General features: G+C 35.0%; 6 protein-coding genes across 8 annotated transcripts; 4 read left to right on the top strand and 2 right to left on the bottom strand.

Annotated features, from left to right (window-relative positions):
- Positions 1–1,179: 1,179 nt before the first annotated feature.
- Positions 1,180–12,030, top strand: LOC145642074 (serine/threonine protein phosphatase 2A 55 kDa regulatory subunit B beta isoform-like). 2 transcript variants are annotated; one of them, XM_081693158.1, is made up of 14 exons: positions 1,180–1,801; positions 4,629–4,732; positions 4,841–4,939; positions 5,043–5,162; positions 5,935–6,123; positions 6,335–6,426; positions 6,750–6,868; positions 7,686–7,809; positions 7,929–8,052; positions 9,667–9,735; positions 9,854–9,945; positions 10,039–10,116; positions 10,266–10,336; positions 11,339–12,030. In XM_081693158.1, exons 1-14 carry the CDS (start codon positions 1,675–1,677, stop codon positions 11,473–11,475), a joined length of 1,545 nt encoding a protein of 514 aa, XP_081549284.1. In that variant the 5' UTR covers positions 1,180–1,674; the 3' UTR covers positions 11,476–12,030. The 2 variants fall into 2 exon arrangements, with proteins under 2 accessions (XP_081549284.1, XP_081549285.1); XM_081693159.1 differs by having other exon boundaries at positions 1,183–1,801; positions 5,935–6,120.
- Positions 12,031–12,909: 879 nt separating this feature from the next.
- On the top strand, positions 12,910–17,344 carry LOC145642075 (uncharacterized). The gene is made up of 2 exons (XM_081693160.1): positions 12,910–13,397; positions 16,753–17,344. The coding sequence occupies exons 1-2, from the start codon at positions 12,997–12,999 to the stop codon at positions 16,985–16,987; spliced, it is 636 nt and encodes a 211-aa protein (XP_081549286.1). The 5' UTR covers positions 12,910–12,996; the 3' UTR covers positions 16,988–17,344.
- Positions 17,345–18,332: 988 nt separating this feature from the next.
- On the top strand, positions 18,333–24,950 carry LOC145642076 (uncharacterized). Its single transcript, XM_081693162.1, has 6 exons — positions 18,333–18,735; positions 19,703–19,986; positions 20,187–20,276; positions 20,353–20,424; positions 20,526–20,639; positions 23,703–24,950. Exons 1-6 carry the CDS (start codon positions 18,474–18,476, stop codon positions 24,792–24,794), a joined length of 1,914 nt encoding a protein of 637 aa, XP_081549288.1. The 5' UTR covers positions 18,333–18,473; the 3' UTR covers positions 24,795–24,950.
- A 404-nt stretch (positions 24,951–25,354) lies between these two features.
- On the top strand, positions 25,355–28,248 carry LOC145556359 (protein FAR-RED ELONGATED HYPOCOTYL 3-like). Of its 2 annotated transcripts, none has more exons than XM_081618009.1 (2): positions 25,355–26,738; positions 27,158–28,248. In XM_081618009.1, exon 2 carries the CDS (start codon positions 27,167–27,169, stop codon positions 28,124–28,126), a length of 960 nt encoding a protein of 319 aa, XP_081474135.1. In that variant the 5' UTR covers positions 25,355–26,738; positions 27,158–27,166; the 3' UTR covers positions 28,127–28,248. The 2 variants fall into 2 exon arrangements, with proteins under 2 accessions (XP_081474135.1, XP_081474136.1); XM_081618010.1 differs by having other exon boundaries at positions 27,273–28,248.
- Positions 28,249–28,443: 195 nt separating this feature from the next.
- Positions 28,444–36,880, bottom strand: LOC145556360 (uncharacterized). Its single transcript, XM_081618011.1, has 7 exons — positions 36,546–36,880; positions 36,238–36,292; positions 35,970–36,041; positions 35,819–35,896; positions 35,049–35,726; positions 34,824–34,963; positions 28,444–28,533 (listed from the first exon to the last, which is right to left on the bottom strand). The coding sequence occupies exons 3-7, from the start codon at positions 36,006–36,008 to the stop codon at positions 28,527–28,529; spliced, it is 942 nt and encodes a 313-aa protein (XP_081474137.1). The 5' UTR covers positions 36,009–36,041; positions 36,238–36,292; positions 36,546–36,880; the 3' UTR covers positions 28,444–28,526.
- A 4,496-nt stretch (positions 36,881–41,376) lies between these two features.
- LOC145556361 (ferrochelatase-2, chloroplastic-like) lies at positions 41,377–46,098 on the bottom strand. Its single transcript, XM_081618012.1, has 9 exons — positions 45,754–46,098; positions 44,335–44,668; positions 44,092–44,235; positions 43,861–43,962; positions 43,188–43,291; positions 42,975–43,101; positions 42,698–42,850; positions 42,349–42,449; positions 41,377–41,943 (listed from the first exon to the last, which is right to left on the bottom strand). The coding sequence occupies exons 1-9, from the start codon at positions 45,837–45,839 to the stop codon at positions 41,634–41,636; spliced, it is 1,461 nt and encodes a 486-aa protein (XP_081474138.1). The 5' UTR covers positions 45,840–46,098; the 3' UTR covers positions 41,377–41,633.
- Between the last annotated feature and the right edge of the window lie 10,938 nt (positions 46,099–57,036).

The following is a 57,036-nucleotide window of genomic DNA, read 5'->3' on the forward strand; positions in this document are numbered from 1 at the left end:
CTTTGTAGTCGTGAGGATGTTTTCCTTCTGATTCATCTGTTCGTATTCGAAAACTTGATAAATTTTTCACCAACGAAATAATTTCACGACAATCCATTAGATCTGTTACCATGGATTCAAAACTAAGAAATTTCTCCCTTGAAAAGAGGAGATAAATCTTGTATTTCGAATGAGGTCGAAAAACCCTTGTCTTTCAAAGGAGATCAAAAACCCTTTTTTTTCGAGGGAGAAAAGTTCCTACCAAAAGGAGGAAACATTATTATAAACCTACAAAAAACAATAAAGAAACAAGGATCAGGGCTTTTCAACGATTAAAATCGATGGAAGCCCCTTCAAAATTCAACAATGGAGGCTAGGGTTATGGAGAGAGAAAGGAGGGAGTACTATATAATATGAAGAACATGTTTGATTATTTCAAAATATTTTTATAAGGCAAAAGTTAACGAATGTCTTAGAGGCGTTGGATAACATAAATACTCCCTCCGTTTTTTAATACTTGCTCCATTTCTATTTTTTACACTATTCATTTATCTTACTTTAACTAATGTTTGTGATTTATACATAAGAAAAAATATAGTATTGTGAGTACTTGTTGGAATCATCTCAATGAATAGATTATTAAATTTCAATTGTTAGAATTTATACTTGCTGATAATTAAGATATCATTGATCAAAGATTAACATCGACATTCGTGCCCAAGAGAAATGGAGCAAATATTTAAAAACGGAGGGAGTACATAACTAAATTTAAAAATATAAATTAAAATAATTACTTTACTAAAGTATTTTAAATTCTTATTTAACTCCCTTTCTTTTTTAAGTACCCTATTAGCATTTTTACACTATTCACTTGACTCCCATTGTGATTTATAGTTAAGAATAAAAATACTACCTCCGTTACAGGTTATGTGCAACGATTAGACATTTTCTTTCTCCGCTTTATGTCAAATCGTTGCACATAATCTGTAACGGAGGTAATATGATCTTATATACACTTATTGAAATCGTTTCAATGAATAGATTATTTAGTTAACTGACACATACACTTTCATTACTACTAACAAGTTTAATTTAAGAAAACAAACACCAAACAAGTGATTGCTAAATAAGATCGAAACAACAAGAAGATGTAACATCAAATCATAAAGGAACATATTACTTTATCTCCGAACTATTTTAATTTTTTTTGGTTCGTTCACTCCCTTACTTTTTGTCAAAACCAGGTTACACTACTCTCTCACACTAAGAAAGACCCCGCAACATACCTATATATTTAGAGAGAGAAACACAAAGAGAGAGATAGTGTGTGTGTCTATCTGTGTCTGTAGCTTTTGGGAATCTTTCAATCCTTTGAGATCGTTCATCATTGAGATTGTGAAAAACCCAGAAAAAAAAAAAAGGAAAAAAAGAAGAAAAAAAAAAAAAGAGATAACCCCATTAAACTCTATTCTCTGTTTTTGTGCAAAAATCAAGAATCTGATTTATCTCTCTCTTTAGGCTATTGGGTATTTTAGTTTGAACCCATTTGAGCAGAGATTAAAGAAAAAGATTGGAACTTGAATGGAAGTTTCTAATTTATCATGAATCAAGGGATTTGATCAGCTTATTCATGCAATACCCTTTATTTAATTGGTTGATTTTGATCGTGAATCTGATCAGAAAATTTATCTAAGAATGAAGGGTGGCGGTGGTGGTGGCAGTGGCGGCGGCGATATAGGAATGGGGTTGCCGCAGCCGCCGTTGGATTGGAAGTTCTCTCAAGTATTTGGGGAGAGAACTGCTGGTGAAGAGATTCAAGAAGGTATATTAGATCTTTAATCTTATTTTAATCATTTAATGGTAAAACTCATAATTGGGTGTTTGTCATTTTTGTGATTTTGTAACTTTTATTTCATGTTTTATGTGATTTTAGCATTTTCACTGTGTTTGTAGTTGAATGTAGACTGTAAAGCTGTCTAGAAACATAAATGTTTGATGTTTGACATTGGATTAGTATTTTTTTTGTTATGTGTATCTTGGTCGCAAAGGGAATGGAATGATGTAGATGAGATTCGATTCCAGGTCTTCCGTATTATACCAACTAAGCTAGTTGTAATCCACTAGATTTAATTAGTGTATGTGAATCATTATTCTTTTAAAAGGGCCGTGATATGGATTTGGTGACAATTATGGTGCATTTGTTGTTTATGGATTTGGACTTTGGAGGTAAAATTTGTTACAAGTAGAGTTTTTAATTTTGGAAATTGATTGATTATGGCGGAGGATGCATACCGAGTTACTACTAACAATAATTTCCTCTATCTAGGCTTTGTGTAACGATGACTGCTTTTGCTGTACTGTGTACAGAATTGCTAATTCTGCATAAAATGTGAGGATCTAATGTCTCCCATGGGGCAAGAGTCTCGGTTCACAATTTCCCCTAAACTGCACTTATCTGCCTTTATCTGGGGCAAGATTTTAGCTTGGGTAACACTGGAAGATATGGAAAATGCTGATTTGAGGAGACTGATTTTTTTCTTCATTGGACCTTCACACATCATTGATCAACCCTGGTTGTTGTTTTGCCTATGAATTAAACATCAATTTTCTTGTGGATTAGTCGAAATACTTATTAGGAAAATGAATCATGGTGTGGACTGTGGAGGACTAGAGGTCGGCCAAAACTTTCTTTAAGCATAGATTTATGTATGATCAGCCCCCAAAGATGTCTAGTTATGCCATTGTTCTGCAGCCTGCTATTGCAGTAAGAAGGCTGTTTAGGTTTTTGTGCATTCAACTTGAAATATGTGTCTAATTTCCTAACTGACCTTGATTATCCAGGTGCTTATAGTTGCTAAGATGCTGTGACTAGTGTTAAGAATTAATGAGCATTTCAGTGCTTTTGGCCATTTGTTATGGAGTATACAGATAGAGTGAACCCTGAGATCCTGTTATCTCCAAATCAAGAAATGATTCATAAATGAAATGTTTATTTTTATAGAAGTATGAGTTATGTTCATTCTGACACTGAGTTCACTTCCTAAAATCAATCCATGATAAAAATTTATGTGGGAATATCAAACGCACATAGTCTGTCTTCTGGTATAACTGTAATAAGTCAAATACTAAAAGCTATTGCTATTCCAATATTTTCATAGGAAGTGGAAAATTCATGAGAATCATGACGTGCATCTATGTAGAAAAGAGTGGAGAGGAGCTCTACAAATTGCTCTGCTTAATGGTATCAACAATATCAGTTAGGGTGGGAGGGGAGTCTATCTGTTTTAAGAATAGGTTGTTGGCTTTGCTATTCAGACATTCAGTGGATGGTTCATTGATTTGTATTGTTCAGAAATTATAGAACTATATATATATTTCTCTCTGCTGCTGCACACCAAGCCATTCAAAAGACTCACTTATCCCATTTGAACAAAGAAGAAACATACAGGGAACTACCAATTTCAACTTTTGGCATTATCATAATTTCCTCGGTTCAAATTCAGAAACATTTCAATTTTTTAGGCATTAAAATCTATCTTCACTGCTGTTATTTTGAAGAGTATGTTGTTGAGGTCCTAGTATTCTTACATAACTAGAAGAATGAACAATGTGCATTGTCTGGTGACAAGTGATGGAAGAACAATTAGGACTCAAACTAAACCAAAAGGAGGGAAAATTAAGAAAGTTTTATTAAGATGTAAGGTCTTAGCATGCGAGGTAGGTTCTCTTTCAATACCTTAATGAAGGAAAAGAGGCCTAATCCTTCTTTTGAGCTATCCTTTAAAGATAAACTTTTTCTTATGTCATTTGACTTCTATTGCCCCCTTCACATAATATATTTCCCTGAAATTGATATATGGTTGCCTATTAGGTGGATAAATATCTCGGGTTTATCTACAAGAAGATCCATGAATCAAGAGATGGACATTTGTAAAGGGAAAAATGGAGTTTAAAATAATCTGGACGGTAATTATGTTTGGAGTCTATAGTTTCTTATGCACTGTTAAGCATTTAGTTATGCAGATTTTGGATGTTCCTTCTGCAGTTCTGCTGTCTATCTTATCCTATGCTTGTTACAATAAAGATATGTAACTTGCTACCTTCAGACTCTATGATGGCAATCATGTAAAATGGACATTACTGTTTACAGAACTGTTCTATCAGCACACTACAGGATTACTGATAGTGTAAAAGCATACATATGAATTGCATACTCAGCTGAGCTGTGAAATTTTCTGATGTATATATGATTGGTTGAGGTTTATAGATTCGACACCATTCACATAGTGTATCTTATGATTTTGTTGCCATAAGGTGACAAAATATGGCATCTAAATGAGAATGTGCTGATCTTGGTGGATGCTCGGTGGCAGCTTCTGAGCTGGTTGTTTTATATTGGTCATTACTCGTATATTTTTGGATAAATTTGCAAGAAATGAGATGCAATTGTGCAAAGCTGTTGTGGTGCAATTCGTGGCATAGGCTGGCTGCATCTCATTTAGATTTAAATTGAAACATAAGAATTGACCATATAGAGGCTTCCCATGCCTGATTGTGGTAGACTCAGGATACATCATCTTAAATTCTTAATGATATTGTGATATTGTCTGCTCAGTGGATCTAATTTACATGTAATTTTCTCCTTGCAGTTGATATTATATCAGCTATTGAATTTGACAAGACTGGGGACCATCTTGCTACTGGAGATCGTGGGGGTCGGGTTGTTTTGTTTGAGAGAACCGACAGAAAGGGTGTAAGTGCAGTCATGCTTGTTTGATTCACAAAGTAACTTTCTTTGTTTCTAGTATAATCACATGTTGAGGCCTATAACCTATATATAATGTGATCATATGATATGTAGCATGGTGGACCTAGAAGAGATCTTGAGAAGATGGAATGTTCACCTAGTAGGCATCCTGAGTTTCGCTATCAGACTGAGTTTCAGAGCCATGAACCAGAGGTATGTATCTTCATTGAATCAGCTGTCATAGTTGATGTTTGTTTCTATTCCTTGTTGTCTTAATTTTGCAGGAAAAGCCCACATATTTACTTTTTGGTTTCAGTTTGACTACCTAAAGAGTTTAGAGATTGAAGAGAAAATTAATAAGATCAGATGGTGTCAGATGGCTAATGGCGCACTATTTCTTCTTTCCACTAATGACAAAACCATCAAATTCTGGAAGGTATGGAAACACTTGCTTGCTAAATCTCTTTGCAGTTTATCATAGGATTTGTCTATTAACAGATTACTATCGAATTCAAAATTAGGCACTTTCTGTGGATGAAGATATTAGCTGTATTATCTTTCTTTTTTTCTTTTTTTTTTTTTTTTTTTTTTTTTTGTGTCTCGTGTCCATGTGAAGTGTACTTGATTTAAGAATCATTATGATGTTAGAATAGAAAAGTGTAGCAATCTGAGATTATTTGTGGTTACTGACTTACTGTGTGGCATGTAAAAATTTCGAGATATCTTCAGGAGAGTTACTATTTGATATAGAATGGGCCTGATCTACCTATTAAGTCAGTCAATACTTTAAAACTAGATTGGATGGTAACAAAGAAGACTAATTGGTTTCCAGTTGCTAATTACTGGTTGTACATGAAAACTGTGGTACTGAGGTGTTCTGACCTGCAATCAACTGTAATTGTTCTTGTAAAGGATGTATATCTCTAATAAAGAGTTATAATTTATGAGCATCTTGTCATCTAAAGTACTAAACTACTAATGCCTACTCATCTTGAACAACTTTGGTGTTGGGATGTAGTTTGATGATTTAATCTTGTGTATGGAATATTTATATGATGTGCATTATTTTTATATTCTTTTGGATACTGATTTTTCTTAGAATTAAAGCTGCATAATGGCACCGTGTGAATGTAACATATTGTCACACCAATCATGCACGTGACCAGAACATTGTATTCCTCTAATCTGTAGTTGTCTCTTTGAGACAGGTCCAAGAGAAGAAAATCAAGAAAGTGTGCAGTGTGAATGTGGATCCATCAAAGATTGAACGAAGTAGCTCTTCGACAGGTTCCAAAGGCATTCCAAATGGAGGATTTAATGTCAAACCAACCAATTGTTTGAGCACTGACTTTTCGTTCCCGTCTGGAGGCGTTGCATCACTACGCTTACCCACGGTAGTTGTATTTTAATGTATTAGGCAGATTTGATTCTTGTTTAAAATAAAGTGGTTGCTAATACAGGATTTGCACTAATCTTTTTGAAAATTAATCTATAATAGACTCTTGTAATATTTATAAGAAAAATGCATTAATTAAGGAGTCACTATGACTATATTAACCTGGCAAGCTATTCTTTATTTGGCTTACCAATTCTCAAGTTCATCTCCAGGTAACTAGTCAAGAAACAAGTCTTACGGCAAGTTGTAGAAGAGTATATGGTCATGCCCACGACTATCACATCAATTCTATTTCAAATAACAGGTTTGTGTTTTTTTTTTTTTTTTTTATTTTTTATTTTTATGAATGCCACTTTGAGGATTACAAGAGATAAATTTTGTTTACATATTCATAGTTATTAATGTTAATGTTCATTAATCATAATCACACCCAAAGGCCTGGACCCCTGTTACACCTCTGTTTGAACTTTGAAGCATTTCATCCTTCTTGATTAGGTTTATTAGGATTTTAAGCATTAAACTCTATTATTCGGTGCCTGTTGCCTCAAGTAATTTGGTTTATAAACTTTATGTTACTTTGTTTACTTCAAATTCAGGAACATCACTTTTTCTTCTTTCTTTTTTTAGTGATGGAGAGACCTTTATTTCGGCTGATGACCTCCGCATAAATCTCTGGAACTTGGAAATTAGCAGTCAAAGTTTCAATATTGTTGATGTTAAGCCTGCAAACATGGAGGATCTAACTGGTAGAAATCTCACCATTCTCAAGCGTTGTTGCATGCCTAATTGCATTTTCTTTCTCTTTTAACCTTCTCTACTTTATAATGAGCTATTCGAAGTTTTTTTTTTTTTTCCCAATGAGCTATTCTTTCTCCACTTTATAATAAAGATTACTTGGGATTGTAAGATGATTAGTGTACATGCTCCTTAATATGTATGAAGTATTTATTTATGAACTGAAGGCAATCAGTTTATGCAGTCTTTAAGTGTTCTCTTTCTATTAGTAAGTTCCCTCTGCTTTGTACAACCAGTTTATATTGGTAAGGGGTTAAGCTGTATTTATATTCTCTTTCCTAGACACTACATATAGTGGGATCCTCCCGGGATTGTTGATTTTGTTTTTGTTGCCTTTTTCCTGCTTTGCATTTACAGAGTACAAGTATATGAATTATTCTTCGTAATTTTATCTACGTTTTCTACAAAAGAACAATTAAGATTCTTGTACTCTAGCTTTTCAAGTCAATCATTTATTTTTTAATTTTTTATTTTTATATTTTTAAAGTAAGAAAAGTGAAATTAATATAGCGAGAGACATTGTGGCAACTAGGAAATCGTTTCCTGCACTTGACTGTGGGAAATATGAAAAAACATTTTATACTTGCTATTTTTTTTTTTTTTTAAATGTCCATCTAGGAACTTGCCTACCTCCACCCGTCCTATAGTTGAAACATTTCTGCAGATGAATAATTCTGATTAATAAAAGAAATGTTTTCTTACTTTGAAGATACGCATGACTTTTAATGCTATATTCTGGAACTGATATGCTTGAGCTTTTTCTTGCAGAGGTGATAACTTCAGCAGAATTTCACCCTACCCACTGCAATACGTTAGCCTATAGTAGCTCAAAGGGTTCTATCCGACTAATTGACCTACGGCAGTCTGCTTTATGCGATAGTCATAGCAAGCTGTGAGAGATATTTCAATTCTTCATAATCGTCACTATATAAATTAGCTGCTCTGAATTATCAAAATATAAAAATATCATCATAATCATCACTATATAAACTTTTTATCCAACACGTACAGGTTTGAGGTGCATGAGACTCCTGGTTCAAGATCCTTTTTCACTGAGATAATTGCCTCAATTTCAGATGTCAAATTTGCAAAAGATGGTAGATACATGCTCAGTCGTGACTATATGTCTCTGAAGGTCCATATTTTTCTACTTCTTCATTCCTTTAGGCTGACTAGTAATTTCCCTTAGCATTGCATGTTTCACAGCATCTTATTTCTTAAGAAAAAAAATTTGCCTGAGTTTTGTGGTTATTTGGGTATGCTCCTATGTTAGGAAAGTTGCGTAGGAGAATAAATTGATTAATTAATATCATACAACTAGAGTACCAACCATGTTATCAGGAAAAATCTGTGTGAATCTGGTGAGAATTTTTGTAAAGTACACAATTTATAAGCCAGTGTATGTGAGACCTATCTCCCAAATTAAACGTTATATGCTACTTTTGTGGAAATTTATAATATGCACAAAAATTAGAATTTTTTGAAGGATTGGTTGCTAACCGAATGAGGTACAAGGATGATAGTCTCTCCCAGTTGCCAGGGCTGGTATAGTGGTATATAAGCTAAATGCTGTATTTTTGAAGGCAAACAATCAGCCTACTTTACAGTGCTAAGTCCTTTGTCTTGATCTGAAAATCCTGACTTTGTCTTGATCTGAGAATCCTGACTTTGTCTATGCGACTCTTATAATATATGAAGTATCTATCATTTTATTTTTTTCATTTGCAGTCTTATATTTAGAGTAATTACTCTCTCCCAGGGTTGGATCCAAATTTTATCTTTGGATCCAAGTGGTAGGGGGTTTAGTAAAACTGGTTTGAAGATCTGAGTTGAATTTGTCTTATTTCCAGCCAACAATAATATAATAAGTCTAATGATATGTGAATTTGAACTATACTGTTAAAAAATAAAAATGTAAAAATGGTTTATCGTCTGAAGTTATCATTGTATGTTGGATCCGAAGATCGTGAAATCGTATTAAGATCCGACCACTACAAGTGTTTACCAATCCTACAAACATGAAGATCCTTCTTAAGATCCGGATCAGTGACTTGATTCTGGATTGTAGAATCATAAGATCTGGACCAGAATCCTAACAACCATGTGTGCATTACTTTTATATGTGATACCTGTTAAATTAGGATATCTTATGAAGCATGAATTAGCTAAAGTAGTATGAACAAGGTAGAATACTATTTTGGTCTCTTCTCAATTGAAGCTAGGATACCAAAAAAATTATAAAGCCATCAAATGCCTTTGAATGTTATTGAAGCTGCTATGAAAGAAGTGGCATTGATGAACTTTTTAGTGTATCTCCTTTGTCTGATTTGTGTTTGGTTTTGAGGGTAAGTAGTATATATTTTTGGTTCATTATGCTTTTTCTTGCTATTTTTTGGTTTTTGTTGACCCAGCCCGATTATGAAACCGCAAATAGGTAGAAATGGCAGAATATGGTGTCGAGTTTCTTTTATTACTTCTGTTTAAACTAAGTAGGGATTTTTCTTGGAATCACTTTGACTGATCTGTTGCACAATTGGTCCACCTTTTTTCCTTTTTTTTGTATTTTTATTATTAATATTATATGTTAGGAAGGATTCCTGTTTCCTGGTCCTCTTTAGAGACATTACTTTGTTTCAAGTATATTGAACTCTGTTTTTCCTAATAATAAAAGTAAAAAGATTAGTTTAATGATCAACCCTGAACAGATTTTATTAGCTTAAGACTTCTTTCATCTATCCTTTTTTTTCAGCTATGGGATATAAATATGGATTCTGGGCCTGTTGCAACTTTCCAGGTTCACGAACATTTGAGACCAAGGGTTAGTTCTTGTATCCGTCTTGTTCAATTTCGTGTTAGTCAAACATCTTAAACTTCCTATTTGTCTGCCTTTAATTAGTTTGCTAATCTTGCTGGGTTCAATTTGTTTTTGTTATCAGCTCTGTGATTTGTATGAAAATGATTCCATTTTTGACAAATTTGAGTGCTGTCTGAGTGGAGATGGATTGCGAGCCGCAACTGGTTCTTACAGGTGATCGATTTCATTGCATGGCGTACTGCCCTTCATTTTAATGCTTTATTGTATTGATGCCATTTTGATGCTAAAAATATTCTCCACTACCAGCAATTTGTTTCGTGTTTTTGGCTGCTCTTCGGGCAGCACAGAAGCCTCAACCTTGGAAGCCAGCAAAAACCCCATGAGGTAAAAGTCTGATTCCTAAAAATATTTTCGCAATGTTCTTTTTAGACACAATGAATAAACTTCTGCAATTTGCTTCAATTGCCAAGTCAATCACTTCTTTTATGTTGCTGTTCGAATTTTCCTCACTGGGTAAATCTTGTTATTTTCAGGAAGCAACTTCCAGCAAGTACAAACCATAGACCCTCAAGAACTGGCACCTTTACACGTGGTGCGAGGCAAGGTATGTATTGACATATATTGTTCCTAGAAACTCTAGATTGGGGATTAAATTTTGCTGAAATAACTTGTGAAAATCTGTTGGTTATATATATTTCCCAGTGGCTTGAAGTCTCATATAGTAGAGGACTAGAGGTGGTTGATACAACAACTTTGTTGGTCTCATTTAGCAGAGATGGTGAATACAACCATTGTCATAGGCAGTTCTGTACATATTTGACACTTTTTTAGTACTGTGTAGTTTAATTGTGTTATCATTAAGACACACACATCGAGAATAATTGTCACATGCTACTATCTAGTTACAGGAGCTATTTATGAAGCTTACTATATGTAGACCTTTATTTAAGCAAATAAGCAGAGTAGCAGACACCATGATCCTGTTAAACAGATTAAAGTTAAGGCTTCTTCATAAGTATCTTATTGTGCCTCTAAGGTGGGGCTGCAATTCTTCACACAACTCCATAGAATTCTGAACTGGGAACTATGTCTATGTGACTATGAAGCTCAAACTTAGCTTATACTCCCTCTACCCTGAGATAATAGTCACATGAACATCCAGTAAAAAAAAAAAAAATTGTATTAGTAATGTTAAAGGTTTAGAAGTTTATATAGCATCATAATCAGTTGAACCTAACGTTAGTGAGATCAAGCTCAGCCCATTCATTATACGAGCTGGATTACCACGCTTGATGCATCTAAGATCATGGTTGCCCCTAAAGAGAACTTTTGATAAGCTCACTTTTTATCAAGGTGATGTAGACAGTATAGACGCTAGATGGGTATGGTCAAAATTCCTTCCCTGGTTTGAATATCATTCATTGTCAGCTGTCAATAGATTGTGCGATGATATACCACGCCTTCTTTTCTTGTTCTTTTTGTAAAAATAAGCTGACAGTTCTGGGCTGCAGAGATTCAAATCAAGCCCTTTCAAATTATAATCGTTTAGCCTGTCCTGTGAAAGTGCTGTTTACTAATAATGTATGCTTTGATTCTCTTTGGTTAGGATCGGAGAGTCCTGGAAGCGATGCAAATGGAAATGCTTTTGATTTCAACATGAAGTTGCTTCATTTAGCGTGGCACCCCACCGAAAACTCAATTGCATGTGCTGCTGCTAACAGCCTGTATATGTATTATGCCTAGAGATATTCTTGGAGCGCAATGTGCTTCTGCAAAATAAAGTTGTTCATCTTGAACTAGAAGATTTTTTTATGGTGATCACGAACAATCCCGGAATGAAGAATTCTATAGATTGCAGTATGTTAGAAGCAGGATTGCCCGAAATGGTTTTCCTCTGCTGTTAGGTCAGATGAAAAAGAAAAAGTTACAAGTTACAAGAAAGTTTTTTTAACAGTAGATACGACAAGAATGTCTCTTTTGGCAGTGATGATGCTTGTGGACATGAGATCGAACTTCAACTGCAGATTTCGCTATTATGGAGCTCTTAAGGTTCATCAATACCATCCGCCCTTTGTATTATTGTTATTATTGAATTATTAGCGCGTTTTAGGATTTCTGCAAAATGTTTTTTTACTGTTATTATAGTCATTTTACCAGCTAACCAATTCTTTTGTTATGCCTTTTGTTCCTAAATTTGCTGTTGTATAATGATATTAAAAGTACTACGAGTAACGTTTTTCTTTTCTAAACTTGTAGAGTTTGTGATAATTATTACTCATATTGTACTTTCTCATTTAATTTCTTCTATACCTCTTTTGTTTTCTTTAGCTTTTTTTGATTTTCTTGTATTCGTATTAAAGTAAGCAAAGATTTTGGGTCAACATCCATGCGTAAGTAGGATGAACAAGAGAGATCCACCGGTTCAAGCATATGTTCTTGATTCTTGTGGCTAATAGAGTTTTACATCGATATATTTTTGTGGCTGTTGGAGCGAGCATTCTTTATGAAGATTAGTATATTCAACTACTTTGATGATGCATATGGTTAGACGTACTGTGTGAACTTTCCATACACTAAAATTTTGCAACGCGTGGGCAGCTTCTGCACAAGACAATCAAGTTCAATTTACAATTACGTTAAAGCGTGAAAATTAGGTGAATAAAACACATCTTTAAGGATGTTATTTTCATTTATAGTGTCACTGCTTGGAATCTATTCGCTTTGAACTGGTAAATCAATAAAAACATCTACTACTACAAATTTATTTAAGAGCATGTGTTTATTACCTGATTTTTCACTTATTTGAAGTCACTCGAACTTGATTAAACTTCCTGGTATTTTGTATGGAGTATTCAAAATTTACAAGGAATATATCCGGTAGGATTTGTCAAAAGTTGACACGATGCTATTTCAATACAAACCCGACCTAAAATAGGCAGGTTTGGGTCAAGAATTCTCGACCCGTTCACATAATTTGGTCGACACAAACCCTACAAGAAATTAACCGGGTTAGATTTGAGTTGAAAATTTCAATGCAAAACGACGAAACCAACACACATAACCCGATGATATAAATGGATTGAACGACGACCCGTCAACTCAAATTTCCAAATTAACCGACCCACATAACCTGATAATCCAAATTTCCCATTCTCCATCGAAAACAAATTAACCGACCCAATTTCCCCATCTCCTAATTTAAACAACTCACTTTCTCTCTCCTCCCCCATTTCTCCCATCTCTCTTTCTCTCTCCTCCTCAACAATGGCGCTCCTAGCTCGAGCCGCTGCAACACGCACAACCACAACCACCCTTAAAGCCCTCCCGCATTTCTCCTCCGCCTTCCACACCACCCACCCTTCTCTCTCCTCCGCCTCATCCACCACTCAACCCACCACCTACGCCAGAGCCCCACCTCCCGCTCTCCCCAAGGCGGCGGAGTATGTGATTTCCAAGGTTGATGACCTCATGAACTGGGCCCGTCGTGGGTCCATTTGGCCCATGACTTTTGGGCTTGCTTGTTGTGCTGTTGAGATGATGCATACTGGTGCTGCTCGTTACGATCTGGATCGCTTTGGGATTATCTTTCGGCCTAGTCCTCGTCAATCTGATTGTATGATTGTTGCTGGTACTCTTACTAATAAGATGGCTCCTGCTCTTCGCAAGTATGTCCCCTTCTTTTTCTTTTGGGTTTGATTTTGATCGTGTTTAGGGTTTTTTTGAATGATATGTTTGATTGTTTTTGGTGGGGTGGTTGGTTTTGTATTGGGATTTTAGGGTCTTAATTTTGTTTGGGGTTTGTGTAATGGGTGATTAGAGAATCTAGAGTCAGCGTTGTTTTTGAGGATATTTTTTCAATTGGGTATTTGGTAGTTTTATTTAATTTTTTGGGGATTATGAGAATTGGAATGAGATCATGACAATTTCTTTGTGCAACCAAGTTTGTTAATTTTGGAGAATTAAGGGAATTGAGGAGGAGAAGGGGGTATTCAATGATCAATTGTTTGATTGGGATGTATTATTGGACGGGTTTTTCATTATGTATGTTGTGAATGATTCTGAAATCGAGACGAGGACCATGTTTTTGGATATGAGCTGATTGTTCATGGAGTCGAGTGAAAAAAATTACCAACATTGTGGTGCTTTGATGAGTTGGGTGATATGATTTTGATGGACTAGTTTGTTTATGAGAAAGTGATTTAGATTTTTAGATTAGTGCATTGCAAGGGAGAATATGTTTATGTTGAAGTATTATAGTTGTTGCTTTATATGGGATTATATTGACATGTTGCCTTCACTGTTACTGTATATTCGAGCAAAAGATATTTTACTTGGATGCTTCCCTTTTATACATACCAATTTCTTTGTTTATTGTGGATTCCTTTGTTGTTTGGACTATGGTGATTGAAATTGCAATCAACATTATTATGGTGATTTAATTGAAGAAGTGAGAATTTTTGCATGGCTGTAAGGCTATAAAGCAGTTCAGAACATGGTTGCAATGATTTGTGGTCCTATGGAGGGAGGATAATTTTATATTGTATATAGCCTGTAGGTAGCGGAACAAGTTATGCTCAACTGAGCTATTTTGACAGATGCTCTGGAACGAACTAGTTGTGTTGCGTGTATGAAAACTTGTTAGGACTTGGGGAGATATTTGGGATAGGTTCCTTGCATGCTGTGTACTTCTTTTAAGCAAGGTTGGTACTTACTTTTTTTATTTTAATCATTTCGTATATCTACTGAATAGTCTTTTGGCAAAATAAGGGATGGAGCTTATGTGATGCGTTGCGTTTCTTTATCTGCCAAACATTTTTGAAAAATCTGTTTGTAGCTTTTAAGATGAGATGGTAGTTTTTCTCGTTGAATAATTAACCAGGCAGACATGATTCAGACCCTTATTTTCTAGTCTGTGATGGGAAGCTTTACATTGAAGAATGTAGCTTTTTCTGTATCTTTCCTTTCTCTTATTGCAATAGGCCTTGTTAGGTCATTCCTCTAGCTGTGTTTTGAAGTTTCTGAACATAGTTTCTTTTGCCAGATATCTCAAGCTGTGTGGTGTTGGGATCTTTGATTTTTCTATTATTTTATTATAGGATGAACTCTTCATATTTGTTATAGCAAGTGGTTGGGATGATTTAAGTTTGGGGTTGTCATTATAGGTATCTTTGATGGTGAATTGATGAGGTTGGTGCTTCTCCTGGTGTTGACATGTTGGAATTGGGAGAACCCTTTTGTTACATGAAAACTTACTAAACCTTCTACATGCAATATTCACAATTATTATATCTGTTGGCTTGTTATTCATTTGTTGAATTTCTGTTGTGGGTTGGATAAACTAGCTCCTGCAAGGCTGCAATTGTGAATATATGCTGAAATTGATGATGTTTTCTTCCTATTGAAAAAGGCTGATAAAGAGAGCTGTCTTAACCGAGTCTATTATTTTTCCTCCAAATATACGTACAAGGCCAGGCCAGAATTTTGGTGCATATTGATTGTTTGTCCTATGCAGTGTATAAATAAGCTCAAGGTACAATGCCGCAATGAGGTGATGAGGGTCCTGCTGCATGCCTTGGGTGCGCTTCAGTGTGCCTTTTGAAGTGAGAACACAATATTAAACCTTGCTTATGTGTGCCTCTTTGAATGCGCCTCTTTTAGAGCAAAAATAAGCATCCCACCCTAATCGTCTAGGTGTGCCTTTTTATACACTAGTCCCTTGCCATATTCATATCCCCTTCATAACTTGTATATTTTCCATCCAGGGCTTGATTTTGTATCACACTCCTTGTGCTTTCCTATAGTCCCATTTTCATTTTTGCCCACTCTATATGTGGTTGTGTGCATGTGTGAATGTGTTTTCTAAACTGGATTTGTTTTGGGAACTGCATGATACAAAGCAGCAAGGCATCTATGTTGTAATTGATGCTAGTTGAGTGTCATTGTTGCTGAGCCAGAATGATTTCTCTCTTCTGGGAGGGGGCTTTATGGTGAAACTTATAAGTTAGCCTTAATTATGATTGAGGAAGTGTTTAGTGTTTCATAACTTCCATTGGCTTGTAGTAATGGTAGTGTGTAGTTTTCTTGAAAGAACTCAGTAGGTTTGTGTAGTATGAGCTGGATTTGAGGGTTGATGATGATAGGTTACTTGCCGAAACACTCAAGTAATTCTGAACTAGTTGGCGATAACGCTGAATAAGGTTAATCAAGGAAGTGAGGCAGGTCAGAAGCTGGATTAAGAGATTGTAACTTCCTTTCTAAAAATTTCCTTAAAGTAGACTAGTTGGGTAAGGTGATATTAAGCAGGATTCAGAGATCAGTAAGCTCCCCAAGTGCACAGCTTGTTATTTGTCCTAACATGCCTTCCGCTTAACTACAAACAACGCTGCAAAATCTTGTGGATTTTTTTTTCTGTCCTACTTTCGTGAGTTTCATCTAGTAAAGGGCATTCTTTTGTTGTCCTATGCCACGTTCTTTCACCCTTCAGTAGTTTAGTGTTATTGACATAATCTTTAGTTTTCTGAATGCTCTTTCTTTGAGATTGAAGTTTGCTTTAGGGTCTTTGGGTGCATTTTTGGGATAGTAGTTGCTGAAAGCTTAATATGCTTTGGTGTTCTAAATTAATTGTCAATGATTGTGATGGAGATTGGTAGTTCTAACCCTGCATATTTGTAATGGAAGCCATATTTTCTATGAAATTTATGTGGAGGAATTCTATGTATAGATGCCATATATTTAAGGAAATATAGTCTAATTATTGAGATCCACCATTGCCATAATTCTAGTTTTGGCTATTGGCACAGTATCTGTTCTCTTTCCCTGTTCTTTCCTTTGTTCTGTGCTTCCATCCTGTTACTCCTTTGGCTTTTGGAGAAGAGTTGAGTTAAATTGTGGATGACTAGAATTTTCTATATTGAATTGGCTACTGAGTACTGACTAGAGGCTAGAGTTCCCCTCGTGCAAGTTCTGACAACTTGTGTTCTTGAAGAATGTCCTAACATCTGTGTATTCATATAATTTCAGGGTTTATGACCAGATGCCTGAGCCAAGGTGGGTTATATCTATGGGAAGCTGTGCAAATGGAGGTGGATACTACCACTATTCATATGCTGTTGTCCGAGGTTGTGACCGGATTGTTCCAGTGGATATCTATGTCCCTGGCTGTCCACCAACAGCTGAGGCCTTGCTTTATGGACTTTTGCAGCTACAAAAGAAGATTAGCAGGCGCAAGGATTTCCTTCATTGGTGGACCAAGTGAGCTCATTCTGCTTCTATTCCTTCGACGTGGCTACAATATGGCAAGAAAATAATATGTGTATTATGATGGATTGTAATATGGTCAAGGGTCATTTCATGATATCTGAAGGATGTCCCTTGAAATTTCTCTGAACTGTGAATCCTGGTTGTGGTTTATTATTGTAACTGATGAGAGGATTACTCGCTTTTATAGTTCCTTCAGGTTTAACAGATTTTCAAGTAAAATTTGAATTGTTTTTTGGTTTTATGGCTAAGTAAAGCTATCTTTTGGTTTTGTACCTTGGGAACGATGAAGAAAAACCTCGGCATTCGATCTCTTCATTCTCTAATAAAGGGTTTGTAGCTTTGTATTGTAGTATGTATATTGTTTACATAATTTTTTTTTGGTAGCTTTTGTTTTGTTGGATAGAATTTTAAGATTTGTTGCATGGTAGCTATTTTTGTAAGGAGAAAGTCACCCAGTTAACTATTGGCATATTAACTTTAGTGCGAAGTTCTAATCACATACGAAGTATAATGATAATGGTTTTCGTAATACTAATGGTATATGTACTTTGTAAAAGGTTGTTGGATGAGTCCTTCTCTAAAAGAGAGGAAGATGGGTTATACTGTATACTTGAACAATATTTGAAGAAGACATGGTAAAATTTAGATTTAAAATGTAAAGAAAACTAGTTTAAAGTAATGAAAGTAATTTTACACCCTTTTTTCTTATTGTACATTTGAATTTTTTTTTTGAGGAATTGAATTTTTTTTTATTTTTATTATAAATGTTGGACAAATTAACCATTGAATAATCGTATTCATAATTTTATTCATTGAAAATGTAATTAGCACAACATTTAAAAGACGACTTTTGCTTAATAGAAAGTTTTTGTTTTAAATGTAAGAAAACGCTATACGTACTAGATAATCTAGATTTTACGAGTATAAAACAAGTTGATTACACATCGACCAACTCTATATAACAACAATCAACAAACAGGTCAAGAGATTTTTTAATATCCATATTATTGACTCAATTGCTAACCCAACTTAACATAACATACGTAGTATTACTACGGTCCACGGAGTACTCCTTAACATATTGGTTAACTTTTAACTTTATAGCTCAAAAAATAGACCCGTTAATCATAGAAGAGAGATTTTTCAACATTACTATCGATTTGATCACAAATCCGACCTAACATACGCCGTAACATGTTTGCCAACTCGCAACTCTTCGGCCCGAAAAGATCTTTCTAATCTCCGGAATTATTAGGACTATATGACTATATCAGCGACTCAGCGTAGATATAAATATATAATTACGAAGCACAAAGATATTATTAGGACTATATCACCTTTGTACCATAAAAGCGACAATCCGCAGTTTCTCTCAAAATCACAAATAACCTATCTGCTTCAAATTAGGGTTTCTCTCTCTCCTTACTTCAACCCTTTCTCTCACTTTCTCTCTCCTCCAAAACCTTCGAGCTTCTACATCAATGGCGGACGATGCTCAATACGACTCTCACAAGAGAAAGTACGATGAAGATACCTCTCCACCGCGTCAACGTCGTCCTACTGGTTTCTCCGATGGTCCTCCTCCCGCTGCCGCACCTTACGGTAACGTTCCGCCGCCATTGGAGGATTTTCAGCTTGCTAAACAGAAGATTCAAGAACTTGCTTCTCTCGCTTTCAATGCTGAGGCTAAGCGTTCGAAGTTTGATAATGGTGGTTATGGTTCCAACGCTAGTGTTTTGTCAGGTATTCATGCTCTCCTTCTTTGTTCCGTTTCAAAGATTGATCGTTGATGTGATTATTGTTGTTTGAATCTGTTTGGTTTGTTGGATGATTGTAATTTAGGGTTTGGGGATTTGATTTTATGGAACGTGAATAAGAAAGGCTAAATTTATGTTTTTGTTATAATTGTTATTACTGATGTGTTTTTGCCACAATCAATTATTCGGAATTATGCTTATTTGTTTTAATTTCTTGTGTTTCTGCATAGATTGTTGATATGCCGTTTGTGTAAACTAGGATTGCATAAGGCTTTGTTAAATTAATTTATTGGAAAATAATATATGCCTCGTTTTGTAAAAACATTCCAATGTTCAAAATTTTGTTGTTTTTTAGGCACTAGAAATATTTTATGCTGCTTGCCACAATGGCAGGTGAAGAATTTACAAGGATAACAGATAATTATAGGAGTGAACCTTTACTTTTGTTCTGCTGACTTTAAATTTTGAGAAATTCTTTTGGAATTTCAACAACCTTATTTTTTTCCTGGTCTTGCAAGAAGAAATTGTTTGGTGTGTTCATTAGAATTGTGGATTTCAGACATTAAAGTCGAGCATGATTCTGTACTAACCTTGGGTTGTGGCCCTGGGGGAGTCTATGTGTATGCTATAATACCCATAGTAGCTAGTCAGCTTTGTCTTCTCCCATCTATTGTACATGATATTTTGGAGAACCAGATTAGTAGGGATAGCCTATCAGGAAATATTTGAGGACATATAGAATATGTGTGGCTCAATCTTGTTGCCACTTGCCAGTGTTATCTAACTGTGGATAGATTAATGTTTAAATGTTTCCTCTTTTTGATATGAACTTGTGAATGGTTTTGATCTCTTTGTGCAATGAAATTCAAGTTTGGGTATGTGTCTTTTGTCTGATCATATAAAGCTTTTATATGGTTGAATTAGTTTGTTGACAACTGTTCTGTATCTTGTAGATCAGAAGCCTTTATCGTCAAATATTCAGGTTGGTGGTGCTGCTCACGGCTACTCTGGTAGCTCTGATTGCAAAAAGATTGAAATACCTAATGGACGAGTTGGTGTTATCATTGGCAAAGCGGGTGATACCATCAAGAACCTCCAAATTCAATCCGGAGCAAGGATTCAGGTGACTAGAGATTCAGAACATGACCCAAATTTGCCACACAGGACTGTTGACCTGATGGGAAATCCAGATCAAATTGCAAAAGCTGAGCAGCTAATTTACGAGGTTCTTGCTGAGGTATGTCTTTTGATTACTAGATTAGTATTTTATTACTGTTATGGGGTAACTCTTTACAATTTGATAGTCAACTCTAATGTAATGACTCTTGCATAGTTGTCCTTTTTGGTCATGTGTTGTCAGTAGTACTGCTTTTCTGATTTTGTTTTCTAAATTAATAGTAATTTCTTATTGAAAGATCTACAATGATGTTTAATCAGGCTGATGCTGGAGGTCCTGGATCTGTTTCAAGGAGAATGCCAGGATCATCAGGGTCTGAACCATATGTTTTGAAGGTCCCAAATAACAAGGTAGGACTATGTCTATTAAGAAATTTTAGAGAATTTTTCTTGGTTGACAATAGTTCTAAGTATTTTAATTTTTCAGGTTGGGTTGGTTATTGGTAAAGGAGGTGAGACCATAAAAAATATCCAAACCAGGTCTGGAGCAAGAGTGCAGGTTTGTAGCAGGCACCAATTTGTCAATTTTCTGTTATGTGCTACTTTTAATCTCTTTTCTTGTATCTGTCTTCGATGTTTAATTTGTTCATACTCTTGCAGGTTATTCCATTGCATCTGCCTCCTGGTGATGCACCTATGGAAAGAACTGTGCAGATTGATGGTACAAGTGAGCAAATTGAGATTGCAAAACAAATGGTCAATGAGGTCATTGAGGTATGTGTGTTTATGCTTTCTTTTGTGGTGAAGTATCTTCCTTTAAATCATATGACCTTTGGGGAGGACTTTAATCATTTGAGTACCACGATTTAAATGCTTATGCTGGTATTTTTCATTTCTATAGGCTGGTCTAGACTCTAGAGATTGAGTTCATGTTCAACTTTTGTTTCTTGTAACTGCTTGCAAATTTCTGCTGTTATGCTTTATTGATAATTTGACTGTTTTGCAGTATTGTAGATATTTACTTTGGCTTCTATAATGTGATAATGCTAGGATAGTAGATTTCCTAACAATATATATATATATATATATATATATATATATATATATATATATATATATATATATATATATATATATACTTCCTCCGTTCTATTAATATTGCAACAATGGACTTTTTGCACTATTCATCACTCTTGTTTGACCATATAATATGAGTTATACGTCAAGCAAAATATAGTCAAGTGGGATATTGTTGGATTCGTCTTATAAAATACTTTCACAATGTCAATATTTTATAATTTTTACTCTTACACAATAATAGATATTTAGCATATAAAATGTGTTTTGGGATGCGTAATTTCCTCCTTGTTGCAATATATATATATATATTTTGGTGACCTTTATAATATCTCTATGGAGAGCATAGATGATTAATGCTCATCTTATATACTCAGTTGCTTATTCAGCATCCATCTTCATCTGCTTACTTCTATTAACAGGGAAAACCCATTGTCTCTTTAATGGAATGTTGGATCTTTTTGCCTTTTCTATATATAAATAATTAATCTCTTTGCTGTGCATTCTAGCCTTTGTGTTTTTGATGGACAAGTTTGGTGTTGTATAAGTATCAATTGGGTTGTCAAGTAATTGAAGTTCTTGTCATGGAGTGAGTGCTTACACCTTTTTGTGGTTTTGGTGGATGGTTGGTGTGGTTTGAAAGGATTATAGGAGGGGAAGTAATTGATCGAAAATTCAATTTTTCTCAAAGTAGATATGACTGATCATTTTTAGTTATGCTCCAAGGTTTTGTACTATATTTTATATAGAATGTTGTGAGACAGATTGATGTCAAGAATATTTTTGCCATTTACCACCACAAGATAACTGGAAGGCTGCGTGATAAAACACATTCCGAGGAAGTTATCTCTCGTGTTTGTAAGTCGTGTTTTAGCTCCATATTGATATATTGGACATCTGGTACATGAGATGAGCTATGAAGTACTGGTTTCACATTGTCACCCACAAGTTCATTTGATAGATTATCCAATATTGGTCCTGTATGCTTGGGATAAACTATTACATTGGTTATGCTGTGGTAAATCATCTTGATATAGATTAAGCATGTGCTAGCCTTTGAAGTGGTTGTTAGTTCTGTTTTACTTGACTGACTTTTACTAGAAGGTGTTGCTGGGTAGGATTATTTTGTGACACCAACATGGATTTTGCTGTGTTGGTGTTCTTGCCGCCTAACTCTGGTATGGTATTTCTTATGCATGACAATAATGTCATTTATATTTTAGTTGCTAGTTTTTTTTTTTTTTTTTTTAGGCAATCTCCTAGAGTTTTGCATGGTATTCAGCCCAGATGAATATTGTTGTCTTTGAAGTTGACTGGCTTTTCTGTACATTGTGTTTAGTGTTATTGGTTACTTAAATCACGAGCTTTAATCTGTACATATTTAATCCCCATTGTTCGTCACTGCTTTAAGATTGTGCAGCTCCCACTCCTTTCTTTGGGTACTCCCAACTATAAGTGTATGAGCGGTATAACAATTGATGCTTCTTCTGCTCAGCTGTCAAATAAGAAGGAAAAAAAACAATTTTTAATCGAAGATTCTGCTGTTTACTTTTCATGGAGTTTTTTTTTTGGTGTGGGGGTTGGGGGGGGGGGGGGGGGCTCTTGGTATATTTCATTTACTTCCTCTGCTTTTTAAGATGAAATTTCTTGAAAATTTCACTATTCACTAAATTTGCAATCTCATTTTCTGATGATTTTTTCACGAGGCAAAATATAGGTCACGTGAGGTCTTGTGTGATTCGTCTTAATCTATACTCTCCAAAAGTCAAATTTTAACTTATTGATAATTAAAGATATCATGAGTATGCAGGCAACATTATTGCTTTGGTCGTATCCGTGAGGAAAAACATAGTAATGTGGGGTGTATTAGATTGATTTTATTATATATTTGATTTTTCAAATATCAAATCTTATACTCCATAATTTTTAAGTTATCGATACTTTTATGTTGTTAACTATTGAAGATATGGATTGCAAAGTGTGAGAAATCAAAGGTTTCATCTAAATAAAAATGGAGGTTTTGTTGAAGCTGAATAGCTTGTGAGCATGCAAGCAACGTTATTGTTGATTTGTGAATCTGCTGACAGCCAGTATTTGAAATTATATCCAATGTCGTCTTTACGCAAGTATTTCTTATGAGTCTCATTGCCTTTCTTTGGCTGTGAGTTGTTTAAACCATGAGTTCAATCCTCATATTACTCTCTCTAAATCTGCTAAATATTATTGTTACTGCTATAATATTTTTCTGCCTTTTGCATAACCTTTAAACTGTTGGCTCATTCCTTACATAATTTGATAATTTATATTTTAGTACTTTATTTAGGTTAGTTCATATGTTAGCACTTCTACAGTTTGTATATTGCTTGTACCCTTGCACTTTGAATAGGGAGTGGTTGGGCACCCGCTGGAGTAAGTCAATACTTCTACAAACCAGTACGGTATGTAGGCGTCTAAACCCCCTCTTATTCATGAATTCTGACTCCTTGAGTAGCTACATGCTATATAGCTTGCAATCTATTGGATTTTAAAAGTCTACATTGTTTTATTTTGTTTCTGGCTAAATAACTGTTGTGCTTAAACCATATTGCTCTGATATATTCTGCCTTGCAATTATTAATATTCTTGACATTGCTTTACATGGCTTATATATGTTTACATTGGGGGACTATTGTCTATATATGTGTATCCATTTTTTGGTACATGCTAGTAGTAGCTGCTAGATGTTATCTAGGTTCATATGAGAACATAAATTCTTTGCAGAATCGCCTTAGAAATCCAGCAATGACTGGAGGATATTCTCAGCAAGGCTACCAAGCACGGCCTCCTACAAACTGGGCTCCTCAACCCCCTCAAATGCAGCAACCTGCCGGTTATGGTTACATGCAGCAGCCTGGAGCTTATCCTGGTGCATCATCTCAATACAATCAACAACCTTACCCTGGCTATCCTCCACAAAACTGGGATCAGTCAAGTGCTTCTCAAACTCAGCAGCCTCAAGGAACTGGATATGATTATTATGGGCAGCAGCAACCCCAAACTCAGCAGCAGCAACCACCTAATGGGTCCCAAACTGGTAGCACTGGTTACAACTACAGTCAGCCACCAACTTCTGGTGGGTATAGCCAACAAGGATACTCTCAAGAAGGATATGCGACTGGATACCAAGGTTATGGCCAACCGACTGCTAATCCTCAATCTGGGTATGATCAGCGCCAGGGTTATGGCTCTACTCCTGGCTATGGAAATGCGGCTAACCCTCCAACTCAAGATGGTCACCCTCCTGCCTATGGTACCCAAGGTGAGACTGCTCAAACACCGTCGTCTGGGCAACCACAACAGGGATACATTGGGAGCCAGCCTAGTCCTAACCCTGCATACCCAACTCAGCCTGGTTATGGTGCTCCACCAACCTCACAACCCGGTTATGGGACTCCATCTGTACCCCAGACAGGTGCATACCCTGGCTATGGGCCACCACAGGGCCAGAAAACACCACCAAACCCATCAGTGTACGGTCAGCCTCAGCAATCACCATCTCAGGTAGGGGGGTATGCTCCACCTGCTGCTGGTCAGCCTGGATATCCGCCCTCACAACCATCAGCTGTACCAGGTGCTGCTGCTACTTATGGAGCTGGAACTGCTCAGCCCGGTGCTTATCCCCAAGCCTATGGCGCACCACCTGTAACCCCACCAAGCTATGGACAGCAGCCGTATTATGGTGGTGCTTATTCCCAGCCTGCTGCCTATCCAGCTGATGATAATGGGGTGGCTGCTGCTGCACCTGCTCCTGCTTCTGCTTCCCAGCCTGCTGCTCAGCCTAATGGAGCTGCCAAAGCATCACCTCAGAGCTAGTGTTTGTATGAGAGGTGTTGATAAGTAGTTACAGTTTGTGCCTGTAGTAGGTTAGAATTTAAATACATTTGCTGTTTTGTAAAATTTTGGATGGTTATGTTAGTTTCTTCTATATGGTAATCTTATAACTTGTTTGGAATTCCTTCATCATTTATCTATTCAAGTCTCCAGTGTTAAATTGAGTATTTTGAGTATTTTGGTACAGATGCCTCTGCTATTGCAATGAAATGGGATGTCATTACAATGTACCTAATCATGTGTTTGGGGAAATGTCATCACAATGTACCTGATCATGTTGATCAGGGCAACATAATCACTAAGTACTGATGCCTCTGTTGTTTGAATCACTAATTTTGTGACATATTATCATGTTTATTTATTTAGGAAAAATGGAAAAGAAAAATCCAACCTTTGAACGGTCTGACATTAAAAATCTTTTAACCGGTTAAAAAGGTTAAATTATTATTATTATTATTATTATTATTATTATTATTATTATTTTATTTTTGATTCTCTCACTTTCACTTCTCAACCACAAGCAGTCTCCCCAAACAAGCCTCCCTTTTGATAACACCATGGCCATGGCCATTTCTGATTTCTAAATCTTGATAACACCATGATCACACTTTAATCAATGATAAGCCAACACCATGGCCATTTCTGATGTCTAAATCATGAACAAGTTAAGCGCATAATCTATGTATTTACTCTAACCAATGCATTACAAGATACATCCATATATATCTAAATACCAACAATTATAACATTTTGTATACAACAATCAATAAACCAACGATTGAACACACCCACAAATCCAAACAATCAGATTCCAATTCCAATCAATGCAAATCCCCTAATGATGGAAGCTGGGCTAGGCTTCTGGGTTCGTGGAAGGGTAGGGGAGTCAGGGCTTGCGAAGGGTGGGATGGGCAAGTAGTGGTCGATCGGGAAAAGGGTGGTTTTTCGGGTTGTGTTTCAGGCAGGTCGGGGAGATTTTTGGGGGTTAGGGGATTTGACGGTGGGTAAGCTGAGTGGCTGGCATGACGGACAAGGGGAAGTGCAGTGTGGGTTGGCTAATGGGCGGTGGTCGGTGGAGATGGGGTGGTCAGGGAAGGAGAGGGTGGCTGGGACGCTGGGTTGTCTGTTTTTTTTTTTTTTTTTTTTTTTTTTGTTTTTTTTTTTTTGGTTTTTGGTTTTTTAATAATTAAAAAAAATAATGGACCTATTAGTAATTGACACATTCAACAACAAGTAATGGATCTTTAGATGAAGGCGGGTATAAAAGTTGGATTTTTGTGAGATAATTAAAAGGTTGGATTTTTAATGTCAGACCGCTCAAAGGTTGGATTTTTAATATCCATTTTTCCATTTATTTATTATTATATTTTTAAGAAGTCTAAAAAATCACTAATTTTCATTGATTAAAGCCATATGGGACTAAGAATCCAAATACATATAAATATATAATAATTTGACATATTCTCGATTTGTTATCTCTAAGGCTTACCATTGGTAAGATTTGATGAAAGCCCCTAAAAAATAGAAATGTATTTTTAGAGGCCGACCCGGTTGATCAGCCTGATTAACCAATCCTTGTTAATCAGCTGCTTCTGTGGGCCCTCTTGAGCAAATGTAGTATATTTTTATTGATTTGTACCGTTGCTGACATGGAACATGTTAACGGGCTTGTTTGCGCCGTTAAGAAGGACGTTGTTAACGTCGTTCAATCCTGAACTAACGTCCATCCCCCATAATTCAGAAAGAATTTTAAAATTGAAAATTATTATCATAGATCTGCTTCATCTTGTGTTTCGAAAAATGGAAAAAATCTGCTTCTTCTTCTTCGTACTAAATTCGGAAGCAACGATTGAGCTTAAAATCTAGAGTATATGTGGTAGATCGGTCAGGTAGCTCAAAATCTATCGACATTGCCCATCTTTCTTTGTAAGTTAATTTCTTGCTCTTCTCCTTTAATCGTACTTTTTCTGATAAATTTTAGTGCTGTGTGAACTTTATTAATATTAGCTGTACCTGGTTTGTAGCCGTGCTAATGGGAGCTGCAATTGCTATAATATAATAAAGTGGTGTGCATTTCACATACAGTTAGCGTGTTTGGGTCTTTTTGTAATTTGGGATTGGGTTTGAATTTCCTCCTATTATCCCGATTTTATTAAGTTGAATTTTTTATTCTCCTTTTACCTATAAGCTAACTATATGTGTTGAATGATTATATAGTATAAATTGCTTTTACTTATGAGCTGAATACTGTATAAATTGTTACTTATGGTCAAACTACTGTTTGTGAAATGTCTTATTAAAGTTGTCATTTATTTGAATTTCTTATAATACAAATGTTAATACAGAGATAAGTTATGGAAAACAATGATCTTCAACTTAGTTCTGTCGAGGAACAGGGGCATGATATCCAGTCTGATCCACTATCGGATTGTTTTGTTCCTGTCATTGTTTCTGGAGAAGGTCCTTCGCAAGAATGTCCACCCAGTGGTTTGGTGTCTCCAATGAAGACTATTGAGACAATTGAAACCATTGTCTCAACTAACAAAGTTTCTGCATTTGCTTTGGTTGAAACTCCTAGAGTAGGCATGGTATTTAAATCTTGGCAGGATGTTGAATGCTATTATAAACAGTATGCTGAGCAAAAAGGGTTTGGTGTCACTAAGGCTCAAGGATATAGTTCGAAGAAGGATAAGGTGAGGAGGGGTATAACTTGGAAATGTGAATGTTGGGGTCATCCAGACATGAGAGCTAGGAGGGAGGCAAAGAAAAGGGCTAAATCTATGGATGTGGGTGGGACTAGTGCTGATGTAGATGGAGTTGTCTTGGAAGATGAGCTTGCACGCGGGAAAAGAACCTCCAAAAAATGTCTTTGTGAAGCAAAAATTTATGGTAGTGTCAATGAGGATGGTCTTTGGGTTTTGAGAAAGGTCATTCTCGACCATACCCACCTTGTATCTCCTACCAAGTCCAAGTTAGTAAAAGAATACCGTATGAAGAATTACACTACAAATGTTAGAAGGAATCTAATTACTTTCTTTGATGAGGGTGTCTCTGTACTACAGATACATGGGTGTTTAGGGTTGGGTAAGGATGGTGAGAACTGCCCTACGGTGAAGGATTTACAACATGAAGTTTACAAGGAGAGGAAGGCGCGGCTGAATATGGCTGGTGGTGACTGTGCTGCTATGATGGAGTATTTTGAGAGAATGCAGGCTGATAATTCCAATTTTTACCACTCTCACCGTATAGATGGTGAGGGAAGGATGAAAGATGTCATGTGGGTGGATGCTCGTAGTAGGGCAGCATTTGAGTAGTTCGGAGATGTGGTGTGCATGGATGCAACTTACTTGACCAATGAGTATGAGCTTCCTTTTATAAATGTTGTTGGAGTTAATCATCACGGACAATCTATTTTGTTGGGATGTGCATTGGTATCGCATGAAGACACGGACACTTATTCTTGGATAATTCGACAATGGTTGGCGTGCATGAGTAATAAGCCGCCCAATGCAATCCTTACCGACCAAGCTGCAGCCATTAGAAAGGCATTGGTGCTGGGCCAACTGCTCGTCACCGTTGGTGCATTTGGCACATAATGCGGAAAATCCCCGAGAAGTTAAGCAAATGTGATGGGTAAGTCATAGAATTATTTATTATTTTGCACAAGGCAAAAGACCTAGGCACTTTAATGTTCTGCTGCTTTTGTAATGATTTCTAATAACCTTCATTATCAGCTTGCCCAATTGATCATATACATATTCCTGCATTTATTTTGCTTCATAGGAGCAGAATACAAAAGTTTCATTCACTACTATGATTATTTTGAATTAACACTTGCATTGTTGCATATTTTTTGGATGCCCAACAGGTTCTGAAAGTACCATTTGGTATAATGTTTTGTATTCTTATCTTTGTTGCAGCTTGATTCTTCTAGTCTATGACATGTAACACAACTGCTTTTCTTAGAGTGTTAATGTGATTGATGAGAAATCATTCTTTATTTTCTTGAGTGTTTGTCATATTTGCAGTTTCAGTAATAATAATAATAATAATAATAATAATAATAATAATAATAATAATAATAATAATAATAATAATAATAATAATAATAATAATAATAATAATAATAATAATAATATTATTATTATTATTATTATTATTAATAATAATAATAACAATACTATTAATAACAATAATAACAACAGTATTAGTATCAATAATAACAACCCAAAAGTACATTCTAAATGTCCAAGTGAAGATAGTAACAATAATGATGTACATATAAAGTTAGCCAATGAATAAAACATTTGAAAATAAATTACATAAATGTTCCATTTTCTTAAACTATATTATCCAACCGGTAAATATAATTAAGATAGAATGTAATTGCTTCTTTACATGTAAATTATCAGCCGGCGACTCTTACCTTAAACTTCCAAGACACACTTTAATGATATTAGCGCTTAGGGCAATAGCGATGAGTGTGTTGTATTTGATTAGTTGGCAAAAACTGAAGACTTTTCAATTTTTTTTTTAAATATGTAATATAAATAGTTGTAGTAGGGAAAAATTTAATTACTTGTATTGATAATGGATCTCATACATAAACCTATACAAAGGTTAATGACAGGGTAAAGTCGTATCCCCTAATCAAAAATAAATACCTAAATCACTAACTAAGGTAGATAGGGAAGTAGGGTCGATCTCCACAGGGAAACAAGTCTTTTTACTTCCAATTAATTATTATAATTTAAATTATTTAAGTAACCAATATTTATAATTAAGTATGAGACTAAACTACAAAGAATAAGAGTAGGGAGAAAACAATATATAAAAGGATCTAGGGTATAGGTTCACTAATAAATAATACTCCAGGGTAAAACATAGTAATCAATCATTAACATTGCATAAATAACATGATTAACAGGCTCTCGCAATTTATTAATCAACATAGATCTAACAGGCTCTCGTAATTTACTAGATCTAAGTCCTCATTGAAAATAGCCTTTAATATCAAATTAACATCTGCTCGATTCATCAATTTAATATTGCTATACTTTTACAAGCCGCAATTGTAAAACATTAAAACAATCCAATAAGAAATTATCATGCAATACCAATAATCAATAATAGTCAATCATCAATGCATCAATTAACCAGATTGTAAAGGGCTCTCGCTACTTATTACAATCACACAATTAATTTACCGGTATTAAATCTCATATCTCGAATCTTGACTTAACCATTTATAAATTAACTTGCCTATTGAAACTAGACCTAAACATTAATTCTCATCTCTCGATTCTTGAATCAATATTGTCAAACTCATGCATAAAAGATAGGCCTAATCTAGTCACAGAGCATTAAATCAATCGATAGGAAATTAATCTAGCATTGATAATTAACAACAATAATTTACCCCTTCATATTATTTATTAGATCCCCATAAACCCTAGAAATTAAACTACTCACACATATTAAAAACTAAACTAATCAAAATAATAAAATAACTCATGATCAAAGGAATAAAATAATAACTAAGATTAAGGGAAGAGAAATCGTTACCAAAATAAATCTGGAATTAAAAGAAAGAATTAAGAACAAAGGTTTAGAGAGAGTTTAAGAGAGAGAAAACTAAGTAGAGAGAGAAAGTCTAAGAGAGAGGAGATAAGGGAAGAAGAGAGATGATAAAAAACGTATTACGGAGGAGTATTTATATTCCGTACAAAAATCCTACGCTAAAACAAATTAAAACTATGTTAATCATCTACTAAGAAAACACGCGCCCGATCGGGCGAAGGGCCGCCCGATCGGGCCCGCCTTTTTCACAACGCCTATACTGATGTGCCGCGCCCGATCGAGCCTACGCTCACCCGATCGGGCCCGGTCTTCTTCTTCGAGGCTTGGACTTCGATTGGGCTAGATTTCTCGGCCCAATCCATATTTCTTCTCGGGTCTCGAATACATGGTCCAAATGCCTCGTGATCCCAATTACCGAGCCCTTAATCACCGGCTCTCACCGATCTTGGGCTCCAAAAGTGGCCGTGTCCTTCTAGCTTCCGTAGTCGATCCAATAAAGCCCGGGAAAATGCTCCAAGAGTGCAATTTCCTGTAAAATACAACTAAAACTACGAAAACACTAGAACACACAAATTAGTAATAAAAGTGGCCCGAAGGAGCCAAAAACACTACTAATAACGACCAAGGGACGGGGGTAAAACACTATATAAAATGGACATATCAGTTAACCTAACCCAAGGGACTGACTTATTTACCCAAGGGGGACTGATTTATTTCACCCAATGGACTCACTTTTTCACCACACTGTACCATTGAGGTCCCAGACGGTACTAAAAATACATTGAAAGTACAAAAGACAGGTGATAATGTTAAAAGGTTAGTCCCCATACTTAGACTCAACCCAATTAATAGTACTCGTAGTACATTATTAGTAAGGTAGGGTAGTCCCCAAAATTCAACAACTCCGATCATAGTGTTTAAGGACTGACTTCATTGAGATTTAGTGGACTATCACGATATAAGGTGTTCGTATATCTACAATAAGTTCGGATTCATACAGCATTGCTTTTAAAGAACAATAGGGATTTGGGAAACACTATTGGTAAGACACGTGTGCTTTTTACAATGTTTTGATATTGTTCGGATTGATAATTATAAGAATTGTGTTTAAAAAGTTATGTATTTTAGTGTTATATTTATAGCTGGACAAGTTGGAAGATTCTTGTAACCTAAAGTACCAAAAACAGTTTTGGAAACCCAAATAATTGGTTGCATTTGTTGGCGCCTCAATTTCGTTTTGGTGGTAAAATTTTGGAGCTAAAATTTCAATTTTGAAGCCAGTTTGATTATCCTACACCTATATAAAAAGGCATATGAATTGTTCTAAGAGGCAGTGTTAGCCAATCCACTACCTCATCACAAACGTTTCAACCACTTTTCTTTGTCTAATTGCCTTGTTTTTGTTCTTCCCACACAATGATGGGAATCCCTTACAATGGAAAACCAAATGAACTCACAATAAACAAACAGAGATCCAGAAAGGGGGGCAAAGAGATGCTCATTCCAGCTGTGATAATTAAACCACAGCTGGAAGTCCGCTTAAAAAAAAAAAAGGAAGCGTATAGACTCTGCCAGAAAAACAAAGAGGAAAGGTGTCCTTGCTGTGGTAAAGAGTTGTATCTTGAACAGCAAAGGGGAGGTTCCCATCAAACTTGTTGATGCGAAATCCGCAGCTAAAACAGTTGCAAATGGTGGTAACTTTGGTGGAGATGTAATAGTCATCCATGATAATAACGAAGTCACGCCCGACACTAAAATGGATAGTCGAAAACCATGGTGGTGAGGGTGGCGTGGGATATGAAGAAATCATCCCACCAAGTATTTCAAGTTTACTTGGAGGTGATGCTAAACCACAGCTACAAACCACAAACCTCACGGTTGGAAATCACTACATCAATAGTTACAGTGATTATAAGCACCTTTTCTTTTCTAGTAGAGATTCTACAATACAACAAGTAACGATTTCATCCAATTTACACACTAACAACATCTTAGACGGGGAAAAAATTAATATTACTATGTCAGTGGGTAAAACTGATGTTGTAGTAGAATCAATCCACAACCGCGACAAATGGTTGGTGTGGAATTGTAAAAGCATGGCAAAGGAAACATTTTTGGAAGAATTCAAGGCTACTATAGAGTTAACTATGCCGGACGTGGTAATATTAACCGAAACCAGAGTTTCTGTGCACATGGGGCGTGTGATTTGCAACGGAGTACACTCGTATGCTGTGTACGGGTCATCAAAGACTGTTTCAGATGGTGGTCACGCAATCATTGTTTTCCGGAAGGAAAACACGATGAAGTTAATTGAAAGCTTTTCCGATTCTAAGACATATTGCTTTTTGAAGTGAAGATATTGATGTAATATTAACTAAATTAACAAAAATGAGAAATGTAGTATGGGTTTGGCACTGAGGAATGTAATAGTGTATTAATTTGTGATTATTAATGCCATTAGTTTATGTTATCCAGAAGAAGTACCTATGAAATATTAATAATGGGTTTGGTTCATTTTGCAAAACTCATGAATATATCCATGATGGTCGATTCAGAAATCCTCGGATAATAAGTCGTTCGATAATGCTCAGTAGTCAATATGGCCAATAAGATAGAGATTCTTCTCTAGCAACTTCAATAATGGGCCAAGATGATACAAATACTTCAGCAGGCTCAGTTTGAATTGATGGCCTTTATAGTCCAGTTTGGCCCATATTCATATTCCATAAAAAAATAGATGGAAAATCGAAACCAAAAATTTCAAGTGAAACATATTCAATAATGGCCCAATATATTATGGCCCAATATGCTTGAGATACTTCAATAGGCTAATTCAAGTGCAGAAAAATAACATATTTAAAAGTCACACTCCAACTGTTTTGTGTATTAGTGCTCTCAAATTGCACTGAAGGTAGAGAAATACATCTTTTGTGTGTGTGAGTTTTACAATAAAAATAAATCGCTATTAAAAAATAAAAAAAATAAAATAAAAATACAAGTTGTTATACATTGCCTACTTAACCATGTTTATTGAACTGCCTAAATTAGCACAATCAAGGGGGGCTCAACTAAGTTAAGGGGCGTACCGCAGTTTTTAATTATTCAGCCACTGCAAACCTGGTTTAAGCACGACTACTTTGTACCAGCAACACGTTCCTTGACAGCTTGGAAGTAGTGAGGCCTTTCATGCAGGAGACAAATATATCGTGATAAACTTGATGAGTGTTCAACATCTGGTCACACATATAAATGGGTATCCTGTGAGTGAGTAATCAGATTGAACCTAATATGATAAATATATCGTGATAAATTCATTGTATGTTGCCAGAAACAACTTACAGGTCTACTAATAGAACTGATTTCTGATGTTATGGAGTCAGCAGATAACAACATCATTTCAGATCCGGAGTTTTTCTTTACCGCGATACAAATCCGGCACATAGCAAGGTCAGAACTTAAGTTTATTCCACAGTCCTGTACACAAATAAGGTAGGTAACCATGTAATATGTTTTAATAAAACAACCAATTCAATACATTGAAGAAAAACAACAAATACTGACCTCTGAGACAACCAATAGCACAGAACATCTTGGATTGGAAATGAAAGTACACAGCGAAGGGAGCAACACAGTATTGTAATCTGAATGTCCATCGAAGGATACTACCTGAAGCTAAACAACCAAAATGTTAACACTTGTAGTAAAGACATAAACTTAAATGGTCAATATAGATAGGGAGACAAGTGCATGAACTAAGACTCACAAATGCATCAGATAAAATTAATTTCCAGTCACCCATCATGAAATAGTTTGAAGCTCTCATTACCTGTAAACAGAAATTAAAAATATTTGTTGAACCTAGTAACTGTGACATAAGACACTGTACAAACAACATTTCCAATTCAAAATCTTACACACGAAATCATCTTCCTTAGCAGGGACAAAGCTCCTGTGGGTAGAAATCTGTTGACACACAGATAACAATAGAATTGATCAGGACTTATCAAGGGAAGAACCCAACCATAAGCAAACGAGTTGTTACCTTCTCCAATCGTCTACATAACCAACGTGCGGTAAAGATGCAGAACATCCAGCTATTTTGTCTAGTTTTCGATTTGGTCCTTCGGAATCAACAGCAACACTTACATTCTCTGGTCCATATGTTTTTTCACCATCCTGCCCAGGGATCTTGGATGACAATCCTCTACGACGTCTTGGAGCCAGTGTGAAATCAATATCATGTTCAATAGCAACGTTTGTTACAACACCGGGTCCATCAGTATCTCTAGCCTGCCGTGGATGAATCTCACCATAAGCAACATCCAGGGTCTATCAGCACACAAATTAGGTACCAGTTATACCATACACACTGAATAAAGGTAGAAAAAAAGAACTGTAAATCGAACTAGTTAATGGATAATATCAAATACCCCTTTGCATCCATAATCACCTCCATTGGGTGATCTGTCCTCCTTGCTAGCACTCAATATCTCCTTCATTGACCACACCTTCAACCTGGGGAAAACACCCCATTGTACAGCCTCTCTATCAAGCCGGTCCAAGTAATAAATCTGTCACAAACCGTCAACAAAATTAATGATCAGTTAAAAACAAATGTCATCGACTACAGACATAAACATATTACAGTCAACGTACCAAGACAAATAAAATGCAGCCACCACATCCACCGGCATGACCATAAGAATAAAATCTACGGGCAAAAGAACGGACACTAGAAAGCAGCTTGGATAGCACCAGAGTGCACCAATCATAATCAACGGCTTCCATAGCACATGTCAAAGCAGGTAACAAGTCAGAAGACAGTCTAGTGGACAAAGTAGGACACAAGAGCATTTCCAAAGAAATCAATAAAAAGAGCGTCTTGAACTCTTCCTCCTCGTTCTCTTCCCAGTAACCCTCAAGCCTCTCCAATAACTCAGGGTACACCGGAATTCCTACTTTATCATATACAGTTGATTGTCCCTTATTCCGTGTTGTCCCGTATTTTGCAATAATGTTTTTTACCTTCTCCCGTTGTACCCCCTTCAATGTTTTGCATGATGGAAGTATCTTTGGTCCATTAGGGATGCCAAGTACCCAATGAACTTGATTTTTGGACAACCTTAAACACCTTCCATCCGGGGTTAATAACATCTTACTAATAGGATCCAATCGGGTCACTAACCAGTACCCCAGCTGCCTGGGAAGATGCATGTCACCAGATAAATACAACAGCCCACCAAAGCCCATTTCAGCAACCCACCTTCTCCTACGTGAATCAAAGGTTTGACAAATTCTGGCAAAACTCTCCACTCGACAATTCAGGTTTGGTGGCTGTTGAATTTGGATCAGGTACATTAGATGGAAACAATAACAACAACATTACATTTACCTAATCTTGGAAGACAAAACACATCGTACATTACCTTAGACCTCGCCTTAAAGAACTCCTTTAAAACTTCACCTTTAGCTTTTATGTTCCCACCAACAGTCAAACTATCATCCTGTACATTTCAAACGATCAAACACAAATGAAAAACACCACCAGAGAGTATCGTGGTGTAATTCAAAACTTACCTTGAACATTGCCTGGAAAACTTGTTTGCTGTCTTGCATATTTTGGAGTAAAATACTATCTAAAGTTGTCTACTACAAACAAACCAAAACAATGAAACAAAAAGTTCATAAATTTATTAATACTCATTGCAAAGATTGCGAACAAACAACCATAAAAGAAATAAATTACGGAATATCTTCTAATGACGCAGACCAAAGCGCCAATTTGGACTCACAATAAGTTCGACAACAGGTTGGCATTACACAAATTGGATTCAAAACAACTTACATGGACACATAGTGTGTTCATTTGCAATCTCAGCATGTTGCATAAACACTTGAACCTATTTGATTCGAAGAAGCTTAGCTTTTTTATTCATAATAAATTCAAGAACAAAAGGCCAAAACACGAAATCACGGTAATACAATCAGTACTCAATTCAATTAAAACCCTACTAACAGTGAAATCAAATTCCCAGTTACAACCATATACACATAAGAGGAGACAGGACAGACAATTGCATGAGCAAAATGTCGCAAATAGACATAATACAAAATTGAGTACTACATAATACAAAATTGAGTACTACCACTAACCTTGTAATCGTAATCGACCGGAAGATGACTACCACAACCCTCAAGAAGCTTAATTTCACTTTCAAAGGATCAGCGACGAACAATAGAATGACAGATTTCAGCTATATTCCGACTGCCACATTGTGTCGCAAATTTTCCAGCTATATTCCGACTACCACACAACCCTCATCAACCTCAATTTCACCTACAAATAATCACAGAATGACAGATTTCCGGCCACTGACAACAGAATCAGTGATAGTGTCGACCTTAGGGTTTCACAATTTGGGAAAGTAACCAAGAACGTAAGAACACAAAGCTTGAAGACGGACGTTAGAACATGACTAGTCAAGCGTTAGTTTGACTATGGTAACGTCTTCCATGTCAACTGGAAGCGTCTGCCATGTCATTCATCCGTTTTCCCCTCTAACAAGCGATGCGACCATATTGCCCCCAACTTTACCAGGAAAAAGACATTTTTGCCCCCTGATTAACTGATTTCGCAAATCAGTCCGATGAACAAGAATTTCCTCGTATATTTATTGGTTTGGGTTCTTTTGAGAAACAAATTAAACCTTTTAAAAAACCTATCTATTTATTGTCAAATATAAAAGAAATTCAATATAAAATATATTGACGTGACTGGTACCACTCCCAAAACTTATAAGTATATAAATGAATCTAGTTGGTAAACATGTTTTGGTTTCTCAAACAACGAACACTAGAATTATTTTTATTTAAGGGTTATGAAGATTGCCACAAATTTCATACATGACTTGTTCACTCGGCTAGGGCATGACTAATACCATGGCAATTTGGCATGGTGCTTAAACTTGAAAGCAAGCCAGTTAGTTAGCAATAAATGAATTGTACAAGAGTAATAAGACTAATCAACAGTAATAATTTTTTGAAAGTCATAACCTATAAAAAATATCATATATTCGTTTGAAAGCATCATTAACATGTTTGAGATTTATTTTTGGTAAGGTTTGACATTTCGTGGATATGTTAAAGTGAGGAGTCATACAATCGGGATTAAGTTAGAAAATGAAAGTTATTTCATCATTCGTCTTTGGCCAGGGAGACATTTTAGGTGTCTACAATTGTGTGAAACAAAGTGTATTAAAATTGTTAATTATTTAACAAATTACGTGAAACTACATGTATATTAGTTTAAATTTGTATATAGCTTCATCTTATCTTTGCTAGTTCGTTGATTCATCTTGAACTAGTTCTTGATAGAGTTATGAAATGAGGTTAACTGTTCTTTTTCTCTAGTAAACACAAATATTGCGTAAAAAAATCATGTATTATTTCCTAAACCCCTTAAATGCTACATTAGAAATACAAATGAGCATTTTACGTGATCAAGATGATATATGTCTTGCAGTTTTCCAATTGAATTGTTTGATTGCACGATTGTGTTAAGTTTGAGGTGTTGGTTGTAACAATGTTTTTAATGATCATGAATGTAGAGAATGAAAGAGTTATGTCTTCGATAAGTGCAATTACTAGATATATCAAGGATCACTATTATGGAGATAATAAGTTCATTTTATAGGGTCGTCAATGTTTGGTGCTAGATATGACAATTGATATTTGGGCTAGCTTAATAACCCAAAGCCTTATAGATTGGATCCTACAAGGTCACACATAAGAGTATTGGGTTAAACAAGTTAGAGGCCCATTATTAGGCCTCATGAGTTTATGACATACCACATTGATAATTGGGCTTGGATAATTAGAAGAGTCTAATGGGTTTTGGACTTGACATGGTTTTATTTCTAGATATGATCTATAAATATAAATCAGGCCTAGGGTTGCAAGACTGAACAATTGACATACAGTGAATTGTCACACAAGCAACCAAGTTTCCCAAAAACCCTAACTCTCTCTCTCTACTCGGCCCTCTCTCTCCTCTCTGCCCGTACGACCCTCCTCCCCGGGTGGCGCGTGTGGTGGCGCGTGGGTGGTGTTGTGGTGTGTTCGTGGCTCAAATCTCCGTTAAAGGTTGATTGAAGTGTTCAGTCACAACTAACTAGCATTAGTGGAGGTTTAATCCATGCTCGTGGACTAAGTAGAGGAATCACGCTTGGGGTTCTTTATCTCCCATTGTTCTTGCTCGATCGCACGTGGAATCACGCTTCAAAGGTACGATTATATGTTCTTTATGTGTTATGCATTAGATCTTGGGATTAGGTACTATATGAATATGATTCATGTTTTTCCGCTGCGTAGTACCTATATTTCCCTACAGAGAACACTGTTAGTCCCTTTACATTATTTTGATTTGTTGGTAAAGTAGTTCATATGTTATGTCTATTGATACACTCAAGTAACACTGTAGATGGAAGAAATCGATCCAACTATTCCTCCTGTTCAAGCGACACCTCCTCAACTTGGCTATATTCCTGCAGCTGTATTTGTGTCTGGTAAATCATGATTCTACTCTTTGTGTAAGAAGAATACTGCTGATATGCCTGATCTGGATAATTTAATTGTTTTTATTTGTTAGGCTTATGTTTCTTTTTTATTCTATAATTATTGATGAAAACCCGCACTATTTTTATTTTTTTTATTTTTTTATTTTTATTTTTTTTTTTTTTTTTTTGCAGGCATGTCACTAGAAGAAGTGTTCTCTATGTACAATTGTGAGTTGCTCAACAGTGTACCCAAATGTAACCTCTTATATATGCATTCACGCATATGTTTTTTTCAGAGCGCTTACATCAGGGTCGATGTTGGTGAAAAAAATAATTGACTTAGTTTAGTAGTTCAAAAACTTCTTTCCTGTAATAATAGGTTATGGTGTTAGATCAGAGATGGTTGTTTTCATGTCTAGTTTTCTGTAATCTAGCAGGAGACATTTAAAAAAAACAATTGTTCTAGAAAATTGTTGAGAATTTACCACCCGATTTTCCAGTTACCAACCAAATTTATGGAATTACACCTATTGAGTTGTTTTTGAGTTGCTTGTTGTATAGTCGACGAAGACGGTGAAATCGACGAACGTAAATGATTTGGTTTGGTAGCCTTATAAATTATAATATATCATTAGAAAACTTATTTTAAGGATTATCCTACCATTTAGTATTTAGATAAAAATTATAAGGTAAGAATATCATATTTGCTCGGTATTGGGATATGTAAAAAAAATAATAATAAAAATAAAAAATAAAAAATAAATCGAAGGAGGGATAGACAAAAATAAAATTAAATCGAATGAATATTTATAGATTTTGGGCTAAAAAAAAATAGTGGATTAGGGTAAAAACACTATTCAAGTAATTCTTTAATCCATTACGCGAATTGGAGTAAGTTAGGAAATAAAGATTGTTTCATCATTTAGATTTGGTCGGGAAGACATTTTTAAGTGTCGTCTACAATTACCTGAAACAAATTGTATTAAAATTTTTAATTATTTAACAAATTACGTAAAACTACACTTGTATATTAGGTTAGATTTGTATCGTTTCTCAGGATTCTCACAAATGATATGAAGTTTGTGGCACCTTCAGCTGTTCTATGGTGTTCTGCAGAAATGTTGTTCATGTATGTGGCACTAACTATGTTATTCGTCAATGGAATGTTAATCGCGTGGCTTGTATGGAGGAGAAAAAAGATTGAATACTTTGCCCTATATAAATTAATATAATGGAGTTTTATATTAGCAAGAACAGTTTGTAATTGCTTATAAAATTTATACATGATGAAATGAAATTAGGACACTAATAAACCTGAGTTTTAGTAATGTGTGAACCTATTACCTTGGCATGATATCATTTATTACATGATTTCGTTAGTAAATTATGTTTAATTTTGAAATTCTTTATAATGGGCTATAGATAATTCTCTAATTTTATAATATATAGTTTTAAGATTTAATTATAAGAGCAAGATTAGCCCTGGGTCTTAAGATTCTAAATGACATCATCAATTTCTAATTTCGCGGTCTTAAGACAAGACTTTGTTATTTTTAAGCATTTATGAAGGTTGGTCTTAATAAAATCTGAAGTGGAGTCTTGAAAATTCAAGACTCAACTTCAGACTCAATATAACACTCAATTAATTTAAATTTTTATTTTTAAAAAATTAATAATTTAATTTATATGTAAAAAAATGAGTCTGAGCGACTGAAGAGATAAATTTTATCGAGTCTTAAGGAGTCTTAACATAATTATAAATTAGAAAAAATAATTAAATTAATCTAAAAAGCTGATTTGGCAATGAATTAAAGTCTTAAGATAAGACTGCGCTAATCTTGCTCTAAGAACAAAGAGTAGAATGTTATTTTAGAATCCAATTCTCAATGCCAGATTCAAGCGACAATTCCTTGTATTCCATATCAATTTCTTCAAGAGTCTCAATGTGCTCGCTCACAAAACTGCAAAAAGTTGACCGACAACAATCCAAATAAAAATTACTAATTAGACAATACAGGTATAAAGCAAATTTAGTTTTTATCGACCCTAATAATATATGGAATATAATATAATATAATAATTATTTTTAAAAATAACTATTATAATAATTTAAGGTAAAAAATAAAAATAAAAATATAATGTCAGCAATTAATTTAGGCGGGAAAAATTTTAATCACAACTGTGTACAATTTGAAAAAGTGATGATGTCGGCGGTTGTTGTTTTACTTTATATAGATTATAAAGGTTAGTATTAGTGAGGGATAAGTACCGCGGCGTTTGAAGATGATAATTCTTTTGTCGATAAATATTGTGGTGGGCGTCATTGAATATGGAAAGGGGATGAGGATGGAATATCCTTGTATCGTGACAAGAAGAAGAGATACAGGTTATGTGGCCATGGCAAAATCAGTAGAGACATGCAACAATAATAAGTGGTTACCAACTCAACAACTTTATTTTTATTTTGCCAAAAAATATATCTTACTGTAATAAATAAAAATCGGCAATGTAAGCCATTAATATCTTGAGCATTAGTATTTGTCGGAATGGAAGTTGAGCAAAAGCTCAAAAGGAAGAATATAAGCATCCTCTTAAGTCCATATTTTCTACTCCGTATAATTCTCCTCTGCAGTCAGTTTTATGTATACCGTGAGGCTTCAAAATCTGGTAAGTCTTCCATCTATTTCTACAAAAGGTTGTTCCTAAACGCCAAAAATATCTTTGGGGACAAAAGCAAGACAAAGGCCAACAGTGAACCGAAAAACAATTTTACAAAATAATTGACCGGATCACTATCGACTTCTTCAGATGTGCTGGTTGTGATAGCAGCTGCTGAAGGTAGAGCTTCAGTGACAGCATCAGCTAGATCATTGATGAAAGAAGAAGTGCAATTGAGAGCAGGAACCCGACCCCAATTCTCAATGCCAGATTCAAGCGCCAATTCCTTGTATTCCATATCAATTTCTTCAAGAGTCTCAATGTGCTCGCTCACAAAACTGCAAAAAGTTGACACGCAACAATCCAAATAAAAATTACTAATCAGACAATACAGGTATAAGGCAAATTTAGTTTTTATCAACCCTGACATCAGTGCTTTTACAGGCATATTTCAATATTACTAATTACTAGAGAATGGTCAACACAACTAACTAAAGTATTACTCACTATTTTTTCTTTCTCCAAAAACTGGTGAACTCCATACTGAATCTACTACTATATCTAATTTCTACATGTTCACTTGAAACAATCTTGTACAAAATCAGAAAATTGGTATCTCACCATTGGTAAGCAGCATCCAATAATGGCACTCAATTATGCATGAAAAGTTGTTAGCGCCACAATATGTCCAACAATAGTAGGTAGAGCATAGACAAAAGTAAGCTCGATTATATGCAACTCACCTCACAGGAACAGCCAACAGACTCTTTACTCCTTTTTGGCCAAGCTCAACAAGAACTTTATCAGTATAAGGTTGCAGCCATTGCACAGGCCCAACTCGACTCTGAACAAAAAGGGTATGAGAAATAAAATTAGCAAAGAGAATATATAAAAACACATCTGAATACTCAGTATAAATATTGGGAGGTATAGACACGAGAACATAGACGGGAAATGAAAGCAGCAATGAAACTACTAAATGAGATGTGGCTCACTAAACACCCAAAAAAAAAAAAAAAAAAAAAAAAAAAAAAAAAAAAAAAAAAAAAAACTACTAAAAGAGATTGGAAACCATGCAGGCTCATAACAAACCTGGTAAGCAAGTGTATGTCCGTTATCGATTCCTCTAGCTTTCAACTCTCTCATAATTAAGAAGATGCAATCCTCCATCTGATCTTTGTATGGATCTCCAGCATCCTCAACATAACTTACTGGCACACCATGAGCGCTAAAGAATATCATAACCTAGACATTGGTGACAACAATGACAGTTTAAAATTCCAAAAGCTTCAAAATCAAATGGCCAGAACCAAAAAATTATGTACATTTGAATAAAACTATATACATTTGAATGGAAGAGCTAACATACCTCATCAGGCATGGAAAAGGATTGCAGCTCTTTCTCAATCAAGTCAGCCATGGACTTGATATAACCTTCTCGCTGGTACCAAGATCGGATGATAGCTACAGGCACGCGAGACAGATATGCATCTTCCCTGACAATGTTTAAATTTTTGTAAGCCAATAAGGTATGAAAACGTATACAAACAATTTCCCAATTACATCCTGAAGACAAGTTTACCTGAAAATGTTTTGGAGAACTCGGAGGCTAGAGCCTGTTGTAGATATAGAAAATTGAGGATAGAGAGGAAGGACAACAAGTCTTGTAATCTTGTCTTTCTTAATCTGAAAATTAAATGAAGAATGTTCAACTGCATTGCTCCAACATAACTTTACATAGGACAGATGGACAGGCTACAGAAATCAGAAATAGATACTTGGAGCAGACATCATTTCGAACATAAGCACAAACTCTAACATATAATATTCATTAATATAATAATATGAAACTATATAACTGAAAGATCCAATGTAAAGAATCAAAACCTTCCCCTTTAGTGCAATGGTAATAATACTAATGAACAAACACAAAATTCCACAACTAGCATCACTTTCTACAGCACAAGAAAGCAAATCAGAATATTGTAACTCATGATTGTTACTGTAATAATCCACTTTATATGCCTGCACTTGGTTTGATGCCTAAATCTAAGGGGCAAAGTAGTGGTCCAAAAAGGTAGAATAAGCAATACACGTTTATGGGTACGTATACTACTAAATGCAGTTCAGTTTCTAAAGACAGCATACAGCAGATCGTGAAAGGAACTAAGAGGGTTCCATAATAGAGACAGGTTTTACTGAAACAAGTGCTCTTATTATAGCAATGATGAAAGAGTACAATGACAAAAGCAAACCTGTTGAACCGCCTCTTCTGTAAATGGGTACCAGTACCTCATGCCAACATAGACAGATACATTCTTATTCTTTGCCTCTAATGCCATCTTAAGTGCATTTGCCTTCAAAACAGAGTTCAATTCAATAAGCTTAGCAAACTATTGGAATTACAAAACCCAAAACACATAAATAATTTAGCAAGGATATGGAAGAGAAGAAAGTAGACGGTCCATAAAGAAAACTTGTCTCACCTGCTCATCAGTTATCTTTCGTAAAGGTGAACCTCCTCCTATAGAAGCATAGCCTTCCTTGCTTTTAGGGGCTCTTAGCATAGAAATCAACTGAGCCAGGGGTCTTTGCAGAAAACGAAACAACGACGGAAGGCGAATGATGTCCTAATCCAATAGTTACGAGACACTAATTAGATAAATTTAATAATATCATCTATCTTCTAGTGCTATAAAAAAACAAACAAACAAGTACAGGGAGCATACTGGGTCGGCAAATAGATTATATAAGAACGGCTGAACATCGTTAAGAGTATCAGGTCCTCCAAGATTCAAAAGAAGCACCCCAATCTTTTCCTCCACAACATGAGAGGGAGATATAGCCAAGCCCTCGTCATAAGTGCTTGTGTATAAAGCAGCAGAACAAAATGTTTTACCCACTACATTACTTCTCTTCTCTGGTTGACTATAGGAAAATCCACTAATGCTGCTGCTTTTACTCTCCACTGACTCAGAAGACATGATTGCATATGAGCCGGATGACGAATTCCTACATGTATATCTACAAGGAGGCATGTAGTTTCTGATTTGTGGACATGACCTGCCAACAGAATAATGCAATAGCAAGGTGTAAGATGCAGGAATGAGATTCGCTCGAATCCATGTACCCAACCAATCCATTTTGAACGAGTAAAAGTAATCACAACACTGGCAAATCCCACATCTGTCCGGATTTTGTTACTACATTTTCTAGTTTAACAACTTCGTTGCTACATTTCTAGTCTACAGATTTCATATCCCCATTTTCACTTAAAGATTACACTATCAACGTGACAATTAATTCCGAACAAGGATAGTAATATAGCATTGAAACCACAAAGGCAGGAAAGAAAGAATCACAAATATGAATACGGAGAAAACAAGGGAGTACGAATTACATTATACAATGTGCAATTCCAATCATTGTTATTAAAATACCGATTTAAATCTTAAAATCTTACGATTTTACGATTCATGTATATCATATGATTCGATTTACGATTCTAACCGATTTTACATATTTTTCTAAACTAGCGAAATCCTTACAAGTAACAAACATGTTTATATAGGTTTTTAAAAATATATATTCAAGTATTGATTGCTTAATGGGTAAATAACTATTATCTATCAATAATTAGGTTTTAAACTCATAATTTCAATATATTTATTTAAATTTATGTTTGACGTCTTGATTATACATGTCGGTAAGATTCTACGATTCGATTTTACGACCCCTTCCGATTCAAAGTAGAATCCCGATTTTAATAACTTTGATTCCAATAGAATTTAAACAAAATGAATTTTAAAAAGTGTCAAATATGTAAATTGAACATGCAAATTCTTCCTAAGTTATAAATTGAGAAATTGTAAATTGTAATACTAATACATGCAATATTAATTTCTATCAAACCCCAGGAAAAAAAAAAAGCCAACAGGCAACAACAACAAATCAATCAAAAATGCTAAAATTAACATCAGAATTTTTCTAATTAAATGGTGGATCAAACCCACGAACCATTTAAATTCAAAACAAAGTTTAAAATTTTAAGAATACCCAATCTAATCCAAGCATGCAAAAATCACAAAATCGAATCAATTCGTAAGAATATACGTAGTAAAATAAAATGGCGAATCCCAAAAACTCACTCAAAGAATCTGGATTTGGAATTACGAAGCGAGGGAGATGATAATCTCAGCTGCGAAACCACGGCAGAGCTCGAGGTTGCATCCATGGCGGCGATCAATAAATACCCAGAAGCCGCAAAGCTGAAATTTGGTAGTTAGTAGATCAAATTACAGAAAAAAATTTTAGGGATTATTTTAATTTTGGATTGGGTGTTTGAAAGTATGAGACTTTTCTATTTGTATGAGTAATTAAATATTGCAATGAATAAATTAATTGGTCAATATATAAAGGAAGAAATTTGGGAAAGAAGGAATATAAAAGAGAAGAAGATGGACGTGTTCAACAATGGTGGTTGGGTGTCTACACCTAATGCACGTAGACTTTTATGACAAGGTCGGTTGGTATATCAAGCCAACTCTGCTCGTATAAAATGAGACGAGTGTTATTGTGTACTCGTATTTGTGTATACTCCGTATGAGAAAATGAGAAAATACTACGGAATACGAAATTTCATCTTTTATCCCGTAAAATATTGAGGTGGTGAGGGTTGTTTACACTTTAGGTGTTTTGTACTTTTGTATAATTTATCCTATTGTTAAACGGATGGGTTTGTGTCTTGTTTATGCCGTGTTTCATCTTCTTGCTAAGTTTAATGACAAGTATGTTGTTCGTATCCTTGACTCCATGGCTTATTCTTATAATGTGTTAGTTTGTTCTAAAGTTTTCACGGAGGAAGGTAATTCCTTGTTCTAAAAACGCAAGTTTAAGCTTGTTTTTTCCAAGTGTAATTTAGCAAAAGTTTAATGTTATGTTTTAGTTAGTTTCTCATCGTTCTTAAAGGCTTTTGCTATTTGATACTTTAATTATATTATGTCCCGTTTTGTGTTGAGGTATGATTCCTATCATACTTAATGCTTGTTTAGGAGAACCTTTGCTTTTAATGGGTTAGATGATCTTCTATTTGCCAAATCCTACCTTTGTAAGCATTACTAGAGATTCGAGGAATATGGCAGTGTTAAAGGAATTACAGGAGGTTGAGAGGCTTTTGTGTTGTGCCTCTTCTGAAATTGCTTCTTTGGACAAGCAAGATGTTTGTGAGATATATGGAGGTCATTCTCGAGGTGTTGCCCAATGAGGATAACATGGAATGTGATGTTGAAGGTCCTATTAGTGGGGTTTCTCCACTTGAGAAGATTTCTAATTTGGAGTCGTCTAGTCCAGAGTCAGTACAATCGGATAATGGTTTGAACCAACATCGATTATTGTGGATGTTGTGGTTCATCTCTTCAAATTGCATCATCTAATATGCAGCGTCTTATGCATGGTAATGTGCTTAGCTTTTATTGTTTGAGGTCTATGTTAGTAATGACGGTTTAGGTTGTCCTAATAAGTAAAACTTAAATCTTGATAGAGGTGAAATATTCACAGAAGCATATTTAGACTTCTAATCTTTTGGTTCCTCCTTTACGTGGCTTAAAGAACCAAGCCATTTCTACTCAAAGGGTCTTGAGTGTTTCTTCTCGATCGTCCACAATCGACATAAATGCAAACCATGCATGTTTTGAAAGAGTTGATCACATCTACAACATTTCAAGTTAGTCTGACAAAAGGTTCAAGGGTAGTCTGAGGGCAATATTCAAGATCTTGAGTTTCAATGAATTCCTCCTTTGCCATCAAGGATTAGGATTCTTGTCTCATTTGAATCAACAACAATGAACTATTTCTCGTTCTCATATTCAAATGCATGGGTAAGATTGATGTTTTGTGATAGAGTGTTTGTAAGTTGCAGTGTGGATCATGTATGCTCAAAGTGACGCCCAACTTTGTCTCTTGATCTAGAGTTTAGCAAGTGAGCTCGTGTGAAGTGTGCTCACATTGGTCCTTCCTAGTGTTTTGGGTACATAATGTGATTGTCGTTGTTTTGTTGTTTTCGTTATATGATCTTCTTTAAAAAAGAGTGCAAAATACAAGTTTATTTAGATTTTAGTTAGGCCATGTTCACTATACCTTATTTTTGTTGAACTAAAATTATTTTTACTAAATTAAAATTATATAAACTACTTTGAAATTATTTTTACAAAATGAAATTAATTTTTACATACTATCTATTCAAGTTAGTGATTTTATTGAATTAAACTTATTTTACTCCATACTAGATCACGGTCCCCAATATGATTCTCGTATTTATTTTTGGCTGCGCATCATGTATTTATCATTTCATATTTTAACATTTTAGACTATATAAAATACCAAATTACCCTCATTTATTTTCATTCACTCAACCACCTAAGTAACTAAATTACCCTCATATTTTATCTAAACATTTGTGCCTCCACCCACATGCATATCAGTACTTATTTTTTGTGGTCTACTCTCATTTCTTATACTTTACTCTTTGTTTTTATGTATTGTAGTATGTATTTTAACCTCTCATTTTCTTAATTCTCGTATGTTTTAAAGGATGAAGGAGGTATATTTTTAAAGTGAAGAGACAATAAAAATATTGACAAGAGGCAATGCAAAATGAATGATAGAGTAAAAATTTAAAATATATTTTTTTTGACGGGAAAAATAAAAAATAAAAAATGCATATATAGAGTTAAAAAAAAAAAAAAAAAAAAACATTTCCGCGTGATAGTACTTGTATAGTTGTAACTTGTATCAATGACCGTTGCAAACCTCCATCTCACCATTTACCGCGTACTCATTCACCACCTTAGAGCAACTCCAACAATGTAAAATTAGGACTAGCTTGCAATTTATAAAACTAATAAATAATTAGCTTAACCATTGGAATTGCATTACCAAATTAGCTGGGCAAAACTATTTGCTTAGCTAAGCTAATTAGCTTAGCAAATTGTGGGAATTAAAAAAAATTAAATAAATAAATAAAATTATTGAAAATTAGCTTAACCATTGTGGGATTAATTAGCTACAAGGTAGATTAGCTTTGCAATCCTAGGTGGCATGTCAAGCTAATTTCACAATTAGCTAACCATTGGAGTTGCTCTTATACACTCCTCAGTCCTAAATTCCTAATTTCCAGTTTTCGATTGAAACCCTAAAATGATTTCAGCAATCAATTCTGATCAAAACCCTTAACTTTACTCTAGATTATGTTACATTCTCTCCGGTTTCATGAAATTTTCCGATCAAATTCTTCATTTTTAACATCGATTTGTTGTTTTAATCAACAAATTTGTGTTAAATTAGTGTAATTTGAGTTGGGAATTTCAAGGTCATTCGTAGCGAATCTGAATATTTTGTTCTCTGAGTTGACGAAGTTGTGTCGATTGTCGAAGAAGACGACTTCGTTATAGGTAATTTAACTCTATTTTTTTTTTGTAATCTAGGATTTTTCGAGGGTTTTTTTTTTTCAAATTAAAAATGTTTATTTGATTTAGGGTTTCTAATTTATCTATTTTAACCGTTTGTTATTATTTTATCGTTTTTAATTATTATTTATTTATTTTAATTTCGTGTTGGTAGTGCTTGATGTAGGTTTGTAGGTTTGTTTTCATGTATAGGGGAAGAAGTGTAACAATCTTTTGGTTTGGTTTGTATAATTTTGATTTGAATGCTTATGCTAATTAGTATTATATAGTATAATTAAGTGATATAGTTCAATGTTTTGGCCAATCTACCTTCATGAAGTTTCATATTTTCATGTAGAATATGGACTATTTCTGGGTGCTAGCTTTATAGACGGTTGGCGTAATTGAGTTGGGTTTCTCCCTTTGGGTTGTATGCAGTCTGTGCTTGAGCAGAGAAGCGAACCGTAAATGACTTAAGGTGACTATGCTCTATATTACTGTAGTAGGAATGCAAATTAAAGTGATGTGTGTACCATTTGATGTGTTGGATAAGAGCTTATATAAGGTGAAAGTGGGGTCTTTATTTGGTTTAAGTCAAGTTTAATGTGAACCATGTGATGTCAAGTTTTGTTTTTCTAATGAATTATGGATGTGATTTGTGAAACTTAATTGATTTTGGCCTTTTGTGAGATTAAGATATTTGAGAATTAAAGTATTAGGGGAGTATGGTGATGCTTACTGCGTTTGTGATAAGGTCCATGGCTTTTGCAATACTTGTGGAATCTTGCAATAAAGGGATGAGTGAAAGATATTAGGCCTGACACTATTGTGTTAGTAAGGCTTTGTAGAAAGAATTAATGCAATTTTTCAGCAGAAAGATTCGGTTAGCATTGTAAAGCTATCGTCTACCTATTTTTTTTTGGTTTGTAAGCTGGTAAAGAGGACAGTATATTATGGGAGACATAAATTATGAAGTATTTAGTGCATGCCCTTATTGTCTTGTGTATTGTATGAGTTATGGCCAGTGAAATGCTGTATATAGGATATGAGACGAGCAATTTTGTGAATGCTGGTTTTTCATTCACTTAAATTTAGGGGAATGTAAGATGTGTTTAAAATTTTGGTAATGGCCTCAGCTGTGATATTTTTGGGTTTATCTTTTACGTCATGAGTGGAAAGTTGGAGACAGAAGGCAGAATATGGTTTTATTTTGTTTTATTAATTGGCCTTAGAGAAAACTGTAGGTAGCCAAAGTCACTATGTGTTGACCAAAGAGATATTTTTGGGTTTATCTTTTACGTCATGAGTGGAAAGTTGGGGAGAGAAGGCAGAATATGGTTTTATTTTGTTTTATTAATTGGTCTTAGAGAAGACTGTAGGTGACCGAAGAGATGTTTACTCAAATATAATAATTTTTATTTAGAGTTTATTTTGAGATTTTAGGCCTGCGTTTGCTATGTGGTTGATGGAGAGCTTTCTTCTGAAGAATTCTGGGAGCAAATAGTGATCTCTTTGGCCTATTTCTATTAGTTTATCATTGAGAGAAATATGGGAAGCCGCTTTTATCATGATATCATTTGTGTTTATAGAGTAATCAAATCAAGGAGGGAATATAGTGTGTAGAAAGAAAGTATGTTGAAATTCATTTTGGTGATAATTCAGAATGGAAACAGATTTTTGCAAAAGAAAACTGACTTTTATCTTTTTTTTTTTCTCCCTTACTATTGTTGACTACCATTAACTGAACATTAATTTTCTTACTGAAGAGTATGTTTTAGATTCTAGTGGCTATATTTATTATGTAGCTTGTGGAAAGTCATAATTTGAAAGCGTATGATGAATTATTTTAATAATAGAAGTTTGGAGGAAGTATATGGTTGGAAAACTATTGAGTAGAATAAGGGAATCCAAGTTCATAATGATTCGATAAGGGAATAATGGTATGAAAGTTTGTTTGGGACAAGTTTATAATGATTTGATGGTTTTTATTGGTTATACATGATGAGGCTTTGAATAAAGGAGGAAATGTTATGTTTAGGACGAAAGGGTTGCTATAAAGTTTGTGATTGATCATTAATGGTTTTAAATGTGTGTATGTGGAGTAATTTAGTAAAAGCTTATTTTGTATAAGGCAGCTGTTAAGAAGATTATAGGAAGCCAAATTCATTTTGTATCGATGGTGATTATTATTTTTGGGTAATGGTTGTTTATTAGAGAGGTGTTGATCTAAGAGGTGTTTAGTCATTACTATATCTTTTTTTAAGGTTGAATCTGTGCTTTTAATGGTTTTGTTCCTTATGTGAATGATGGAAGTTCTTTGTAGGTTTAGTAGCTATGTTTGTTATGTACCTTGTGGAATATTAATTTGAAAGCATATACAGAGAGATTTTGGGAGGCTTCTTTTATACTATCCAACTATTTTGAGGAATTAGGAATCCAAGCTCATCAAGTTTTGAGTGCTATTAGTATGTGTGCTTTCCCGGTATTAAATATAGATTTGTTGACTAAAGGTGGGATTTTTTTTTTTTTTTTTTTTTCTATTTTTTTTAAAGGATATTTGTGTATTTAATTGGTGGAGTTTGTGATGTTTATTTTATTGATTAAATGAACTAAAGTTAGGACTTAGTACGTGGTTCATATAAATTTCTAATTTGAAAGTGTAATTAGAGTCACCTAGTGAAAGAGGTATTTGTGGTTATGTTAATGTATTATAATGGTTTATATATTAGGACTGGTTTGTTTGGTTATACTTATTTTTACTAAACCAAATTGATATTTAATGATCAAAACTAGCTTTTAACAATCTTTACTTATTATGATTTTTCTGTAATGAATAATTAGTTTTGAGATTCTAGCTGTTATGTTTATTATGTGCCTTATGGAAAGTAATAGTTTGAAGTACTTATAAAGTTATAATGTTATAAAGGCATATATATATTGGGCAGCTATTGAGAGGAATAAAGAGAGCCAACTAGCCAAGTTTATGATGTTTTGTGTGTTGATTTGAGGTGCTGACAAAAGTAGTCAAAGCTACGCTGAGAACAACATTGTAATTAGGGACTTAGGTGATTGATTGTTATTGGGTTATTTATTTATATGTTTGAAAGCTTTTAAGAAGTATGTAGGAAGCCCAATTCATAATGTGTTGATGGTTATTATTGTGTTTGGGTATTGAGTTTAATATACAAGAAGTGATGACTGAAGATATGTTGACTAAATGTTGAGGTTCTAATGTTTTTGTTCATTATGTGGTATTTAGAAAGTTCTATGTTGATGAATGCTTGGAGTAGACTAATGAAGGCTAGACCTATCTATTGTCAATTCTAGAGAGGAGTTTGGAAGACAATTTCATTATGTTTTGATGGTATTATTTCGTTTGATTATTGTGTCTAAATGACAATTGTTGGTTGGAAAGAGGAAAGTTGATGAGAAAAGAAGTGTAATGCGTGCGAGATGTTTTTATGAATTTAAATTTTTTTTGGATGGTTTATTAGAAGCAAACACACTGAACGAAATTTTGATGTTCTGACTTCTGAGTGAAGAGTTTCTATTGAGGTTTTGGTGGTCATGTTTATTGTATAGCTTGTGAAAAGTCCTAATTTGAAAGCATACATGGAGTAATCTCATAGACTTCTTTAATTTTTTCTAATTGTTGTGAGAAAGTATAATTCCAAGCTCACCAAATTTTAAGGGTTATTATTGTGACTTACTTGTATGAATAATGAGATTTTTTGACTAAAGATGAGAGTTTCTTTTTCGAGGACATAAGTTTAATGGCGGTGTTTGTTAGGTTTGTTTCTTCTCTTTATATATAATTAAAATCTAGTATAGTGATTTTCTATTATCTGAAACTGTTTTTCACTAATTAAATCTGAATTTTTCTAAATTGAGCTTGTTTTTACACATTAAAAAAATTAATTAGCTAAAATTACTTAAACAGATTACTGTTTTTGAGGCTAGTTGAAGTTAAAATTTTGAGGTTCTAATAAGTGGAGTTATTATGTAGTTTATGGGAAATTGTAATTTGAAAGAGTAATTGGAGTCATTAAGGGAAGACTTCATTTATATTACGCAATTAATTACTCCCGTCATATTGTAATTTGAAAGAGTAATTGGAGTCATTAAGGGAAGACTTCATTTATATTACGCAATTAATTACTCCCGTCATATTGTAATTTAAAAGAGTAATTGGAGTCATTAAGGGAAGACTTCATTTATATTAAGGGAAGTCCTTTTTTGCCTTGCCCGCTGCTGGTGTGCCGCGCCCGATCGAGCTTACGCTCACCCGATCGGGCGCGCCTCTTCCTTGAGGATCCTTATGCGCGCAGCCGCCCGATCGGGCGTAAGCTTGCCCGATCGGGCCCGGTCTTCTTCTTCGAGGCTTGGATTTCGATTGGGCTCAATTCCTCGGCCCAATCTAAGTTTCCTCATCGGGTCTTGATTAATCGATCCAATAGCCCCGGTATCTCATACCGAGCCCTTAATCATCGGCTCTCACCGATCCTGGGCTTTAAGAGTGGCTGTGTCTTTCTAGCTTCCGTAGATCCATAAAAACCCTATGCAATTTCCTGTAAAATACAACTAAAACTACGAAAACCCTAGAAAACACAAATTAGTAATAAAAGTGGCTCTAAGGAGCCAAAAACACTACTAATTATGACCGCGGGACGGGGGTAAAACACTATATAAATTGGATATATCAAACTCCCCCAAGCCAAACCTTTGCTTGTCCCTAAGCAAAGAGCTCATCAATGAACATATAAAACATGCCTCATCCCAATAAACAAAATCAAGCACAAACGATTCAAGATAAATCTAATGAACATGCTTCAATGTCAATCAATCTCATACATCTAATTATCATTCATCCCCAACAATTGTCAAGTAAAGCAAACCACATGAGCATATAGAATTCAAGACTAGTGCTCACGCACTCAAACTCTCATTTATGTGGCGAGTAAAAGATGTACTCGATCGCTCTCCAACCAACCCCAACCCCTTTACTTGTGAACAATGCCCACCCATCTCACACTCTCGTGTGTTTAAAACAATGAACGCTCAACCTACTAGTCTGACTCGAAATATGTCAAATCATAACTTGCATTGATAGACAACACTTTCACATTCACACAACTCTATGCACAAAGGTCGGAAGGTCTTTAAAGCTTGTAATGTAAGGCTAGGGTAAAGGGTAGGATAAATTTGGGAATATGTGAGAGAAAAGCTATGCATTAAGGGAGCCAAATCCTAACAAACCCATGATCAAAATAAATGATGATCGTACATCTCCATCAACATAACTAACTTCAACAAGAATTCACCAAATACAACTCCAAACAATATAAACAATCCCAACACTTACAATTTTCACTCATAAAAATATGATAATGTAGAACTTGAGTGAAATACAAACTTTGGTTGGAGAGCGATCGAGTACATCTTTTACTCGCCACATAAATGAGAGTTGAGTGCGTGAGCACTAGTCTTGAATTCTATATGCTCATGTGGTTTGCTTTACTTGACAATTGTTGGGGATGAATGATAATTAGATGTATGAGATTGATTGACATTGAAGCATGTTCATTAGATTTATCTTGAATCGTTTGTGCTTGATTTTGTTTATTGGGATGAGGCATGTTTTATATGTTCATTGATGAGCTCTTTGCTTAGGGACAAGCAAAGGTTTGGCTTGGGGGAGTTTGATATATCCAATTTATATAGTGTTTTACCCCCGTCCCGCGGTCATAATTAGTAGTGTTTTTGGCTCCTTAGAGCCACTTTTATTACTAATTTGTGTTTTCTAGTGTTTTCGTAGTTTTAGTTGTATTTTACAGGAAATTGCACAGGGTTTTTATGGATCAACTACGGAAGCTAGAAAGACACAGCCACTCTTGAAGCCCAGGATCGGTGAGAGCCGATGATTAAGGGCTCGGTATGAGATACCGGGGCTATTGGATCGATTAATCAAGACCCGATGAGGAAACTTAGATTGGGCCGAGGAATTGAGCCCAATCGAAATCCAAGCCTCGAAGAAGAAGACCGGGCCCGATCGGGCAAGCTTACGCCCGATCGGGCGGCTGCGCGCATAAGGATCCTCAAGGAAGAGGCGCGCCCGATCGGGTGAGCGTAAGCTCGATCGGGTGCGGCACACCAGCAGCGGGCAAGGCAAAAAAGGCGGGCCTGATCGGGCCGGCCTTCGCCCGATCGGGCGCGTGTTTTTCTCAAAGCTGATTAGATTAGTTTTAATTTTTGTTTTGAGGAATGTTTAAGTACGAATTATGTACGTAATTTTGGATTACCTTTTTTTTAGATTTTCTCTCTCTAACTCTTTTCTCTCTCCTCTTAAACTCTTAGTATTATTTTCTCTCTATATAACTCTTGGTTTAATTTCAGTAATTTATTCTCTTTCTTTGAACATGTCTCCTCTAATTGTCTTGATTAGTTTAGTTTTAATTATGTGTGAGTAGTTTTATTTCTAGGGTTTATGGGGATCCATAAATAATATGAAGGGGTAATTTATTATTGTTAATTGTCAATGTTAGATTAAGTTCCTATTGATTGATTTGCGCCAGCATGGATTCTAAGGTCGCAGGTAAGAGAAGACTCCTCCAACTCAATGAGTTAGATGAGTTTAGATTGCGTAACATGGATGATCAATCTCACGTCAAGGCAGGTAATTCCTACACGCTTTGTTATTATGTAGTTTTTGAGAAGCCAAGTTTCTTATGGGTTGTTGATTATTATTATTATGTTTGATATGTTGGTGTAAATGATGGGAGATTCTGACTAAACGAGTGAGCATTATACGTGTTTTACTTAAGAATGATATTTTATGAAGTACTTGGAGTAATTTTGTAAGGGCTTATTGGGAGGCCTAAATAATAGTGATTTTATGTTTCTTATTGTATGTGATTTATGGGGTTAAGTATGAAAGGTGTTGACTAAAGGAAATTTTTGTTTTGAGAACAAATTGTTGTAAGGGAGTATGTGATGGGTTATCAATGTACTAAAACGTGCATATTTGGATTGATCATGTAAAGCCTTATTTCATATTAGGCAGCTTGAGAAGAATATAGGAAGCAAATTCATTATGTGTTTCGACTTAAGGAGGGAATGTTATGTTGACAGCATGTGTGTATTGAGGGCATTCGTAATCAATCTTAAATTTTTTAATATTTAGGAAAATTATTTCTTTTAATTAAAACTGATGTTTTTAATGCAAATTTTTTTCTTCTTTGTTTAAGAAATATAATATTTCATGATTAGCACTTTTTTATACTTATTGATTTCAATGTTTGATTTGTTTATTTTTTTATTTTTTAAGTGAAAGAGTAAATGTAGAGGTTTCTAGTGGCTATGGAATTTGGAAGTGTACTTAATAGAGCTTATGGTAAGCCAAGCTCTTAATGATTTAATGGTTTTTAGTGTTTGGGATTTGAGTGTATAAATGATGAGTGGTGTTTGCTGATGTTAGTGTAATAAATAATAAGAGAGTATGTGATGGATTGTAACTTGACTGAAATGTGCATGCTTGGAGTGATCATGTAAAGCCTGGTTTCATTTTTGACAACTTTTGAGAAGAATATAGGAAGCAAACTCATTGTGTTAATGGCTGTTATTGTGTTTGGGTAATGAGTCTTAATGATGAGAGGTGTTGACTGAAAGAGGGAATGTTATGTATGTTGAGAACAAAATTGTAATGGGGGAGGTGCCATTTGATTTTTAGTCGACAAATTTATTTTAAGTATTTTTTTGCTTGTTAACTGTACTTTGTAGTTTTTAGCTATGAAAGACATTGTCTACTAAGATATAATGGATTTTATGTTCAAAGATTACATTCTTAACTATAGTGTGAAGGAGAACAACCCCTAAGCTTTATTTTTGAGGTACTGGTTGTTTGAAGTTTTTATGTGCTATGTAGAAAATCTCTATTTTGAAATTGTTATTGGAGTTAGAGTGAAGGCTTTATATATGTTGGGCAATTTTTGA

The sequence above is a fragment of the Chenopodium album genome, chromosome 8 (genome assembly GCF_948465745.1).
Source record: "Chenopodium album chromosome 8, dcCheAlbu1.1, whole genome shotgun sequence".
In the NCBI taxonomy this organism is placed as follows: Eukaryota; Viridiplantae; Streptophyta; class Magnoliopsida; order Caryophyllales; family Amaranthaceae; genus Chenopodium; species Chenopodium album.

Bases quoted from the DNA above. Each gene is read 5' to 3' on its own strand.
- LOC145556360 (XM_081618011.1), bottom strand. From the start codon at position 36,008: ATGCAAGACAGCAAACAAGTTTTCCAGGCAATGTTCAAG. The intron at 35,897-35,969 runs GTAAGTTTTGAA...TGAAATGTACAG, and splicing joins TTTTCCAGGCAATGTTCAAG to GATGATAGTTTGACTGTTGG. The intron at 34,964-35,048 runs GTACGTTGACTG...GGTTTGTGACAG, and splicing joins GCTGCATTTTATTTGTCTTG to ATTTATTACTTGGACCGGCT.
- LOC145642075 (XM_081693160.1), top strand. From the start codon at position 12,997: ATGGCGCTCCTAGCTCGAGCCGCTGCAACACGCACAACCACAACCACC. The intron at 13,398-16,752 runs GTATGTCCCCTT...ATATAATTTCAG, and splicing joins ATGGCTCCTGCTCTTCGCAA to GGTTTATGACCAGATGCCTG.
- LOC145642074 (XM_081693158.1), top strand. From the start codon at position 1,675: ATGAAGGGTGGCGGTGGTGGTGGCAGTGGCGGCGGCGATATAGGAATG. The intron at 8,053-9,666 runs GTCCATATTTTT...CTTTTTTTTCAG, and splicing joins GTGACTATATGTCTCTGAAG to CTATGGGATATAAATATGGA. The intron at 9,736-9,853 runs GTTAGTTCTTGT...TTTTGTTATCAG, and splicing joins ACGAACATTTGAGACCAAGG to CTCTGTGATTTGTATGAAAA.
- LOC145642076 (XM_081693162.1), top strand. From the start codon at position 18,474: ATGGCGGACGATGCTCAATACGACTCTCACAAGAGAAAGTACGATGAA. The intron at 20,277-20,352 runs GTAGGACTATGT...TTAATTTTTCAG, and splicing joins TGAAGGTCCCAAATAACAAG to GTTGGGTTGGTTATTGGTAA. The intron at 20,425-20,525 runs GTTTGTAGCAGG...ATACTCTTGCAG, and splicing joins GGTCTGGAGCAAGAGTGCAG to GTTATTCCATTGCATCTGCC.
- LOC145556361 (XM_081618012.1), bottom strand. From the start codon at position 45,839: ATGGATGCAACCTCGAGCTCTGCCGTGGTTTCGCAGCTGAGATTATCA. The intron at 44,669-45,753 runs GTGAGTTTTTGG...TTCTGTTGGCAG, and splicing joins TCCAAATCCAGATTCTTTGA to GTCATGTCCACAAATCAGAA. The intron at 44,236-44,334 runs GTATGCTCCCTG...CTATTGGATTAG, and splicing joins ATAATCTATTTGCCGACCCA to GACATCATTCGCCTTCCGTC.
- LOC145556359 (XM_081618009.1), top strand. From the start codon at position 27,167: ATGGAAAACAATGATCTTCAACTTAGTTCTGTCGAGGAACAGGGGCAT.